The sequence below is a fragment of the Theropithecus gelada genome, chromosome 7a, assembly GCF_003255815.1.
Source record: "Theropithecus gelada isolate Dixy chromosome 7a, Tgel_1.0, whole genome shotgun sequence".
In the NCBI taxonomy this organism is placed as follows: domain Eukaryota; kingdom Metazoa; phylum Chordata; class Mammalia; order Primates; family Cercopithecidae; genus Theropithecus; species Theropithecus gelada.
This window is the reverse complement of record NC_037674.1, coordinates 18,689,084-18,759,678: the sequence shown is the minus strand read 5'-3', so window position 1 is coordinate 18,759,678 and position 70,595 is coordinate 18,689,084. Positions and strand designations below refer to the sequence as shown.

At 42.7% G+C, this 70,595-nt stretch overlaps 4 protein-coding genes across 6 annotated transcripts in view; 3 read left to right on the top strand and 1 right to left on the bottom strand.

The window, feature by feature from the left end:
• Positions 1-8,097, top strand: part of ZSCAN29 (zinc finger and SCAN domain containing 29) — a 13,333-nt gene extending 5,236 nt beyond the window's left edge. For both annotated transcript variants that reach the window (XM_025390762.1, XM_025390761.1), the window contains 2 exons: positions 1,853-2,317; positions 4,298-8,097. In XM_025390762.1, the coding sequence (XP_025246547.1) occupies positions 1,853-2,317; positions 4,298-5,166 (1,334 nt within the window). In that variant the 3' untranslated portion in view covers positions 5,167-8,097. The remainder of the gene's footprint in view (positions 1-1,852; positions 2,318-4,297) is intronic.
• A 4,305-nt stretch (positions 8,098-12,402) lies between these two features.
• ADAL (adenosine deaminase like) lies at positions 12,403-31,925 on the bottom strand. 2 transcript variants are annotated; one of them, XM_025390767.1, is made up of 10 exons: positions 31,742-31,925; positions 31,083-31,213; positions 30,214-30,274; positions 26,579-26,666; positions 23,561-23,642; positions 20,622-20,748; positions 19,493-19,573; positions 17,559-17,697; positions 15,232-15,332; positions 12,403-14,524 (listed from the first exon to the last, which is right to left on the bottom strand). In XM_025390767.1, exons 1-10 carry the CDS (start codon positions 31,802-31,804, stop codon positions 14,330-14,332), a joined length of 1,068 nt encoding a protein of 355 aa, XP_025246552.1. In that variant the 5' UTR covers positions 31,805-31,925; the 3' UTR covers positions 12,403-14,329. The 2 variants fall into 2 exon arrangements, with proteins under 2 accessions (XP_025246552.1, XP_025246553.1); XM_025390768.1 differs by lacking the exon at positions 19,493-19,573.
• Positions 31,926-36,175: 4,250 nt separating this feature from the next.
• Positions 36,176-39,048, top strand: LCMT2 (leucine carboxyl methyltransferase 2). Its single transcript, XM_025390763.1, has one exon. It carries the CDS (start codon positions 36,376-36,378, stop codon positions 38,491-38,493), a length of 2,118 nt encoding a protein of 705 aa, XP_025246548.1. The 5' UTR covers positions 36,176-36,375; the 3' UTR covers positions 38,494-39,048.
• Positions 39,049-59,246: 20,198 nt separating this feature from the next.
• TGM7 (transglutaminase 7) overlaps positions 59,247-70,595 on the top strand; it is a 23,493-nt gene continuing 12,144 nt past the window's right edge. Inside the window, exons 1-4 of the mRNA XM_025390604.1 lie at positions 59,247-59,261; positions 67,305-67,487; positions 68,284-68,529; positions 69,214-69,332. Coding sequence (XP_025246389.1) covers positions 59,252-59,261; positions 67,305-67,487; positions 68,284-68,529; positions 69,214-69,332 — 558 coding nt within the window. The 5' untranslated portion in view covers positions 59,247-59,251. The remainder of the gene's footprint in view (positions 59,262-67,304; positions 67,488-68,283; positions 68,530-69,213; positions 69,333-70,595) is intronic.

Genomic DNA, 70,595 nt, shown 5'->3' with positions numbered 1-70,595 from the left:
CAAAAAAAAAAAAAAAAAAAAAAGAAAAAAAAAAAAAGAAATACACTCAGAAAATTCACAGTCCTGAGAAGGAGTATCATTCCTTCCATTTCTTTACTAAACTATTTTTTCCCTGATTTTAAAATCATTGCAGGCTCACTGAGAAAAATGTGGCACGATACTATCTTTAAGTAGAACCAGTATTATTGAGTACGTCATATGAACTGGATAGTTTACATATTTTATCTTCCCCAGATCTCAAAGTCAGTTTATTATATTCATTTTTACTTAGAATAGCACAGTGAAGAATTGTCCAAAGTTGGGGAAACATTTTTTTATTTAAAAATTTTAAAATATATTTAAAACAGAGACAGGGTCTTGCTGTGTTGCTCAGGCTGGTCTCACTGGATTCAAGCAGTCGTCCCACCTCAGCCTTCTGAGTAGTTAGGACTACAGGTGTGAGCCACCACACTCAGCTGGGAACATCTAAGTTTCCTCTGAGATTCATAGTATACATTGGCATTTTAACAGGATTGAGAAGTCCTACAGTGAGAAAGCTTGTTTAACACTCTATTTAAATATTCTTGCCTATGGAATCCTTTTAAAAGTGTCACTTACTACCATTAATGTAATTGGTACAACTATGCTGTTATGGAAAGAGCACCAAAGTATGACTCAGGAGGCTTAGATTCTAATCCTGATGACCACTAATCAACTGGGTGACCTTGAACAGTTATCTAACCATTCTAAGCTTCCATTTCCTCAACCATAAAATGGGACAAAGCAGGAGGACTACATCGCTAAAGTTGCAGTTCCTTTGTAAGCAGTGGTCTTTTCCTTCTGTTTTTTATGACATGCATGATCTTACTTTAGTTCTGTTCTAGCTTTCTGATCTTTGTGTCTTTTGCTTTTTCATTTCTATTTTTCTTCTTGTTTTCTTCATTTTCTTTTTCCTTTTTTGTTGTGGACACAAATATATGTAGGTTAATTAAACGTGGCACATGTGCTAAATGTTATTTTCATTATCTTTGTTCTCTCACTTCTTTTTTTGAGACAGAGTTGCTCTGTTGTCCAGGCTGGAGTGCAGTGGTGTGATCTCATCTCACTGCAACCTCCGCCTCCCCAGTTCAAGTGATTCTCGATTCTCATGCCTCAGCCTCCCAAGTAGGTGGGACTATAGGTGCACACCACCATGCCTGGCTAATTTTTATGTGTTTTTAGTAGAGACGGGCTTTCACCATGTTGTCCAGGCTGGTCTCAAACTCCTGGCCCCAAGCGATCCACAGGGATTACAGACATGAGCCACTGTGCCTGGCCAGCTTCTTTTTTATATGGCTAAACAGAATTTGTAAATAAAGGTCTCTGTGAAATTGCTAAAGGAGATAAAGAAGCAAAACATTTTATACTGAGTTTGTGGGTTTTGGCAACACGAAGTATTTTTACTTTTTCATCTAGGAGCCTGAGCTTAGGTGAATTCTTTTTTTTTTTTTTTTTGAGATGGAGTCTCGCTCTGTCGCCCAGGCTGGAGTGCAGTGGCGCGATCTCGGCTCACTGCAACCTCCGCCTCCTGGGTTCACGCCATTCTCCTGCCTCAGCCTCCCGAGTAGCTGGGACTACAGGCGCCCACCACCATGCCTGGCTAGTTTTTTTGTATTTTTAGTAGAGATGGGGTTTCACCGTGTTAGCCAAGATGGTCTCGATCTCCTGACCTCATGATCCGCCCATCTCGGCCTCCCAAAGTGCTGGGATTACAGGCGTGAGCCATCGCGCCCGGCCGCTTAGGTGAATTCTCTTGATGCAGATGATAGGACTGAGGAATTCGGGCTGTAAACCTCTGGATTAAGTGGTGCTGAAATTTCTCTTCTGGTGGCAGGTGTACACTGGGGCTATGAAGAGACCAAGACTTACCTTGCAATTCTTAGTGAGACCCAGTTTTATGAAACCCTCCGGAACTGTCACCGCAACAGCCAGCTGTATGGAGCAGTGGCTAAGAGGTTACGGGAATATGGCTTTCTTAGGACCCCGGAGCAGTGTCGGACCAAGTTTAAAAGCCTGCAAACCAGCTATCGGAAAGTTAAGAATGGCCAGGCACCAGAGACCTGTCCCTTCTTTGAAGAGATGGATGCTTTGGTGAGTGTCCAGGTTGCTGTCCCATCCAATGATGGCCAGGAAGAAACAGCTTCTTGCCCCATCCAGGGGACCAGTGAGGCCAAAGCTCAGACGCAAGCCGAGGCGGCAGACGAGACCACAGAGGAAGATTCTGATGATGAAGAAGATACCGCGATACTCCCAGGGGCTGTCATAACCCGTGCTCCAGTGTTATTCCAGAGCCCCCGTGGTAAGATTCTTTCACAGTTATGGTACAAATAACAAAGGGAAGACAATGGGACTTAGGAAGAATATCAGATTGAGGAGAACTGGTCTCTACACCCAGCTTTCAGGATTCTTCTTGTGATCACCCATATTTCTTGTCTATTAAAGCAGCTCACTGTGGGGATATAAATTATTTATGTGACTTGCCTCCTCTCACTAGAGCATCAATCTGAGATAGCTGCACATTGTAAATCTGCTGTGATTTATTCATGAACTGCTAGGTTTCCAGCCAGTTTACCAAGCAGGGATTCTGAAAGCTCACATTTCTCAAGTAGCATGTCATGTACCCCATAGTAGGATGAAGTTGATTTTAAAAGTTCATTCTCTTTTATGTAATGTTTTCTTCTAGTTCCAGCTCATATACCAGCTGTATGTCTGCTTTATTCACGTTTATGAAAACCTGGTAACTCTTCTTCACTTTTACGAATCTGAGGTTCCTGAGAGAACTGACCCTTTGAATCTTAGTTGCTAGATAAGAAAAAAATACTTCACAAGGGCTTCCCTCCTTGTGAGAAGAATTCTGATTTCAGAGTCATATATGTGTATGTATGTGAATCTGGGCTCTGTTGTTTATTAGCTAAGTGACTTAGAGAAAGTTACTTAAGTCTGGGCACAGTGGCTCACGCCTGTAATCCCAGCATTTTGGGAGGCCAAGGCTGGCGGATCACCTGTCAGGAGTTGGAGGCCAGCCTGGCCAACATGGCGAAACCCCATCTCTACTAAAAATACAAAAAATTAGGTGTGGTAGTGTGTGCCTGTAATCCCAGCTACTCGGGAGGCTGAGGCAGGAGAATTGCTTGAACCTGGGAGGCAGAGGTTGCAGTGAGCTGAGATTGCACCACTGCACTCCAGCCTGGGCAATAACAGTGAAAAAAAAGATGTTACTTAACCCCCAAGTTTGCTTATATATGAAGACGTACCTCACAAGGTTGATGTAAATGAGGTACTATGCACAGTGCCTGGCACATAGTAGCCATTTAATAAATAATAGTTTTCATTTTCATAAGCCTTTAAGATCAACATTCTTTAATGCTGTTCCCTGGAATATCAATTCCATGGGGTATTAATATATTCTACTAAAAAATAACTTCTAGGTTTGGGAAGATGGTAAATACCCCTCTTGGAGGCTCACAATACATATTCACATATTTAAGCATCTTAAGATTTATTTAATCTAGTTAATATTTCATGAAATATCTCATAAGACTAGGCTTCTGGGTGGAAATACTGTCTCAGGAGGTACACACATGGGTTGATACTCAACATGCTTTTACTCCTAGATTTAGAATAGGGAATATGGGATTCAGAGTTTACCTGAAATATCTGAGTAAATGCAAGTTTGCATAGCCTAGGCCCAAATAAGCCAGGCATTTGGTTCTTAAGACCTTTTAGTTCTTTGAAAGACACTACATATTTTTATATCCTGTTTTTACTTCCAATGTATATTGGAATGTGAGGGGAAGGGGACTCATGAAGCTCCTCTGGATATAAAAGTTTCCAAAAATGTTTTCCTGAGCATGTCCTTCTAAACCTTTTAGTTACTGGTGAAGAATATGAATAAGAATACTATGACAGACCCGAGATGTGGCAAAAATACGTATTAGAAAGTGTCTTTCCTGTAGAAACATGGAAATTATTTTATGTAAAACCTGGTGAATTTTCTGTGCTGTACTGAGAGGATTTTCCAGAGATCCTAGGTGATCAAGAGGAATTAAGAGTACATATTAATCAGACCCTATGTAGATGAGAAGCACATGATAGGTTAACAAGTAGAGAAGTAAAACATTGGGATTTTAATAAGATAATGGTAGTTATTTGGGATCTAGGGCTCCCTAAATTTTATCTTTAATCATCTGGTGTAATGCTTGTTTTTCCCAAGTTTTACATTCCTGTGGCACATATGATTAAGAAAATAGATGACTTCTAAAATTCTATTTTACATCAGGTTTTGAAGCTGGATTTGAGAATGAAGATAATTCAAAACGGGATATTTCTGAGGAAGTGCAATTGCATAGGACATTACTTGCAAGGTCTGAAAGGAAAATTCCCCGGTATCTTAATCAAGGTAAAGGCAATGAGAGTGACTATAGATCAGGAAGACAGTGGGCAAAGACCTCAGGGGAGAAAAGAGGAAAACTGACACTCCCAGAGAAGAGCTTAAGTGACGTCTTAAGTCAACAGAGACCTTGCTTGGGAGAGAGACCATATAAACATCTCAAATACAGCAAAGGCTTTGGTCCGAATTCCCTTCTCATGCATCAGGAATCCCACCAGGTGGAAAATCCATATAAATGCGCTGATTGTGGGAAAAGCTTCAGTCGGAGTGCACGACTCATTAGACACCGGAGAATCCACACTGGAGAGAAACCTTATAAATGTCTTGACTGTGGAAAAAGTTTCCGTGACAGTTCAAATTTCATCACCCATAGGAGAATCCACACAGGAGAGAAACCTTATCAATGTGGTGAGTGTGGGAAACGCTTCAATCAGAGCTCAAGCCTTATCATTCACCAGAGAACCCACACAGGAGAAAAGCCCTATCAATGTGAAGAGTGTGGAAAAAGCTTCAATAACAGTTCTCATTTTAGTGCACATCGGAGGATACACACAGGAGAGAGACCCCATGTGTGCACTGACTGTGGAAAGAGTTTCAGTAAGAGTTCTGACTTACGTGCACATCATAGAACCCATACAGGAGAGAAACCCTATGGGTGTCATGACTGTGGCAAGTGCTTCAGTAAAAGCTCTGCCCTTAATAAACACCGAGAAATCCATGCACGGGAAAAGCTTCTGTCACAGTCAGCACCTAAGTAAGCCCCTGAGGATATATAAAGGAAAGAGGCTCAATAAATGTATTGTTTAGAAAGTCTTCCAGTAGTGAGATCCATCTCCTATTCTGTGTCCAGCTAGCTTAGGAAATTCTCTAGGATTTATGCCACTGTTCCTTGTTTTTCCTGATCTAGAGTCAAATCCCCAAGGCAGTCCAAAGAATGAAAGGAAGATTTTAGTCCCTCTCCTTGCCTGCATCTGAACTGATGGATAACATCTTTTCCCTCTCAGTGCCTATGGTGTTCCCTTAATATAAGCAGAGAGGACATGGTAGCAGATCCTATGAATTTGATAAGCATCCTTCTTTACTCATTCTGTCATGCAGCTGCATTTTGACAGGAAAAACCCATTACATTTCAAGAAGAAGTTGTGAGACTTTGCTCATTAGGTGGGTCTAGCTCTTTTTTTTTTTTTTTTTTTTTTTTTGAGACGGAGTTTTGCTCGTTGCCCAGGCTGGATTGCAATGGCACAATCTCAGCTCACTGCAACCTCCGCCTCCCAGGTTCAAGTGATTCGCCCGCCTCAGCCTCCCAAGTGGCTGGAATTACAAGCATGCGCCACCATGCCCAGCTCATTTTGTATTTTTAGTAGAGACGGGGTTTCTCCATGTTGGTAAGGCTGGTCTCAAACTCCCGACCTCAGGTGATCCGCCTGCCTCTGCCTCCCAAAGTACTGGGATTACAGGCATGAGCCACCGCACAGGGCTTTTTTTTTTCGAGATAGAGTCCTGCTCTGTCACCCAGGCTGGAGTGCAGTGGCGTGATCTCGGCTCACTGCAACCTCTACCTTCTGGGTTCAAACAATTCTTCTCCCTCAGCCTCCCGAGTAGCTGGGATTACAGCCGCCTGCCACCACACCTGGCTAATGTTTGTATTTTCAGTAGAGATGGGGTTTCACCATGTTGGCCAGGCTGGTTTTGAACTGACCTTGTGATCTGCCTGCCTAGGCCTCCCAAAGTGCTGGGATTACAGGCGTGAGCCACTGCGCCCGGCCCAGCTCTTCTTTATACAATAATTGAAATGCTAACATGAATGACTCTTCCTGCTCACTTAAACCTGTGCTCAAAATGACATATTTGTCAGGCACCCTCTTCATTTACCTTAAAGAAGGAGAGTTTAATGTCCATCTTTGATTCTGCCCTATGAATCGTCTTGTCAAGAACAGGTGTTCTTATGCAGAAACAATGAAAACCTTATACTGAAGTGTGAACCCTGGATTTCTTAGTTTCTTCCGAGTCCTAGAAGAAGGGTTGGAACAGAACAATACATTTACAGGATTTAGTTTGGTTTTCTTTCTGTCCAGTCTCATCTGAATTTCATCTGTCCCTTGTGGTCCAGAAGTTCCACAGAGCAAGGCAGCTGGAAGTGGTGACAGGTAAAGCAGTTAAAGCTGCCAACAGGAACTCATCCATATTCCACACACCTAGTATAGTGTTATGCCCTCCACAGGCACTTCCCTGCAATAAGTAGAAGCCACTGCCACATTCCCACGTATTGGGAAAATGGACTACTGTGTGCGAACAGGCCCTTCACCCTAATAGCAGGGAAGATGGATTATCTTTGGCCAGTGGAGCTGCCAATCTAGACATACACATTCAGCTGAATACAATTAAAAGCAGTTCTTTAAATGCAAATGTAATTACTCATCTTTATGATACAATAGTATTGAATTAACTGCCCATATATTCAAAGTATGATGAGCCCTGTATAGCATAAGGTCAGCAGGTCCTCTCCTTGTCCTTACAGTCTAAAGCAGATGACACTGACATGGACAAACAAGTGCACATGCATAGTTGCAGCAGTTTTAGAGAAATCTAGAAAGCTAGGTAGCAACACTATGCATAAATGTTGTGGTCCAATGCATTAGTTTGCTTTAACAAAAATCCAGGAGGTATTTTCTTCTCTTTATTCAGGAAGGCTTCATGAAGCAGGAAGTGTTTAAAGGAGGGAAGGTTACTGGTTAAATTAGGATAGGAAGAACCTTCCGTAACTAGTTGCAAAAGTGAGTGCTGGGTGGGTTGAGGAATGGGAAAATGGGGGAGCAAGGTGTTTTGTGTAGATGGAACAAAAGGCAAAGGATATACTGTAAGGAAGGCCAGATAAAGCTTGGAGTAGCATGAGAACTTGAGGAATAGTATGATATGGGCTGTGCAGCAGGCAGAGAGAATCACCTTAGCTGAAACATGGGTGTTAGGAGCAGACCATGAGGTGGCAGTCCCATCATCTATAGTAAATCAGGTACTATGCTATAACTATTGATAAGGAAACGGCTGACTGACACTGGAAGAATAAGCAGTTTAAGGGGACTAGCTCCAATGGGAGACAAAGGTCAGAAATCGTAGTAACTGATGAAGATATTTTGATGAGCAGGTGAGAAGAAAGATAAACATGGCCAGATGGCCAAGGCCTGGGATAAATAGCTGTTTCACATTCAATTAGAATTCTGTGGCTGGAATAAGATCGGGGAGAGCAGCAGGAAGATACAGTATTCTGTAATTCATAGCTTGTTGTATTAGAGATTAATTAGGATTCTAGTGTTGAATCTTAGTACAAAAAAATCTAATATTTATTAGGAATTAAGGGAAGATGGTATTTCTGTTATGTTGCCTAAGCAGACAGGAAGCTATAAGAAACCAGTCTGAAGCAGTGCCTCAGGATCTGAGATGATTTAGGAAGTGTGCTGTAATGTCAAAAAAAAAATATATATATATATATACACATATATATAGTCTTTAGTGTATCTATGTATAGTCTTGTGGGAAAAGCATTGGTTGGGGTGTCAACAGATATTCTGGTTCCAGATGTCTTGTGTGTAAGTTAACCTGCCTCCATTTCCCTTTCTGTAAAGCAAAATAATGTTTACACCTAATCTGTCTCTCAGGGATACCATATTAATAAAAATTATGTCTATAAAGTGCCTGGTGTTTCTTCAAGTGAAACACATATATATACACACACACACAAATTACAATCAAGTTATGGATGTTAGGAAAAGATCAGTCTTTCTTTTTTTTAGCTCCCTGTGTGGGTTTACTAGAAGTATGCTTATCTGAATCTTTACATTCTAGAAAGAGGAGTAAGTCAGATTGTGGTAAAAGGGGAATTAGAATGCAAATCCTTCCTTTGTATCTCTAGCCATATCCACAATAAATTAGGACCCAAGATAACTGGGCATGCAGAGACTTATTTTTTAAATTTTTATTTATTTTATTTTTTAGAGACAGGATCTCACTCTTGCCCAGGCTGGAGTCAGTGGTACCATCATAGGTCACTGCAGCTTCAAATTCCTGGGCTCAAGCGAGCCCCAGCCTCCCCAATAGATGGGACTACTGGCATGAGCCACCACACTCAGCTCATTTTTTAAAGTTTTGTATTGATGAGGGGTCTCTCTATGTTGTCCAGGCTGGTCTTGAACTCCTGGCTTCAAGTGATCCTCCTGCCTCAGCCCCCCAAAGTGCTGGGATTACAGGCACGAGCCACAGTAACCAACTCAGCTGAGTCTTACTTTAAAAGACCCAGAACCAGCTGGGTGCGGTGGCTTATGCCTGTAATCCCAGCACTTTGGGAGGCTGAGGCAGGTGGATCATGAGGTCAGGAGTTTGAGACCAGCCTGGCCAAAATGGTGAAACCCCATCTCTACTAAAAAATACAAAAATTAGCTGGGTGCGGTGGCGGGCACATGTAATCCCTGCTACTCAGAAGGCTGAGGCAGGAGAATCACTTGAACCCGGGAGACAGAGTCTGCAGTGAGCCAAGATCATGCCACAGCACTCTAGCCTGGGTGACAGAGCAAGACTCCGTCTCAAAAAAAAAAAAAAGACCCAGAACCAACACTCCAAACTCCAGATGAAAACAATGTGCAGAAGGAATAGGGCAAGGGCCAACTTGCTTACCAGGTGAAAACCCAGTTCATCTCAAACTACCTCACAAACCATTACATGCTGCCCAACCTGCCATTCCTCAGGATGGAAGCAGCAAAACATATCTTCAAACTTTCTGAGAAAGAAACCAAGCTCACTGTTGGGCATCTCTGCACCTCTAACTTTTTAACATCAGTAAAGCCTTTGTGGGAGAGATGGGGTGGCATGTGCAGCAAAGGACGCAAAAAATGTGTATTAGCAGAAGCTGGACAATCCTGTTCACATCAGTTGTTTCCTTAGCGCCATTACTTTTCTTTTCCCCCATACTATCATTTTTCCTTTTATTGTTTGTTCTCTATGGCCAATGCCATAGAATGTAACATGTTTTTGCCATTCTCATTTATCGTAATCTGAATGTAGACTCTTGAGTCTTGTCAACGTAGTATAGCACTATTTTTATGGTGACCAGGTAAGAACAGGATGATGAGGTAAGATTGTAAAGATACATCAGTTCTTTCCCCATTATTCAATTCAAAATCCAAAACGAAGACTTTACTCCTATACACTCAAATAGCTATGTAATGACATGCATGTCTCAAAAGTTTTGACATATAAAATGTTATGTAGAATTCTTTGAAACCAGGTGCTTAAACTACCAGGTGTGTGTGTGTGTATTTTTTAAGAGCTTAAATTCTTCCTTTCCTACCACACCCAACATGGTGCTCTTTTAGAACAAAACTTTGGAACAACTAGAAGTCAGGTTCAACACTAGAAACAGAAGTCCAATGTACCTCAGAGCTCAGAAAGGCTCTGGAGAGCAGAACTTCACTGTGGTCAAAGAGTAAAGTAAAAATATTAAAAAGAAAATACATTGATTCCCAGTTGACTCAGTTCAACCTGTATAACCCAATAGATAAATCAGGGAAGTAATTTTAAAGTCCTCCATAATTAATGAGTTCCTCAAATTATTTAAGTAGAATTTAATTTACAAATATTTTATTGACATCTTTCTTAAATATAGTACAGAAACCAAAGATACATCATTGTACACAGTGAGGTCTATATTCCAATAACTTATGCTGTGAGTCACCAAGCACCTGAATATTTCTTAGGCCTCACATATTTCTGGTTGCCCAAAGTTGGCATTTAAGAGTTTTTAACAGATAAATGCAGGAGCAACATTTACAGAGACTAGGCCAAATTCTAATGAACTTAGTGCTCTTGATGTGGAACTAGTGTAGGCAAAATGAAGCTGCATTCCAGGTCAGTCCCATAATACTTCACCTCTGGGTTCATTTATGTACAGATAAGACACAAGCTATATATGGTCTTAACAACAGAGAGAGTGAAAATAGCAGCTATGGTGGTGACCAGGTAAGTCTGGGATGGGGCTTTGAAGATGCAAATGGTATGCATGTACAGGGTTACCTGGTATTAACAGTAGGGGGCAGGCGTACTTTCCAAAATGCTAGATCACTGAAGGAATCCAGGAAATAAGGTTTCAGAGAGTCTATTCCAATCTACATACACTGTATACAGTTTTTGTAACTTTTAATCTTTTTTTTTTTTTTTTTTTGAGACAGAGTCTCGCGCTGTGTCACCCAGGCTGGAGTGCAGTGGCGCGATCTCGGCTCACTGCAAGCTCCGCCTCTCAGGTTCACGCCATTCTCCTGCCTCAGCCTCCGAGTAGCTGGGACTACAGGCGCCCGCCACCACGCCCGGCTAGTTTTTTGTATTTTTAGTAGAGATGGGGTTTCACCATGTTAGCCAGGATGGTCTCGATCTCCTGACCTCGTGATCCACCCGCCTCGGCCTCCCAAAGTGCTGGGATTACAGGCTTGAGCCACCGCGCCCGGCCAACTTTTAATCTTGATATAATTTCAAACTTACAGAAAAAGTTCCAAGAGTACAAGAAACTCCTGTATACCTGGATTCACCAACTATTTATATTTTGCCTATTTGCTTTTCATTCTCTATGTTTGTGAATGTGTGTGTATATACACTTTTTTTTTTGTTTTTTGAAACAGGGTCTCACTCTGTCACCCAGACTGGAATGCAGTGATCTGATCATGGCTCACTACAGCCTTGACTTCCTGGGCCCAAGCCATCCTCCTACCTCAGCTTGTTGAGTAGCTAGGAATACCAACATGTGCCACCATGCCTGGCTAAGATTTTTTATTTTATTTTATTTTATTTTATTTGTAGCGATGGGGTCTCCCTATGTTCTCCAGTCTGTTTTGTTGTTTTTTTGAGATAGTCTCACTCTGTTGCTCAGACTGGAATACAGTGGTGTGATCTCAGCTCACTGCAGCCTCGAACTCCCAGGCTCAAGTGATCCTTCCACTTCAGTCTCCTGAATAGCTGGGACTACAGGCATGGGCCACCATGCCTAATTTTTTTTAAAAATGTTTTTTTGCAGACGGGGTTTCCCTATGTTGCCCAGACTGGTCTCGAACTCCAGGATCCTCTTGCCTCAGCCTCCCAAAGTGCTAGGATTACAAGTGTGAGCCATGGTGCCTGGCCCACATGTTTTTTTTAAAAAAACATTCAATATTTCACCGTTAAATTTGATGTTGGCTGTAGTTTTTCATAAATGCTCTTTATCAGCCAATCCACATAAATTCTAGAACCTCAAACAAAAAAACTTATGCCATCCCTTCCCTCCGTTAAGAGTAGCATGACTTTTATAGTGTGAAAAGAATTTCATAAGGCTAATAAATTAAAATCATACACTTCAATAGCTTTTGTATACATACTAAACAAAAAAAGGACTATAAAACTTTATAACCATATTTTCATTGAATATATTATCATGAACACTTTCAGTCATTAAAATCTATTCTACATCATTTTTAGTGACTGCAATAGATCCACATTTTATGAATAAACTTTGATGTTTTTACTATACAATTTCTCTATGAGTAGATTGAGGGTAGAAAATAATATAATGCTATATATAATGCCACACAAAGTTACAAACACATATCTAAGAACTTCAAAAACCACAGAACTTCCCTCTACCCTGTTCCTTAAAACAAAGTGTGAGTGGAAAAAACAAACTTTTTTCCTCTGCTCTCACACCACAATAAAGACAGAAAACTTCTCTGACCAAATGTGTGTTTTTTTCCCCATCACCAAGCAAGCAATCAATTTTGCAGCAGATCCCATCTAGGTGTCCTCCAATTTCCCATGCTATCCCCTAGAGATGGCATTTGATCCCACAGACTGAGGGCCTAGCCCCACAAGACTGCTGCCCACTTCCAATGCCAAGTTCAAACCCCAGGTGGTTTTCAAATCAGGGTTCCCATGACCCCTCCTTGAGTTTAATTTGCTAGTAAAGCTCACAGAACTCAGGGAAACACTTAGGTTCACTGGTTTATTCTAAAGGACAGTACAAAGGATAGAGATGAAGAAATGGATAGAGCAAGGCATGTGGGAAGGGACAGGAGCTTCTATACCCTCTTCAGGTACAGCACCCTCTAGGGACCGCCACATGCTCAGTTACCTGGAAGTGCTCCAAAATCTGTTCTTTTGGAGTTTTATGGAGGTTTCATTATGAAGGTATGATTACCACTGGTCACTGGTGATCAACTAAACCTTCAGCCCTTCTCCCAAGAGTTTGGGGGAGGACTGAAAGTCCCAACTCTAATCATGCCTTGGTCTTTCCAGTAGGGGCTGCCAGCCAGCAGTCAACTCATCAGATACAAAAAGGCATCATTCTGGAGACATTAAGGATTTTAGGAGCAGTATGCCAGGAAACAGGGTCAAAGACCAAATAAATACTTTACGATATCACAGAAAACCTATCAGAAACCCTTAGTAATTTAAATTAGGGTTGTCATCAGCCTTAACTTCTTCTGATACCAGGGAAAAAACACACATTCTAAAGAGCAAAGCAATTCAAGCATAACTTGGTATCTAATACCCTCGTTTTTTGTTTGCTTTTTTTTTTTTTTTACCTTTCAGAACTGTCTTAGTTTGTCCCTTGTCTTCAGCTGAAATGGTCACAGTATGTGTGTTTATGTAAGCCTGCACCAGTGGTCCATCCTGTAGTGGTAGGGTTACAAGAGGCCCAATGAACTCTACTTAACACAATGTTGCCACTACTAGAGGTATCTTTTAGACCCACCAGAAAGTGAGTACCAAGGTGGAAATACAGCTTCCACAAAGAAAATGTAATAGAAGCTGTTTTAAAACTGAAAGCTGCAGTGATCTGTGATCAAGTCACTGCACTCCAGCCTGGGCAACAGAGTGAGAGCCTTTGCTGAAAAAGGAAAAAAAAAAAAAAAAAGAAAGCTGCAGCTATTTCTGTCTTTCTCACCCCTCAGCCAGTTATTCTCTCCTCTTCCAAAATTGGAGCAATGACTTCAATCTCTTTCTAGTACTGATGGGACAATCGTAAAGAGGGCAAAACCAGACCTCAGCAACTAGCTTTGTCTGTCACTAGGGTCATCCCCAGGCATTCACACAATCCCTGGTATACAATGTGACCTGGTGTCAATGGTCTTGGGATCTTGGAGAATACTTTTTTTTTTTTTGAGACAGGGTCTTACTCTGTCACCCAGGCTGGAGTGCTGTGGCATCACAGCTCATTGCAACCTCGAACATCCCTGGGCTCAGGTCTCCTCCCACCTCAGCCTCCCTGGTGGCTAGGACTACAGGCGTGTACCACCGTGCCTGGCTAATTTCTGTTTGTTTGTTTTTGTAGAGACAGGGTTTCTCCATGTTGCCTAGGCTGGTACTGAACTCCCGGGGTCAAGCAATCTGCCCACTTTGGCCTCCCAAAGTGCTGGGATTATAGGCATAAGCCACCACATCTGGCTGGGGAACACTTTTAAAAACTTAAAGCAAGTGAAGGGAGTCTGATGAAGGTAAACATAATAAAATATAAAGCTGTTTAGAAGGCTTAAAGGTCTTGGCAGTAACCTAATTTCCCCACTTTCCTAACTTTATACTAGGAATTCCAAAACATTTCCTGATGAGAAACTTTGATTTCCCTGAAGTTTTATGATCACTAATGGGGAAGGACTACTGAGTCACAATAATCACTGATGGAATGGGGATTTAATTAGCAACAACAGTCAAATCCCACCCAGTAAGCACCTGAGAGCTTGTGAGTCAGTTGAAGACACATATTTACTGAGCACCTGCCACATGTAAGGTGCTGGTGATAGAGCACAAGGAACTTGGCTGCTATGCTTCCAAGGAGTGGTGGACTGTTTCACTAAGTGGGATATGGCAGGACCTTGATTGCAACACATACTCAGAAGTAGTTCACCTCATTACAGCTTAAAAATGGAACACTCTGGGCTTCAGGTGATTCCATTTCTTCCTCAGTTCAGATCTGGTGCTGTCAGAAGCAAAGATGTAGTTGATGGATTCATAAGACAGATCCCACACCTGAGACTGGGTCAAATTAAATGTTTCAGCTGCCAGCTGGTACTCTTGAGACAGGTGTGTTGCAAAAACACCCTTATCATCAGTCTGCCAATGTAAACAAGAATGTTTCAAAATGAAAAAGGAAGGATTTTTCAAAAACGACCATCTTTTTGTTTAGAGTCTATTTTCCTATTTACTGTACTTCTTTCAAGAGTCTAAACAAGGGCCTACAAATTTATCTGTACATAGCTGTAACTAAACAGACTTATTTATACCTTAAGATACCTGAGCAGTGTTTCAACTCTGGCTGTATACTAAAATTATCTAAGGAGTTTTTAAAGCCTATCTATGCCCAGGACTCACCCCAGATCAAATAAAACAGAATCTCATGGGATGGGTGTGGAGCATCAATTTGTTTGTTTTTGTTTTTAAGTCCTCTCAAGTACCTTTTGCTATAGAGCCAAACCAGAGTCACCCTGGCCCTCTGCAGTCTCTCATGTCCCAGTCCCTTTTCTTTTTTTTCTTTTGAGATGGAGTTTCACTCTTGTTGCCCAAGATGGAGCGCAATGACATGATCTCCACTCACTGCAACCTCCTCCTCCCGGGTTCAGGTGATTCTCCTGCCTTAGTCTCCCAAGTAGCTGGGATTACAGGTGTGCACCACTATACCCAGCCATACCCCAGTGCCTTCTAACTCCTCTACTTGGGCATTATCCTCAGACATGCAAGGCAGTCAGCTAGGTAGTGAACATCTGACTTAATGCAACTCAGGGAGCAAAAAGGAGCAAAATACTTCACACGGAACACCTTACGCAGATCACAGAAGGATGGGCAATGCTGTACCAGAATCCGAAATGGTGCTGGTCATAAGATGGAACTGTCTGACTTTTGACGTTTGAGGTCAAACAGAGTTCTAGATGAAGAGGGGAAAAAAATCTCTTATTAAAAGCAAATAAGTGAACTCATTGTGTTCACCAAGTAGATACATAAGAAATCTTTCCAAAATTTGCTAATTTAGTTTATTAGGTTACAAAGCTGACCTTTCCTTATGTGTGAAAATTTGTAGTTCAATTTAGTGTAGTTGTATAGGAAATATGTGCTGCAACTTATGGCAACAGCGGTACCAGGCAAAGAATTAATATCCCTTTCACAGCCACGCACTTCTCTTTCTTTGACCAAAATAGAGAGGAAAGAGGAATGTCATGATGAAAAAAGCAGAGAATTATCAATGATAGGAGCGGAAGGGTTTTTTGAAAAGCTACTGCAATCCCTCCTGGTCTAACAGTAGAAGCCAAAACACAGGTAAGAAAACTGTAGTACTGCATGTGAGAGCATTATGAAGAGCTAAGAATGAGCAGGGACTTTGCCATGGCTTCTAAGAACCCCTAAACACTTTCACCCAGACAATCATTCATTCACCTCCTTCTGCTTCTAGGTAAGTTAAGTCCATCTTAAGAATGACTCCTACTATTGACTGGGTGCGGTGGCTCACGCCTGTAATCCCAGCAATATGGGAGGCCAAGGTGGGTGGATTATAAGGTCAGGGGATCAAGACCATCCTGGCTAACACAGTGAAACCCCATCTCTACTAAAAAAAACCACAAAAAACAAAATGAGCCAGGTGTGGTGGCGGGTGCCTGTAAGTCCCAGCTACCAGGGAGGCCGAGGCAGGAGAATGGCGTCAACCCAGGAGGCAGAGCTTGCAGTGAGCCAAGATCGCGCCACTGCACTCCAGCCTGGGCAACAGAGTGAGACTCCATCTCCAAAAAAAAAAAAAAAGAGAGAGAATGACTCCTACAACTAACAAATTCCTTCCTGGAAATACTACCAGTATCCCCAGCCAGAGTAAATACCTGACTGACCTGATTGATGGCATCTGCTCACTTGAGTAAGGCAGCCTCAACACAGGCTCCCTCAGTTTAAGGGATGACAAACCCAAACTGCCCCCTCACTCTGTTGGGAGCAGAGCCGGGCCACCACACCAAGTAAGATCACTATGCCAGTGGTTCCTATTCTCTCCACTTTGGTGGATATTTAAAATTTTCCTTAGCTTAAAAAAAAAAAAAAAAGGCCGGGCGCGGTGGCTCAAGCCTGTAATCCCAGCACTTTGGGAGGCTGAGACAGGCGGATCACGAGGTCAGGAGATCAAGACCATCCTGGCTAACACGGTGAAACCCTGTCTCTACTTAAAATACAAAAAAATTAGCCGGGAGAGGTGGCGGCGCCTGTAGTCCCAGCTACTCGGGAGGCTGAGGCAGGAGAATGGCGCGAACCCGGGAGGCGGAGCTTGCAGTAAGCGGAGATCGCGCCACTGTACTCCAGCCTGGGTGACAGAGCGAGACTCCGTCTCAAAAAAAAAAAAAAAAAAAGCAAATCTCACCCATTATGAATTGCTGAAAACTCTATAGTTAAAACATACTCACACAAGCATTTTTATAAATTGGTAAATTTAGCAAATTGATCATTCTGTAAAATGGTTTGCAGCCAACCACTTCTTCCTTCTTTAGAAAGGCCTTTCCCAACCATCCAATCGAAAGTGGTTATACAATCACTACTATATCAGCCTGTTTTAATTTTCTTCATAGAACACTGATACTTTCTTGTGTATTTGTTTACCGTCTTCCCTCTGCTAGAATATGAGTTTCTTGGGAAAGAAAGCTTGCCTGTTTTGTGTACTGCTCCATTGACAGCAATGACAACAAAGTAGGCACTTCATAAACACAGACAATCAAGTGTGTAATGATCAACAGACATGTGAAAATATACTTGGGATTTTCCATGTTTAAGTTTTAAATAATGTTACATATTTTCATAACACATGTCAATTTTATTAAAGTCATTTCAAAATTCTAGATGACCCTTTATTCCTTTAAAAAATTCTTATTGAGTTCCAAGCATTGGAGAATGTAGCAATGAATAAGACAAGCAGGGGCCCTGCTCTCATAGAGCTTATATTCTAATGGAAGCTAAAGCTTTCTGTTACTTAAATAAGGCTCAGAAAGCACACACTCCATGCATCTTTTAATAGCGAGATGACATTCGTACTTTTAGAACAGTACTTCTCTACAATCCCCAGAAAACCTGGGGATTGGGGGAGGGACAGAGAGTCATCTGGAAGACCTGAAACTCCAAGCCTTACCCAGTGGTATCCGATGTTGCCTCACAAAGTGCACCAGATCCAGGGATCCTCTCTCACCGGAGTTGAGAAATGTTCCATGCCCGATTCTGTCAGGAAGCAGATCCAGGAGTATTTGTGTTTCTTTTTTTTGGTTTGGAATCTAAAGAAAGGGGAGGAAAAGGGATCAATGGCCTCTTTCAGTGGTTCTTAAAGAGAATTTTTTTTCTATAGCTAGGTGCTCTGCCCCTCTGTGTAGTACTTAATACAGACCTTTTGGAAAACTGAACTACTACTGCCTTCCTAGCTCTCTTTGACTTTTATCTTCTCATTCTTTCCTCAATATTCTTCTAGATTCATTTCAATGATAATAATAAACACTTATTAAGAACCTACTTTGTGCTTTTTCACAGAAATTATTTAAGGCTTCACAAGAATCTTAAAAAGTATTAAGATGAAGAAATTAAAGCTGAGAAAAATTAAGTAATTTTCAAAAAATAAAACTTCATAACTCTATATGTATATGTGTGTTCTGTAATATACATGTGTTCATATATATTATAAAAAGTTCTCAAAAAATATAAACACAAAACTGTTAACAGTATTAACTCTAGGGAGCAAAACAAATAGAAATTGGGCTTTTAATTTTTAATACTTTCCTACTTGACACTTGGATTTTTTTCAGGTACACATAACTCTTACAGTTAAAAATGTAAAGCATTTTTTTAAAAAAGTTGTCCAAGGTCATAGAGCTAGTGAACGGCAGAGATAAGGGTGAAACCTAACTCAGTCTGACTCCAGGGCCCAGTTACTTCCCTCACATAGTGTGCTCATCATGTTTGATTCTGGCAAGGCTGGCTATGTACATACCACAATCACCATGAAAATGTCTGGCTGTGCTCTTTATCTCCTGGATTGCCCAAAACACAAATTCTTAGAACATTTTTAATGAAAGGTTTTATATCCAATGGACTGGATGATAAAAGCAACAGAAACGAAGGTAAAGAACAAGTTCTGATGTTGCACACAAGGCCAGAGATAACTGGTCACTGTCACACGTGCTATTCCCTTACAATGACCAATGGTTTCTATCACGCATCAGGTAGGTCAGCCATAGGATGTCCTGTGGATGAAAGGTCTTTCGAATTAGAGTATGGAAACATGGATTCTAGATTTTAAGTCCTGCCACTAGATTACTGATGTTCTACTTATAGACATGAAAGATACAAGTACTGGCAAGGGGTTCTGATTTTTTTCCTTAATCTTTAAATCATGATGCTACTTAAACTTTATACATTACCCCTTTAATACAATAACTCTGTGAGGTAAGTAGACTAACTATTATTTTCTGCATTTAAGAAATAAATAGATAGAAGTATTGAGGTAAAAAGTAAATCCATCTATAAAATGGGGAAAATTGCAGCAGAGTCCCTCACAAGGGGTTTGCCTCACAAGGATGTGCTTACGAAAGTGACTACTTCCCAGCAATTATCTGTCACTACGTTCATGCTACCAGTGAGCTTGGGGCTGATGAGGGAACTGGACCTCTTTGCTGGGCTTTGTAAAATGACGAGCTGCTTCCTTTATTGCCATTGGATGTGATAAAAATCAGGTCCCTTCTACTATGAGGACAGGTGAGATAAATTGGTGCTTTTCTTAGAGTCAGCTTGCCAATGACAAGACAGATGTTGGAAATGCATGCACTTTCTCTAGCAAGATGTCATTAAGCTGCTTTTAATGACACAGCTGGCATTTGAGTCAACAGCCACTCCCAGGAACCACAAAAGGATAAAAACAGTAACACTAGAGACTAAAGCAAGTCATGTATTTAAAAATATTTCTACTTTCCCTTTTTTAAAAATGTTTTCCCAATCTAGGTTTATTCCTAGTCACTTACAAATGACCCTATTATTTTCTATTACAATCTGTCCCTTTTAGCCTAAGACAATATTATTTACCTCTGAAAGATGCAATGCCAACTTCAGACCTGCTTTCTTAGCTTCTAAAAGAGGTTCCATGAAGTCTTTTGCTTGTCCTACCTTAAAGATAAAAGTTAAAATGAGGATGCGTGAGAATTCTGGGAAAACCGAGGAACTGAGTACTCCATTCCAATAAACAACATAATGGCAGAAAAAATTATGGTAGAATAATTCATTTGCACATGTTGTTTATAAAGCACCTACAGTGTGCTAGCCACTTTGCTGAACACAAAGCTGGCAAAGGCACAGTCCCTGACCTCGAGAATCTTGTCTAGTAACAGTAAACTGAGGTCAGTCAGCTAAGCTGGATATAGTAGTCACCAAATTTTATGCCTGGAAGGACACCTAGATATCCAGAGCTAAGGGGAACTCACTCACTTGACTCAGGAACTCTCATGATTACTCAAAACACTTCTGTTAAACAGGTGGATAAAAAGAAGGGCAGAATATTCTAGGTTTGGACAAAGCCATAAGAATCAGTTTCATGGGACTCTCTTATTCAGTTGTTTTCAACCAGGAGCAATTCTGCCCCCCCAGGGGCTATTTGGCAATGTCTGGAGACATTTTTGGTTGTCACATCTGGGAGAGTGCTACTGGCATCTAGTGGGTAGAGGCCAAGGATGCTGCTAAACATCCTACAATGCATGGGGCAGCCCCACAACAAATTATCCAGCCCCAAATATCAAGATTTCTGCTTGAATCTGACATTCAAGAAGCTCAGGTCAACATTTCTCAACTATCCATGAAATAGTTAAGCCCCAACACCCTAAGACATCCATCCACTGTATGTAATGAATTACATTATAGTGCAGATAGTCTGGTACTAGCTGTGCACCATCTTTAGAAGAATGGAGAAAACAGTCATATAGTCAGGCAACTGTTTTTTGTTTTTTTTTTTTTTTTAGTGTACTTAATTGTTTCACAGAACCTGGGATGAGAGCTGCTCTAGGCATTCTGGTCATCCAGGGCAGAACAGGCCTTCATCCACACAATGGAGTGTCTGCTGGACACTCTGCAGAATGCAACACAAGATGCCCGAAGCTAGTCCTTATCCCACTAACTGATTCTACCTTTTAGAATTAAAATATATGTAGGAAAAATAACTTACAGTCGGGTCTCCACTGAGGTCAAGGCCAAGAACTATACCCTCAGTAGAAAGGAAGAACTCCTCGGCAAGTTTTACAGTCTCCTTGGCTACTAAAGGGCCACCTCTTCTGTCAACTGCTATCAAATACCTTTAACATAAGAAAGACAGAGTTGAAAACTAATATGACACAGATGAAAAAGACAATTCTGAGTACAGCCAGACAGAGATGGCAGTCTCTGTAATACATCTCACTAGGAAAAGTATAGCCTGACTGAATGTAGACAACCTGACATTTTACTTTGCCATATGGACTGAGACATGAATTCCTAAATAGCATCAAGCATCTAGTCAGTGTTCAGATCTACAGTTGTCTTTTGAGGTTTTTTTGTTCCTGTATTTGTTTCTTCAGTTTGTTTGATTCAGGATCCAAACAAGGTCCATACTTTGTGTAAGTCAATGTGTCTTCTAAGGCTGTCTTAATCTACAACCATTCCTTCCTCTCCTCCCACCTCCCACCCTGCTTTTCTTGTACCTTCTTTGTTGAAGAAACCAAGTTGTTTGTCCTACAAAGTTTTCCATGGTCTGGATTTTGTTGATTGTATCCCTGTGTTGTTAACATGTTGTCCTATTTCTTATATTTCCTATCTAGTCTAGAGGCAGATCAGGTTCCATTTTTTGGTAAGAGTAAACTGGTGATGGTGTGCTCTTATGAGGCTGAGATCCATTATTTCATTAGGGGTTACAAAATTAGAAATATTCTCATTCGAAAATGTATCAAATATCTGATAAAAGTTCATTCTTCAAATATTAGCTGGAATTCTATAGGACTTGAATACCCAGAGAATCTCTGTTAATCTTTTTTTTTTTTTTTTTTGAGACGGAGTCTTGCTCTGTGCCCAGGCTGGAGTGCAGTGGCTTGATACTGGCTCACTGCAACCTCTGCCTCAGCCTTCTAAGTAGCTGGGACTACAGGCGTCTGCCACCACGCCTGGCTTTTTTGTATTTTTAGTAGAGATGGGGTTTCACCATGTTGGCCAGGATGGTCTTGATCTCTTTGATCTCATGATCTACCACCTCGGCCTCCCAAAGTGCTGGGATTATAGGCGTGACCCACCGCACCCAGCCAATATTTCTTTTTTTCTTTTTTTTTGAGACAGAGTTTCATTCTTCTCACCCAGGCTGGAATGAAATGGCACGATCTTAGCTCACTGCAACCTCCACCTCCCGGGTTCAAGCGATTCTGCCTCAGCCTCCCGAGTAGCTGGGATTACAGGTGCCTGCCACCACACCTGGCTAATTTTTGTATTTTTAGTAGAGATAGGGTTTCACCATGTTGCCCAGGCTGGTCTTGAACTCCTGGCCTCAGGTGATCTGCCCGCGCTGGCTTCCCAAAGTTCTGGGATTACAGGCATGAGTCACCGTGCTTGGCCTGTTAATATTTCTTGAATACCCAGAGAACCCCTATAATTTTTCTAAAGCAGTTATTAGCTTACTATTTATTCACAAATTCCTTCAGCATTTGTTCATTTATTCATTTACAAAATTTAGATCAACAATATATAAAATGCTGTATCTTTTTTTTCACTTAGCAACTTCCCATGCCATTAAAATAATGTTAGAAAATAGTATGAATCATGTGAACATACCATAATGTAATTATCCTCTGAATGCTGGACATTCTAGGCTATTTTCTAATTTTTGTTATAACATTATAATAAGGAATCTTATGCATAAATCAATCTATTTCCTAGGATGCATTTCTGGCACAGAATTGCTGGGTCAGAGGGAAAAACTTTTTTATAAATTTTGACATACATTGCTCTTTAGAGAGGCTTTTTCCTCCCCTTACCTGTGTACCAGTGCAGGATTTAAAGAGGTTTTATTAATTACATATGCTTACCAGCAGTGTGTAACTTTACAAACACTTGCTATTACTTTTTTTTAGCCTACGGAAACAGCATTGTAATATATGATTAATGAGTTTAGTAGTTTTCTATGTATTTCTATACATTTACCAGCTCTTTGTATGTCTTCTTCTCTGCATTCTATTCTTCTGCTTGGTTTTTTATTGGGGTTATTAGTTTAGTTAAGCTTAATTTTTAGAGACTTATAACCTGAAACTATACAGCTAGCTTTTTTTCTTTCTTCATTTAGGGCTTTGTTGAGCCCATACTGTGTACCTACTTTATGGTAAGTACTAAAGATGTACTTGTGAATCTACATGTACATGATTCACAAGTACATCTTTAGTACTTACCATAAAGTAGGTACATAGTATGGGCTCAACAAAGTGGTGAATCATAAAACAAGGTCCTTGGCTTCACTACACTTACACTCTAGCGGGTGGGCATACATACAAACTAACACAAGATAATTCCTTATCTTGTTACAAATAATGCCATAAAGGAAATAGATGGGTGACTAGAGGATTAGTGGGGCACTTTAGACAGAGTCGTAAAGGAAGGCCCCTCTGAGGAAGTAACAGCCAAATTGAGATCTGAATAATGAGAAGAAGCCAGCCAGTTGGGCAGGAATCTCGTAGAAATGTGTTCTGGGGAATACCAAACAAAGGTGCTGAAGGGGGACAGTTTTCTTGTTTATTTTAGGAAGAGACAGCACGCCCACGGTAAGGGAAGAGGAGTGGTCTAGATGAGCTGCTGAATTAACAGAGGCAGCCAGACCATGTGGGACCTTGTAGGCCACAGTAAGAAGTTCATTTTAGCTTAACGGCAAAGGAACACCATACTTTACTCATGTAAAAATACTCAGAATTATATTGCCTTATGAATAAATTCAGAATTGTGTTCTCACTTTAAACAACAGGGTTCTTGATTTTATTTTTCTATTGTATAAATCAATGAATGATTAATTCTAAAAAATCCATTACACCCACGATCAAAACAGTAAAAATTAACATTCTGGTTTTGTAAATGTTAACTACTAAGGTACAATCTTCTTACCTAACATCAATGTCTAAGTTTTCTTGTTTGGATTGTTTTATACCTTCAAGTATAGATTCCACATAAGTCTTTTTAGTCATTCCTGGAAAGGACACATAGAAAATACATGTGAAGAGATCATCAACTATTTCATCCTTCACCTTCAGCAATCCTATATGAACAAGTACATTTTCACTTTATGCTATGACAAGGGCATGGTTAAAGATGAGTGAAAATATGGCCCTTATCGGTACATTTGAGTAAAAGTAAATTATACTTTAATAAAACTGGGGGAAAATGAAGTGTTACAGAAATGAAATGAAAAAAATAAAGACTTTTTTTTTTTTTTTTTTGAGACAGGGTCTGGCTGTCACCCAGGCTGGAGTGCAGTGGTACAGTCTTGGCTCACTGCAACCTTTGTCTCTCAAGCTCAAGCCATCCTGCGACCTCAGCCTCCTGAGTAGCTGAGACTACAGACGTGTACCACCACGTCCAGCTAGTTTTTGGGTTTTTAGTAAAGACGGGGTTTTGCCATGTTGCCCAAGCTGGTCTCAAACTCCTGGGCTGAAAGTGATACGCCCGCCTTGGCCTCCCAAAGTGCTGGGATTACAGGCATGAGCCACCACACCCGTCCTGCTTTTTTTTTTTTTTTAAAGGGACATTTTCTCTCCTGGTCCAGAAAAAAAGTCCTAACTTGGATTCCTTTCCCCTCAATCCTGCTCGGGCTTAGTGTTTCTCATCCAGGGAACCAGGATGTTCTTCCAAGTATGAGCGCTCTGCTCTCTGGGGCGATCTGCAAGGGCACTCTCCAGAGCAACCTCCTGTCAAATACCTTTTTTTCTTTTTCTTTAGGCTACATTGGGAAAAATAAAATACCCTTTTACCCAGATTATAAAATGCTTATGTTTGGTGGAAAGTCTCTGGTAAAATACATAAAGTTATAAATAAAAATAAAAATAAAAATAGGGTGTGGTGGCATGCCTGTAATCCCATCAACTTGGGAGGCCGATCACTTGAAGTCAGGAGTTCGAGACCACTCTGGTCAACATGGTGAAATCCTGTCTCTACTAAAAATATGAAAATGAGCCAGGTGTGGTGGCATGTGCCTATAATCCCAGCTACTCAGGAGGCTGATGCAGGAGAATCACTTGAACCTGGGAGGCGGAGGTTGCAGTGAGCCAAGATCCTACCACTGCACTCCAGTCTGGGTGACAGAGCAAGACTCTGTCTCAAAATAAATAAATAAATAAATAAAAATAACCCCACCACTGAGAGGTAACTACTGTTTGTTAAATACACATATACACATTTATTTCTATGTCTTATTTCAAGAGACCTTTTTTAAGGTCTCTCTGCTGCTCAGGCTGAAGGGCAGTGGCATGATCACGGTTCACTGCAGCCCTTGGAGCCCACAGAGGTAGGGTCTCACGATGTTGCCCAGGCTGGTCTTGAACTTCTGGCGTCAAGTGATCCTCCTGCCTCAGCCTCCCAAAGCGGTGGAATTACAGGCATAAGTCATTGCACTCTGCCCACATACACATCTGTAAATAGAGGAGATACTACTAGGTATATATGTACCCAGTTCAGTCATTTAACATGATTCTGAGTATTTCCCCATGTCATTAAAGTGTCTTCACCAGTATTTTTAATAGTTGTCTAATATTCCATTAGCCTTTATTTAACCATTCCTCTACTGTTGCATATTTAGGTTAATATCCTTCTTTTGGAACTCCATCGAAAGAGCCCTACGAGTTGGCTCTTCTCTCCTTCCCTTTCACTACTCTCACCAGTACAACGTGGAACCGATTCTACGGTTCAAAAATGCAAGAGAGCCTTCTCCTTATCTTACGTAAACACTTATACTTTACAATAATAGTTTCAAAAATTTTACCCCCAAATGATTACTAAGCTACACATATCAGGAAACAAGATGACCTACGTCTCTTTGGGTCATAAACAAGGTGCTAAGAGGGCCCCAATGTCTCCTGATGCTGATTATAGAAGGAGGATCTCAGGAAATTCCTCCAGACCATAGCCAGATCTCATCTCTATCCAAAGAGGTTTTACCACATCACAGCTTGCTCCTGGCCTAAGAAACTATTCCCTGAGGCCAGGTGCGGTGGCTCAAGCCTGTAATCCCAGCACTTTGGGAGGCCGAGACGGGCGGATCACGAGGTCAGGAGATCGAGACCATCCTGGCTAACACAGTGAAACCCCGTCTCTACTAAAAAAAATACAAAAAAATAGCCGGGCGAGGTGGCGGGCGCCTGTAGTCCCAGCTACTCGGGAGGCTGAGGCAGGAGAATGGCGCAAACCCGGGAGGCGGAGCTTGCAGTGAGCTGAGATCCGGCCACTGCACTCCAGCCTGGGCGACAGCACAAGACTCCGTCTCAAAAAAAAAAAAAAAAAGAAACCATTCCTTGAGAAGTGAATGAATAATTTTAGTAACTACCATAAAACACGATTCTGCATCCATTCAACGGCATTGTCTCACAAGTGCCTGTGATGCAGGGAGCAAGAATCAGCCTCTGCTTGTGCCAATGCAAACATACGGAGCAGGTATCCTTTTCTCAGAGTGAAAACAACTAAACAAAGAAGAACAAAAGAAACTTGCAGGCCTTTGTTTCCTTCCTTAAACAGATAATGCCTGACTGGAATTTTACTACTTTTTACTTAAGAACAACTCACTCATTAATAATGTACATCAGGATGGGTGCAGTGGCTCACACCTGCAATTCCAGCACTTATAGAGGCTGAGGTGATCGTTGGGCCCAGCAGTTTGTGGTTACAGTGAGCTATGTTTGCATCACTGCACTCCAGTCTGGGCAAGACAGCAAGACCCCGTCTCTAAAACAAACAAAATGAACATCATTAACGTACATCAGAGAGAGGACTTGGACTGTTGACTAAAGGTTCAATGAAATACAGAACAACACAATAGTGTAAAAGTTAGTGCTTCATATTCCCACTCACAAACGTGTGAGTGATCAAAGCACATAGGAAAAGGACAGTACATTTGCTGAGAAGTATAAATTCTACCGGTAGCATTTTCTCTTCTGGGTGTGCTCCTTAGTTCCAGGTACTTGACACCATCATCTGCAAATTCTTTTATGACATCTTTTGTGACCTGATAATAAAGATAACGTACACAATATTGATAATGTTTGTGTAAGGGTCCCAATGAATGTGCCAAGTGCTACAGCTTTATTTTATTCATTAAATTTGATTTGCAAGAAATGTTGGAAGTTTCTCACGTGGTAGAGATTATCCACTGTGTCACATCCCTGATGGAGACTATGCAGGGCTGCAATATTTACAATCACTCCCATCACCCCTCATTCCCACGTTCAATCCCAATCTGCACATCAGCTACACCTTTTGTTTCTTTCCCCCCTTTTAAACATTTATTTCCTAGTATTTACAATAGCAGAATGATAAAATAGAGAAATGGTGCAAAACTAAAACCAGCTGGAACCATCTATATGTGTAGACTGCTAGGAAATGCACATACGGAAATAAACAGCTAAAATGATTAGGTATTACTGATGTGCTATTTGAAGTCATGGCTTAAGGTTTTTATTCAAGTTATTTAGGAATAAGTTATATTTTTCAATAAATCCTGGAAGTGTTAAATTTTCTCAAGAATTACTTAGGGCAAAGAAAGTAGGTGATAAATATGAGTAAAACTGTATCCAATTTAGTGCAAATCTCAATAATCCAAAAGTTCCTGAAGTCATGTTTTTCCTTTCCGCCTTCAATCCTAAAAATTCTACAAGAAAAAAAGGCTAGGTTGGCGAAGTTGTGACAAACTGCCCTAATTAGTCCTCACAGTTGGTATCCTAATCTTAATCTGCTTTGACTACATGCACACAGGCATGTGAGTGCAGCATCCTGGCAAAGCAAGAGGGGCTGGCTGTTTGTACAGACAGTGCCTAACAGTATGGCACTACTCTGGTGAATTGATAGCAATCCAAGTTGTAGACCTCTTCTTTTTTCTTTTTCCACTAAAGACAAAAACGAACTTATTATAATGTAAGCGGAATGGGTATCTCAGTTTCATCAAGAGGTCTAAAGACCCAGATTCTGAGAATACAGCCAAAGATAATACATCAGCATTCTAAATCCATGGAACTCCTGGACCAAGCAAGACACTACTGCTATTCCACCAAAGAGCATGATACTGCAACCTCCATGCCATCATTCATGGCATTGGCCCCATGGCACTGCTACTCCAGGAACTCCCTCTTGCTGTCACTGACACTATGAAATTGTGGCCTCACCTTTGTATTATAGGTTGAGGAACCTGGATCTTGTCATTGCCCCAGAATAGAACAGACCCACACTCACCTACCCCGGCTCACATGAGACTAATGCAGAAACCTGTTTGACAATGAGGAATAAGGTAGAAGCGAGGGTTTGAAATAGTAGTCCTTTAAAGTGACTACTATCCAAGGCTCCCTCTTTCTGAGTGGCTAGGTACCTGTAAAACCAAATGAACAATGAAAAACTAACAAGTATGGAGCAAGAGCAAAGGGAGGAAGATTTATCTAGGCCACAGTGAAGCCTACAGAACCATCCCTAACCCACATCCAAGAACATTTCCCTGGGGTCCATATCTGCGTTTGCCAGATTTAGCCCTTTCTGTGATGTGTGGCAGGTAATGCAGTAGGTACTGAGGACACCCCTTTGGGCTTTCCTCTCCTATGCGCTGGACTGACAGTATCTATTCAAATTCTTTTTCCGGGCAAAGTACATCACAATTAGTTAAGTTCCTACTTACTCAAACCTCTCTAAGACTGTATAAGCTTAAATGGGAAAGAGCACGAGCTCTGCGACCAGATAGTGCGCCACTTACTCTGTGTGTGTGATCTTAAGCAAGTTACACTTAACCTCTTTAAGCCTATTTTTTCATCTACAAAAAGGGAACAATAAAAATACCTACTTCTGAAAGTAGTGCTAAGAATAATGTCTGGTACATGTAATAACGAGTATCATTTTTTCAGCCATATTCCAATCCTCTCTTTGAGATTATACCCAGGTCACCTTGACTGGAGTTTTCAGTGATCTCCCTCACACTCAGTTCTACATTTACAATCAATCTCTTAGTTTACTCTCATTGACGTTTCATTTATCATATAGGGCACCCCACTGTCACCCTCTGAACCACCTAATAGCACTAGGTCAAACGCACAGAATCTTATTTCTCACCTAATTTAATAAAGATTTTCAACTTTCATTGTGAAATGAATGTAGCAACGAGCATGCCATTATTATACCCATAGAGTATTAAACTGTCAAAATTTAAATTTCATCATTTTGCTCTACAACACTCATCAACAAAGTGAGATCAGAGCCCCTGTGGTGGACGTTCTTAGCAATGTTCAATGGTATCTTTTGAGACGCTGCTTAGAGAATGCCCTTTTGGTTCCCTATAAATCCTTACGTGTGTCTCTAACACAGAGCTTACTACACTATGTTGCAATATCTGCTTATTTGTCTGTTTCTCCAACATAATTATAAATTCCTCGGGGCAGAAACTGTGTCAATCTCTCTAAGACTTTACCACAGTGCCTGGAACACTGTGGACACTCAGTCAACTTTTGTTGAATGAAACTAAAAGGTGATTAATTTACTTACCACTTATCATGAAGATCAGTCTTTACCAATGAGGAAAATTTTTGCTTGATCAATCAAAAGTTACCAGTCCAGAAACACAGGTTATACTTTCTTTGCATTTTTTTTCTACTGGTTAGGATCACTGACACAATTTTGCTTCTCTTCATTTAGAAAGAGAACATTTTAAAATGCCATCCTAATCAGATCAACGATACAGAAGACAATCTTTCATGTCAGACTCTAGTATAATGGAGCTTCAGATAAGAGAACACAGTGGGCCGGGCGCGGAGGCTCAAGCCTGTAATCCCAGCACTTTGGGAGGCCGAGGCGGGTGGATCACGAGGTCAGGAGATCGAGACTATCCTGGCTAACATGGTGAAACCCCGTCTCTACTAAAAATACAAAAAAACTAGCCGGGCGTGGTGGCGGGCGCCTGTAGTCTCAGCTACTTGGGAGGCTGAGGCGGGAGAATGGCATGAACCCGGGAGGCGGAGCTTGCAGTGAGCCGAGATCACGCCACTGCACTCCAGCCTGGGAGACACAGCGAGACTCCGTCTCAAAAAAAAAAAAAAAAAAAAAAAGAGAACACAGTGGTATCCTTTGTGCCCTCAGAGGGAAGGCACAATTTCCCTAGGGATTAATCACTTAATCTCTAAGCTCTTCATGAACTTCTTCCTTCTCTGTAATGTCCACCCATGAAGTAAGTCTCCTATGTAACACAGACAATGCTTTATTAAGGATATCTCCACCTGTGGTCTAGTATTTCATATATGTATGTTATATATGAAAAACAGGACCAAATTTTCTCTTCCACATTGTCCTCTATCCTATAGAAGATGCTCTTCCTGGTTCTTTCCTCATATCTTTTACAAGAAACACAGTCTTTCTGTGCTAGCTCTTAGGCAAATGTCTTACATCGGTTTTGAAAAGAGTTGCCTTAATAGAGAAGACATTTTTCATCACTCTTAATGAGAGCACAAATGAAAGGTCATGTGCAGTCATGGAAGGAAATTACTTCATAATTTTTAAACCATTCTAAAAATTCGTTCATGTCTTACCATTAGAATATCTTCAGGGCTACTAGTAAGTTGATGAATAGTTTGAAACATCTGGAAACATCTGCAACGTGAATGAAAAGTTTTAACATATTCTAATCATCAAAGAAACTCACTAACTGAATGAATTAAATTTTAGGCTAATAGTAAATATATATTTATATTTACAAACAACAGAATAGATTTTTCAAAAATTACATTGATCTGGAAAGATATCAAATGACTGAAAATAAAACATTACTGATATTTTTAAGTGGGAAATAATAGTACCCCTTCTCCAACCCACCCCTGACACGGGGAAATTCAATATGCCTATATTTTCAAATCTAAAGACTACCCCAGGCTGGGTATGATGGCTCATGCCTGTAATCCCAGAACTTTAGGAGGCCAAGGCAAGTGGACAGCTTGAGCCCAGGAATCTGAGACCAGCCTGGGCAACATAGGGAGACCCCCATCTCTAAAAAAATTCAAAAAACATTAGCCAGTCATGGTGGCGTGCACCTGTGGTCCCAGTTACTTGGGACGCCAAGGTGGGAGGACTGCTTGAGCCCCAGAGGTCGAGGCTACAGTGATCTGCAGTTACGCCACTGCACTCCAGTCTAGGCAACAAAGTGAGATCCTGTCTCCAAAAAAAAAAAAAAAGGCAAGCATATCCCAATACATTATAACTTCACAAACAACAGAAATCACTAGAAATACTGTCAACAGTCTAATAGCTGGAAAAAAATGTTGTATGTTAAGATATTTGCTCCATGCCAGATGCCAACCCCATTTCTGTTAACTACTAAAATCTGAATTCTTACATACTACTTACAATCTCAAAATACTGATAGAGAAAAAAAGGAGTATGTCCACAACCTCCCCACACTTACTCTTCTAAAGTTCTTTTCTTTCCTTTGTCAATCACAGTCATCTGATCGTGGATTTTAAGATCTGGCTTCTGGGCTATTAATTTCTTCATGGTATGAGAACTAATGGATCCATTCAAGTGGGCATGAAGTTCCTAAGACAAGAGATACAACCAGTAAAACTTACCAAATATCCAATAGATTCATAGCATCATACCAGATACTTGATGTTTGTAGTTTGCACTAGGCAAATTGCTTACCAGATTTAGCTACATAACAAAGTTTACAAATTTTGCTACAAAATTTACTTTTTCTATTTTTGAGATGGAGTCTCACTCTGTCACCCAGGCTGGAGTACATTGGTGTGATCTCAGCTCACTGCAACCTCCGCCTCTCAGGTTCAAGCGATTCTCCTGCCTCAGCCTCCTGAGTAGCTGGGACTTCAGGCATGCCACCAAGCCCAGCGAATTTCTGTATTTTTAGTAGAGATGGGGTTTTGCCACGTTGGCCAGGCTGGTCTCAAACTCCTGACCTCGGGTGATCCACCCGCCTTGGCCTCCCAAAGTGCTGGAATTTCAGGCATGAGCCACTGTACCCAGCCAAAATTTACTTTGATGAAAAGAAGCAACATAAAAGTCATTACAATTAGCAACCACTCAAGATTTCTGTAGTTGAATTCTCACCACTTTTGGCAATTCAGAATAGAAGTCCGTCTTCCATGGCTGTTGCTCTTCCGCCTCCACCATTTTAGCAGGAAAAAAATGGTCGTTCTCCACTCTTATTCTTGGTATGAGCAATGTGATGTATTTCAGTCAGTACACTGCATGGTACTGAATTTCCTTCAGATTGCTTTACTTTCACACATTTTGATAAGATTAGCTGTATGTGTAGATCTGGGTTCAGCTTCACCTATTTTAACAAATGTTAATATTTTCAGATGTTAACATAAAAGGAAAGGAACAGGATTTTGCTAATTTTCTCTTTAAAAGGCAAAAGCCCCTCTAAAACTAACTTAAGTGTGTCTAAGGTGGGAAAAAAATTAGTAAACAACATAAACTAGAAACAGGAAAAGACCTCAAGCCTGTAAGAGGTGTACTAAAACCTGACATTTAGTAGAGTGTATTCCTTAACTATTGGCACCTTCTACACAATGACTTCAAAATTCGAAATTTTATAAGGCCTACTTTGGAGAGAGAGAGAGAGAGAGAGAGAGAGAGAGAGAGAGAGTTTTTTTTTTTTTTTTTTGACAGAGTCTCCCTCTGTTACCCAGGCTGGAGTACACTGGTATGGTCTCAGCTCACTGCAGCCTGTGCCTCCCGGGTTCAAGCGATTCTCCTGCCTCAGCCTCCCAAGTAGCTGGGATTACAGGTGCACACCACCACACCTAACTAATTTTTGTATTTTTAGTAGAGACAGGCTGGTCTCGAACTCCTGACCTCAAGTGAATCCCCCGCCTCGGCCTCCCAAAGTGCTAGGATTACCTGCATGAGCCAACATGCCCGGCCAAAAATAAAATTTTAAATTTTGAATTGTTCGAAATACATAAAGGAAGAACAGAGGTGCTGGCATCAGATGGACCTAGGTTTGTCCTTTTGCCAGCTCTATAGGTCAGAAGCTATGTGGCCTTACTCACTTACCTTCATGGCTTCAGTTTCTTTATTTACAACAATGGGATTAAAAATGCAAAGTGGCAGTGATGATTAATAAAGTAATTTAAATTCCCCTCATCTATGCTCCCATATGAGCCAGTCACTGCCTTTAACTCAGCTTTTAATCACACTGATCTCTCAATCACTGATATACTTTCTCTCTCTCTAGACTGTAAGTTCTTTGAGGACAGGTCCTATGAATTATTCTACCACTCTAGCACCTAGCACAGTGCCTAGCACACTGTAGGTGATAAATCAATCATAATTTCCCTTCACCCCCAAAAGTGGTTTAGAAGTGAAGATAAAATTCCAAACGAAATTCAGTGATTTTCAAAGTAGCCACCTTGACTCTCTGAGTTGTCGCATACTAATGATGATGACATTTAAGAATAACAGTTTCCATGTATTCAGAACCTACCAGGTATGTGACAAGCACTTTTAATAATATTATCTTAATCCTTGAAACAACTTTGCAAAATATTACTGTATTGAAAATCAATAAATTGATACTGAGTGGGGTTAAATAAGTTACCAATATATTAAAATGTACAATAAAGAAAGTAATCCGTACAGGACTAAACATAGCCATAGAAATCCACAGAAAGGCCTACTTAGTATGAGATAAACATGGCATTTCAAAGTAATGCCATAGAAAGTATTTAATAAATAGTAAAAAATGAAAAAGATGGACTATTTAATCAATGGCACTTAATATCTCCACTGAAAAATATAAATGACCTAATTAAAATAGAAAAATATACTTTTTTTTTTTGAGACAGGATCTTACTTTGTTGCCCAGGCTGCAGTGCAATGTCATGATCACAGCTTGCTGCAGTCTCAAGCTTCCAGACTCATGCGATCCTCCCACTTCCGCCTCCTCTGTAGCAGGGACCACAGGCAGGTACACAATGCCCGGCTAATTTTATATAAAAAATTTTTTGTAGAGATGAGGTCTCACCATGTTGCCCAGGCTGGTCTCAAACTCCTGGGCTCAAATGATCCACCAGCCTGAGCTGGGATTACAGGAGTGAGCCACTCTGCCGGGCCAGATTTTCAGTTTTACTCCAGGATCCTGACCTTAATTTGGGCCCCATTCAAACCATCCTCCAGACTGACCTTTAACTAGCTGTGAGTAAAATTACTGACCCACTGGCTACAAAGTTAACCGATGGAAATTAAAAAGCAACTAAGCAATCATAATCTTCACACATTTAAAAAATTTTTTGTTCCTTGCCTAAAACACTGCTACCAACAATAGCATGCCATGTCAAATCCAACCTTTCTGGACTGGTTTTGGTCTGGGACAGAAGGCAACAAACACTGGGATAAGATCCACATTAGTAATGCTTCATCAATATTAGAGCAGGGCCAGAAGCAAGTATCCTGTCTCCCAGGGAACTTTTTTCACGCTCCCACCTACTCCCCCAAAAGGGAACTCAGAATAATAAAAATATTTGTTACTGTTTATTATGCACTTACCATGAGCCAGGCACTGTGGTATCTTAGTTATTTTGTTTAAATCCTCACAACAACCCATGAGGTATTATTATCCCCATTTTATATAAGAATAAATTGAGATTTAAACGCTCCCCCACCAGCCGTAAATCATAAGGCATCCAAATCACAAATTTTGCTCCATTCTGTTTCTTCTTGAATTACTTTTTTGATGTGGTCTTTGCAAAACAAGCAGTATTTTTGACATAACATCTAAATTTTAGGAACTTGTCATTAAATAAATTTGTTTCTATAGTGCTATGTATTTTTCAAAGTCCTTCAACTTTTTTTTTTTCTATTTGCCCCTCAATCAACCCTGAGATACCTCACAAAGCAGTACTTAATCTCATTTTAGGGGTGAGGATCCAATGATCCAGCAGGCATAGGTGAGCCCTTCTTCTAATCCCTGCAGAAGCAATTCTCAAACTCCTCAAATGTTTCATCCGATCTAACCACCTTACACTAAACTGACAACTCTGCCACCAACTTTACAGAGAAAACAGAAGGCATCAGGTGTAAATTCCTTCTTTTTCTCTCTGCCCTACCTCACACCTGAGCTTATGATTATCCATAATCTTTTTTTTTTTTTTTTTTTTTACCTCGTCAGGAGTCACAGACAAAGGATTCATTCTTCTATCCCCACAACTAATACATGCCCAGGATCCCATTTCTATCTATTCGAAGTTACTCTACCAGTGAGTTATCTTCTCCTTTTTCTGTTCCTTCAACCTCTCCCTCTCCACTGGCTGATGTCCCTCACAGGACCAACATGCATGTGCAGTACTTGCTTCCACCTGAAAACAGAACAAAAGACTCTCTTATCCCACATTCTTCTGTAGCCACTGCCCTGACCCTTTCTTCCTTCTGAGTTAAGGTCCTCGAAAGTATAATAATTTAGACTGGATACCTCCTTTAACTTAACTCCTAGTCACTGAAACATGGATTCTGCCCTCATTGCCTCACAGAAACTGCTCTCCCTAAGGTCATTAATGAGTCTTTCAACACCAAATCTACATGCCACTTTTCAATTACCAAATCTTTATCCTGATCCAAACCTTTTCTTTCTTACTTCATTTTATTCCACAAGAAAACATTGGAAAATATGAAACTTTTTCTTGACTCCAGTATCCAAATCTGCTGGACTCCAAAACTCATGCTCTTAACCATTATGCAGTACCATCTGTAGTTAACCATAAAGTTATCTGATCTCCTTTTCTATTTCAGCCAGTCAGTCACCAAATCCCAGTGAACAAATGATAAATTTCCTAAATGTCTCTGGAAGTGGTTTCCTATGGATGACTCCCAGACACCCAATTTAGAAACTTTATGATTATTTTGAAGTCCAATCTGGATTTACTCCTTAAAAACAAAGCTCAGAACATATCACAGGGAACAATTACCCCTCTCTTCAGTGACTCCCCTTTCTGGGGACATATTCAACACTACTTTAAAATCCACAGAATTCTTCAAGTGGAAGGGGGTGTGATGAGAAAGAGAGGCTGAGTGGCTTATTCACTGTCAGTCTAACACAGGACGGGGAATCAACAGTCTAATATCTGTGGGGAGACGTTTTCTTTTTAAGTGTCTATAGATTATTTGTAAAGGTCGGTTTCTTCAGTTTGCACCCTGGCCTTAGTGACTTCAGATTTAAATGGGTTCTCTTTTGCAACTGTGAGAGCATTAAATAAATCAGCAACTATTAGCACCCAAGGAAGCTAACTAATCCTCGCCCACAGAAGGTCCGTGGTGCCGACCCTTCTTAGCTCCTACCAGATCCTTCCTTAGCGGTCCAAGGAAGCCAGGTCGTCAGTCCCCACAGACTCACCTCTTAGAGATTTCTCAACTACGAGGACTTAGGCAAGGTTTCCCTTCTGACTGAAAGGCTTGTAGAAACGTGACAACCCGCCTTCTCTAACACACATTTCTGAGGCAAACGGAACGCAGGACAATCAAAGAAAGGTCAGCCGCAAGCGAACTTAGCACTGGCTACACCCTCCTCAATTCTGGTTGGCGAGATGCGCTCTTCCCGGAAGTGACGCACAAGCGCCGGCGGAAGGGGAAGTCCAGGAGCATGGGTGATTTTTCTCCCTACTGAGGTGCATGAGGGGTGTACTATGCTAACCAAGGGGAGGCTCACAACCGTGACAGACTGCCATTCCTGATCTTTTCTGGCTATGGGCCCCCGGAACCGCGGACGTCGGGCAGGCGCGGTACAGAGCACCAACGACAGCAGCGCCCTCAGCAAGCGTTCCCTGGCCGCGCGCGGGTACGTGCAGGACCCCTTTGCCGCGTTGCTGGTTCCGGGCGCGGCGCGCCGCGCACCGCTCATTCACCGAGGCTACTACATCCGCGCACGCGCCGTGAGGCACTGCGTGCGCGCCTTCTTGGAGCAGACTGGCGCGCTCCACGCCGCGCGTCGCGCGCAGATCTTGTCTCTAGGCGCCGGCTTCGACTCGCTCTATTTTCGCTTGAAAACTGCGGGCCGCCTGGCCCGGGCTGCAGTCTGGGAGGTGGATTTTCCGAACGTGGCGCGGCGCAAAGCAGAGAAGATTGGAGAGACGCCAGAGCTGTGCGCGTTAACCGGGCCTTTCCAGCGTGGGGAGCCAGCGTCAGCGCTGTGCTTTGAAAGCGCAGACTATTGCATCCTGGGCCTGGACCTGCGGCAGCTCCAGCGAGTGGACGAGGCCCTGGGCGCCGCGGGGCTCGACGCAGCCTCACCCACTCTGCTCCTGGCCGAGGCGGTGCTGACCTACCTCGAGACGGAGAGTGCCGCAGCCCTCATCGCCTGGGCAGCGCAGCGTTTTCCTAATGCCCTTTTCGTGGTCTATGAGCAGATGAGGCCTCAAGACGCCTTTGGCCAGTTCATGCTGCAACATTTTCGGCAGCTAAACTCCCCTCTGCATGGCCTGGAGCGCTTTCCTGACGTGGAGGCGCAGCGGCGCCGCTTCCTTCAAGCTGGCTGGACTGCCTGTGGTGCCGTGGACATGAATGAATTCTATCGCTGCTTTCTCCCCGCAGAAGAGCGCCGGCGGGTGGAAAATATTGAACCCTTTGACGAATTTGAGGAGTGGCATCTGAAGTGCGCCCATTATTTCATTCTGGCAGCTTCTAGGGGAGACATCCTCTCCCACACCCTAGTGTTTCCATCTTCAGAGGCATTTCCTCGCCTAAATCCTGCTTCGCCTTCGGGGGTATTCCCTGCCAGTGTAGTCAGTAGCGAGGGCCAGGTCCCAAATCTGAAGAGATACGGCCACGCCTCTGTCCTCTTGAGCCCGGACGTAATTCTCAGTGCAGGAGGATTTGGAGAGCAGGAGGGGCGGCACTGCCGAGTGAGCCAGTTTCACTTGCTCTCAAGAGATGGTGACTCGGAATGGAAAGGCAGCCAAATAGGCGATTGTGGGACTGGAGTTCAGTGGGATGGACGCCTTTATCACACCATGACAAGACTCTCAGAGAGTCGGGTTCTGGTTCTGGGAGGGAGACTGTCCCCAGTAAGTCCAGCCTTAGGGGTTCTCCAGCTTCATTTTTGTAATAGTGAGGATAATAACACTCAGGACCTGAAAGTGACAATAACAAAGGCCGGCCCAAGGAACGATTCCACTTTGTCTTGTTGGCGGCATTCAACAACAGAAGTGTCCTATCAGAATCAGGAATATTTGTTTGTGTATGGGGGTCGAAGTGTGGTGGAACCTGTACTAAGTGACTGGCATTTCCTACATGTAGAGACAATGGCTTGGGTCAGGATCCCAGTGGAGGGAGAAGTGCCTGAAGCCCGGCATTCTCACAGTGCCTGCACTTGGCAAGGGGGAGCCCTTATTGCTGGAGGTCTCGGGGCTTCTGAGGAGCCATTGAACTCTGTGCTCTTTCTGAGACCAACCTCTTGTGGATTCCTCTGGGAGTCAATAGATATCCAGCCTCCCATTACCCCAAGGTACTCCCACACAGCTCATGTGCTCAATGGAAAGCTGTTACTGGTTGGAGGAGTCTGGATTCATTCCTCCTCATTTCCTGGAGTGACTGTTATCAATTTGACTACAGGATTGAGCTCTGAGTATGCGATTGACACAACCTATGTGCCATGGCCATTAATGTTACACAACCATACGAGTATCCTCCTTCCTGAAGAGCAACAGCTTCTGCTCCTTGGAGGTGGTGGGAACTGCTTTTCCTTTGGTACCTACTTCAACCCCCATGCAGTCACATTAGACCTTTCTTCCTTAAGTGCTGGGCAGGAAGGACTGGACTCATATTCAGGACCCACGAAAGTAGACAATAAAGTTTTCCACAAATAGGACAACCCTGTAGCTATAGGACCCTGTAGCTATAGATATTGCCACTCCTCCCTTCCCCATCCTTTTTTCCCCTTAGCACTATTCAGTGCTAAAAGTGAAAAAGGTTGGTAAAATACCTACAAACAATCATTACAGAAAACAGCTGAAGACAGTGACCATGCAGTCCGAGAGTAGTATTGGTCTTCCTCTAATTTTCTAATATAAGTTTATTTATTGAGTTACAGTGGTCTTTAGTAAAATAAAAAAAATGTCCCAATCCCAGGCCTTGTGATTTGAGATGGTACCTTAGGAAAAGTTTCATTCAGATCCTTGGTTGAATATAGTTGAAGGAGCATAGTATTGACCTAATTCTTCATGTAGGAAACCTGAAATGAACACAGTCACAGTTTGATTAAAACATTGTCCTGTTTATTGCAACAGAAAACTTGAATAGTTTTAACAACAGGAAACACTTGTAGGACTTTCTTTAACAACATACTTTTTAAATGTTTTGCTATTGGTTCCATATTTATTTAGATTTATAAGTGCCAATAAAGCAAATGTTTGATGCCTCAATTCATTTTGCACGGGCCATAATGTTTTGTTCCAGGTATACTCTCCACCTTTCACTGTTCTGTGCTCCAAGAGGCTGACCTTTATGGACTATATCAAGGAGCTCTCTTTACTTTTTGATTGAATTCCACCAGTCAGAGGCACCAGAGGGGAACAGGGGCAAGAAGAAGAGTGAGTTGGTATTTATTCACAATTCCTCCCCTGCTGGTTTGCAAGTTGGCAGTGGCAGCATTCTTCTGTCAAAGGCTACGGCTTCTGTCATGTAATCCTTTCCTGTAAGATAGAGTTCTAATTCTGCATCACCCCAGGTTTCAGTAAATGTTCGTTTACTTCACCTCTTCAGGCCTAGGAGTTGTGATGGCTCTTTGCTAGACCTGAACTGTACTGTCCAATGTAGCTATTAGCAACATGTGACTATTTAAACAAATTAATAAATTCAGTGGCCTAGTCACATTAGCCACATTTTAAGTGCTTAATAACTACGTGTGGCTTTGGCTACTGTATTAGACAATGTAGATGTAGAACATTTCATCGTTACAGAAATTTCTGCTGGACACTGCTGACTGGATATCTTGACTTGGTTTCCCTTAATCCTACTCAGCCCCTTATAGTTAGCATCCCATTAAACTCAATTACCCCTTTTAAATGGGAATCTGTTGCCTAGTGAGCCATGTGAGATCAATGAAATAGCTATTCGTCCTTAAAATTTGAGCCTTAATTTGTCATCTAAATTATGCAGACCTTGTGAAATTTACACCTCAAAAAATGTAGTGGCTTTGGTGGTACTAAGTGTATCACTTTAGTATTTCTTCTCTTAGTCCTAGAAACCTTAGTAGTTTTCATTCTACAAGTGCCTAAATGATTATTATGAACCATCATTGATAACAAATTGCATCCTTTATTTCTATTAGCTTTGCATGTAAATGGATGTGAAAGGTGATTAATATAAAAACCAAGGAGCAAACACAAACCCAAGTGTATGGAGAGGACAATGTTGGCTCTGTTAGATGAAGGCTCCCCGGGGCAGACCAGCTGAATAAGGGTTGTGGTCTAGGCTGGGCATGGTGGCTCACGCCTGTAATTCCAGCACTTTGGGAGGCCAAGGCAGAAGGATCACTTGAAGCCAGGAGTTTAAGACCAGTCTGGGGCCGGGCGCGGTGGCTCAAGCCTGTAATCCCAGCACTTTAGGAGGCCGAGACGGGCGGATCACAAGGTCAGGAGATCGAGACCATCCTGGCTAACATGGTGAAACCCCGTCTCTACTAAAAAGTACAAAAAACTAGCCGGGTGAGGTGGCGGGCGCCTGTAGTCCCAGCTACTTGGGAGGCTGAGGCAGGAGAATGGCATGAACCCGGGAGGCGGAGCTTGCAGTGAGCTGAGATCGCGCCACTGCACTGTAGCCTGGGCGACAGAGCGAGACTCTGTCTCAAAAAAAAAAAAAAAAAGACCAGTCTGGGCAACAAAGTCAGATCCCCATCTCTACAAAAAAAAATAAGTGGGCACGGTGGTGTGTGCTTGTAGTCTCGGGTACTCTGGAGGCTGAGGCGGTAATGAGCTGTGATTGTGCCACTGCACTCCCGCCTGGATGACAAGAGTGAGACCCTGTCTCTTGAAAAAAAAAGTTGTTGTCTAACTTGAGCTTTTCTGAGACTTTGTAAGAGCCATTTCTAGGGAAAACATTGGTTATAGCTATGACTGAGTCCTGGGAAACAGAGCTTATTACAGCTGGGAAGGCATCTGGCCAGGCGATCAGTGGGCCAGGTAGTAGAAAACTGGCAGGGAATATGATCAGCAGGAGAAAATGGCTGTTCTGTATTTCCTGTTTCTAAGTTTACTACAGCACACCCCAGCTTTGAGGAGCAGATAAAAGCAGAACACTGTGATGAGGCCAGGTGCAGTGGCACACACCTTAATCCCAGCACTTTGAGAGGCCAAGGCTGGCAAACCGCTTGAGCTCAGGAGTTGGCGACCAGCCTGGCCAATATGGCGAAACTGTCTCTACCAAAAAAAAAAAAAAATATATATATATATGTGTGTATGTGTGTGTGTGTATACACGCACATATATACATATATATGTGTGTATATACATGCACATATATACATATACACAAAGATTAGCCAGGGATGGTGGCGCATGCCTGTAGTCCCAGCTACTCAGGGGTGCTGAGGGGGAAGGATTACTTGAGCCTGGGAGGTTGAGCCGAGATCATGGCACTGCACTCCAGCTTGGGTGGCAGAGTGAGACCCTGTCTCTGATAATAACAACACTGTAATGAAAGGAGTGTTCTCAGCTATGTAGTAGAGTATACCAGAATTCAAACCTAGATCTAACTCCAAAGCCCAGGTTACACCTTCCACTATGATGCTGCTTACATCATGCCATCAGCCATTATTTCATTGCTTTTGTGGGGAAAAGAGGGGAGGAGGGAGGTCATCTAGAGAATGTGGACGTGTGCCAGACCTAAATGAGGAGTTCTGTAGTGCCTGTTCTCTTGAGCACTGCCCAGTAGGGCGCCTTATGAGTAACAGGGCTTATTCTCCCGAGAGAAATTACCCATATTTCCTACAAGTGATTACCAGATTAAGCATGCCCTCCACCTCTAACTGAGCATCATGCTCAGTTAAGGAATTATTCATCTCTTGACCTCTACTCATTAGAGCACTTAGAAGTATTGTCAGCAATATTTACCCTGTGCCTTTGGAGCAGCACTCAGTATAAACTAGTGCTGAATCACAGTTTCATTAACAGTAATCTGCACAGTTGGAGATGTGAGCCAGATTGAGAACTAAAGCTGGGTAATAATTTTTGCTTCTCCATTTCACTTTTGAAGTTTTTGTTCTAAAATTCTGATATGGAGCTCTGGAGTAGTTATGAGAGTTAATAAACAGGTCTCTTCCTCTTTTAGGGGTTACTTCTAGACCAGATAAACTACTTAAGGAAGGAAAATAATTTCTTATTTTGAATCTCCACTCTGGGTCAGGGTTTCAAAAATAGTTTATCATAATAGTGAACATGAAAACAGGTTAAGAACAACTGTTGGAGGATATGTTCTTCAAAGGCCAGTGCTGTTGCTTCTTTTTGTACTTTCTGAGTTTTAAAACTGAATACCCATTTTTTGTCTTTCTAGAGCTTTAAGTCTTCTTAATGATCTTTGGGAGATGGTATGTATCCAGCATGTTCCAGGACCCAGGTATTTTCTTGGTCTTTTTCAGTGATCTCAGACCTTGAAGTCCTAGCTTATTCCATATGTATTTTGTGATCCCAAATCCCAAGCAGCCCATGCTTACCCTGGGACTTGTCCCACATGACATCTCCTGGAAAACAGCCTTGTATGACAGCCCCAAATGGAACCAACCGCTTTCTTCCTGTGCAAAAGAAGCCTGTGCTCTTTGAAGAGTTTTGGTGAATTAAAGAACTAGTTAATAAGGTGGGGTATTTTTTTGTTTGTTTTGGTTTGGTTTGGTTTTTTTTGAGACAGAGTCTTGCTCTGTCACCCAGTCTGGAGTGCAGTGGCTCAATCTTGGCTCACTGCAACCTCCACCTCCTGGGTTCAAGTGATTCTCCTGCCTCAGCTTCCGGAGTAGCTGGAATTACAGGTGCGCAGTACCACACCCGGCTAATTTTTTTGTATTTGTAGTAGAGATGGGGTTTCACCATGTTGGTCGGGCTGGTATCCAACTCCTGACCTCAAGTGATCCGCCCACCTCGGCCTCCCATAGTGCTGAGATTATAGGCATGAGCCACCATGCCCGGCCTAGGTGGGTTTTTAATCGTAAGGACCATCCAGTAATGTCTAGTTTGACTTTAAGACTAAGCCTTTTAACTTCAGTAATGAATAAGGGGGTGTAAAATAGCATTAAACCGGCGAGTTAGGTCGTGTAACTTGGCTAATCACATTAGACTTGATGTTTAAAGAGAGAAGGAGACTGTGTAGAGCAGGAATTATGAAATTTATAATCAGCTTTAGAGTAGGCTGAGAGTTCCTTGGATGTCAATAATTACAAGTAAACAAGAGTTCTGTCATCCCACAGTTTAGTTACAAGACTGCTTACTTACCTGTCTTGGACATTGATAGAAGGCACTTGATTGGGAAGGGGCAGTTCCTTGACTGAGGGAAGGAATTGTGTCTGGTTCACTGTTCTATCCCCAATATAGTAGATGCTTAACAAATACTTGTTGGATAGAGGTCCACTCATGTACTCAAATAAATTATATTTGAATATTACTATAGTTCTTATCATGCACAAACAGATGTCAATAACTCCTGTAATTATTGTATATGTGTGTGGGGTGGGGGTGGTAAGCATTAAAATTTTAAAGAACCCACAGTTTAAGAGTCTTTGGAAATAAATTAAACTTTTCTGACCCGGGCAAAGGTGGTAGAGTTTCTGGTGTCATTTCTATCTTTATGGAATAAACCTGAAGCTTCTCCCTGATTGCAATTTTCAGCTGATCCTCATCCTCTTTTGCTCAATAATGACCGTATTCTTTGGAGATTAAATGAGTTAACTTTGCAGAAGGCTAATCTGAAGGAGTAGGAACATGCAATTAAATGTACTTGTGAGCACATATACACAGGATCTTCCTAGGATGTTGTGATGGTTCACTGGGCATGACTTTGTGTGTAACTCTCAAAGGAAGTTTAATAGAGGAAGAGGAAAGACCTTGCCCTAATTTTTATGTGAAAAGTCATTTGCCACCTAATTGTCAGACTAAGATAGGAAATAAATTGAAATAATAATGGCTTTTAGGATATTATATAGCATTCTGCTTTTCTCATTCCCCAGCCCTTGTCCACATTTTTAGGCTTTCCATTAGAGCCCCAGCCTCTGATTCATATTTAGATGTATTGCTTCAGAAAAAGTTAGCAAGGCTGATCTTTCTTGTTTATCGATTCATCAGCAATATTTAAGGAAAATAAATGTTGCCATTCCCTTTCCTCCCTCCAAAAAGACCTTAGTTTAAAAAGTAGAGTCTAGGCTCCAATTCACTGAATTTACATTTGGACAGTTGAGTCCAGTCAGCAAGAATTTTTTTTTTTTTTTTGAGATGGAGTCTCACTTTGTCACCAGGCTGGAGTGTAGTGGTGCAATCTCAGCTTACTGCAGTCTCAGCCTCCTGGGTTCAAGCGATTCTCCTGCCTCAGCCTCCTGAGTAGCTGGGATTACAGGCACGTGCCACCACGCCCAGCTAATTTTTGTATTTTTAGTAAAGACGGGGTTTCACCATGTTGGCCAGGATGGTCTCGATCTCTTGACCTCGTGATCTGCCTGCCTCAGCGTCCCAAAGTGCTGGGATTACAGGCGTGAGCCACCGCGCCTGGCCTAGTCAACAATAGTTTTATGTTCAGTGCATAACATATAAATACTCAAAAATATTTATCACATGAATGTATGGATGACTGATTTAAGCTAAAATCAGTAATAAATGAGTAGTAAATTGTAATGCTGAAATCAGAGATTACCACCAGAAAATCAAAATATAGCTTAATGTCATAATTAAAAATAGTTTGATATTGATGTCACAATAAATAAATGAATCAAAGGAATAAAGAATTAAAAACAGGCCGGGCGCGGTGGCTCAAGCCTGTAATCCCAGCACTTTGGGAGGCCGAGACGGGCGGATCACGAGGTCAGGAGATCGAGACCATACTGGCTAACACGGTGAAACCCCGTCTCTACTAAAAAATACAAAAAAAAAAACTAGCCGGGCGAGGTGGCGGGCGCCTGTAGTCCCAGCTACTCGGGAGGCTGAGGCAGGAGAATGGCATAAACCCGGGAGGCGGAGCTTGCAGTGAGCTGAGATCCAGCCACTGTACTCCAGCCTGGGCGACAGAGTGAGACTCCGTCTCAAAAAAAAAAAAAAAAAAAAAAAAGAATTAAAAACAGACTGTATGATAAGGTGACATTTCAAATCAATGAGGAAAGGTGGACTATTTAGTATATGGTCTGGGGTGACCTGTATTTGTGAAAATGATGTTAGCACCCTAGTTCTCACAAATCACAAGCTTAAATTCCAAAGGGATTAAAGACGAGACACAAATTTTTAAATAGCACACACACAACCTAAATTGGATGAGCATTAGAACAAGTATAAAAGAATATGATTACAACCTTGGTAGGAAAGTGTCCTTAAAGAACGCAGAAACACAAAATGAATAGAGGGAAAAAGCCAATAAATTTAACTACGTAGGCATTTAAAACTTCTGGACAGCAAGAAAATGCATTAAAATGTTAAAATATTAGTGGTCAACTAATATTTTAGTTTGTAATTCATCTCTTCCTTAGACAAATAGCTCACAAGGTGTCCCTCCCTTCTCCAGAGTCATCATGCCCTAGAGAGATTTTGGTTTTTCTTTTTCAATCAGTACCTGAATTAAGATGCACGGAACTCATCCCTCAATTTCTCAATATTAGCTTCTGAGATACATTAAGAATGGGAAATCTGAGTAATGGAAGATGGAGCTTTCAATCAGATACTCATTCCTTCATCCATTCAGCATTTAATGGTTCTAAGCAGATACATCAGCAAACCAAATAATCCATTGTGGAATTTACAACCTAGCAGAAGGAGACAAGAGATTAAACTATCAGGATAATAAATACAGTACATAATAAATACACTATGTAAGTAAGAAGGACTTGGAAAAAAGTTAAGTAGGATCAGGAGGATCAGGAGTGCATGGGGGTGCAGGTAGTGGTTTACAGTACTAACTAGGGCAGATAGGGTCTCTCTCACCAAGAGGTGAAACTTTAGCAAAGACTTGAGGATGCAAAAGAATTAGCTAAGTAGATTACTGGGGAAAAAATGTTTCAGACAGAGGAAATAGCCAGAGCAAAGCTCCTAATGCTACTCATTAAGAACTTTGGCTTTTCATCTAGTGAAAAAGGGAGTTGTACAGGGCTCTGGATTATATCGTTTGGCTTACTTTTTTTTTTTTTTAATAGACCTTATCTTTTAAAGCAGTTTAAGGTTCACAGCAAAACTGAGAGAAAGGCACAGAGATCTCCCATATAAAGCCTGCCCCCACCTATGGATAGCTTCCCCTATATCAACACCCCTATCTACCTGATGAACTTACGCCAACACATCATTACCACCACAGTTTACATTAGGGTTTGCTCTTGGAGTGGTACGTTCAATGGGTTTGGACAAGTGTATAATGGTATGCATCCGCATGTATTATAGTATCACACAGAATAATTTTGCTGTCCTAAAAATCCTCTGTGCTCCGCTTATTCATCTCCCCCCACCAGATGCCCGGCATTCACTACGATTTTTTTTATTTTATTTTTTTTTTTTTGAGACAGAGTCTCGCTCTGTCGCCTGGGCTGGAGTGCAGTGGCCCCATCTCAGCTCACTGCAAGCTCCGCCTCCCGGGTTTATGCCATTCTCCTGCCTCAGCCTCCTGAGTAGCTGGGACTACAGGCGCCCACCACCTCGCCCAGCTAGTTTTTTGTATTTTTTTTTTTTTTAGTAGAGACGGGGTTTCACTGTGTTAGCCAGGATGGTCTCGATCTCCTGACCTCGTGATCCGCCCGTCTCGGCCTCCCAAAGTGCTGGGATTACAGGTTTGAGCCACCGCGCCCGGCCTTTTTTTTTTTTTTTTTTACTGTCTTCATAATTTTGACTTTTCCAGAATGTGATATGGTTGAAATCATACAGCCTTTTCAGATTGGCTTCTTTCACTTTGACTTACTTTTTTTTTTTTTTTTTTTTTTTGAGATGGAGTTTTCCTCTTGTTGCCCAGGCCAGAGTGCAATGGCACAATCTCGGCTCACTGTATCCTCCGCCTCTGGGGTTCAAGCGATTCTCCTGCCTCAGCCTCCCTAGTAGCCGGGATTACAGGCGCCCACCACCACACCCAGCTAATTTTTTTGTATTTTTTAGTAGAGACGGGGTTTCTCCATATTGGCCAGGATGGTCTTGATCTCCTGATCTCATGATCCACCCACCTTGGCCTCCTAAAGTTCTGGGATTACAGGCGTGAGCCACTGCACCTGGCCTGTATTTTTAGTAGAGATGGGATTTCACCATATTGGCCAGGCTGATCTTGAACTCCTGACCTTGTGATCTGCCCACCTCGGCCTCCTAAAGTGCCGGGATTACAGGCGTGAGCCACTGTGCCTGGACCACACTTTGACTTACATTTCTAAAGGGTCCCTCTAGTGAGGAGATTTGGTTGTAGGAGTTCAAGAGTCAAAGCAGGGAGACTTGCTGGAAGGTTTGCAGTAATCAAAATGAGAGATGATGTGAATTCAGCTGGAGATTGTGAGAAATGATAAGATTTGGAGGCTCTTCTGAAGGTAGATCCAACAGAATATCCTAATGGACTGGATATGGAGTGTGATAGAGATGAGAGAAGGATGGGATCCAAGACCTGAGACCTCGGTAACTGGAAGGTTGGAGTTGCCATCACCTGAGATGGGAGAGGCTCCCTGTGGCACAGAGTTTTAGGGGGAGTTTAGGAGTTCAGGTTGGATGAGTTGACGTTGGGATGTCGGTTAGATAGCGAAATGAAGATCTACTGACTCAAATATTTATTTTATAACCTTCTTCCTCATCCTCTACATTCACCCACTTTTTTCTTTTTCTTCTTCTGTGAATATCCAGACCCAACACAGGAATGGGACTAGCAAATAAAAATGGTTAAATTGGAAACACAAATTGTAGCTGAGGAATAGGAGCAAATCCCCCGTGAGATGGCCCAAGCCTGGCTGGTCCTGGCTTCCAAAGCTGCTTTCATTCAGACCCATTGTCCCTTTTCTCTTTTTCATGACTTTTCTTTCTTTCTATGTTAATATTTATTACACTGTGTAATTCTTTATTAGCAGTGTTTTCAGAAAGCTAGAATCGGATAATCCTCATCTCATAAGCCTATCCCCTGAAACGCCTCCTCATGCCACCTCCCCTTACTTGGCATCCTAGTTGCTGGTACTATACCCAGTTCCCAAAGTACGTGATGCTGTTTCATCCATTCTTTTACTCACAGTGTTCTTCCTGTCTGGACTGTCTGGATTCTTAATATTGCTTCTCCTATCCCACTTCCAAGCCATCCCAACCTTGTTCATGCAATTCTTATTTGATTTTCAAAGCTTATTTTTGGGGCCTGGAAACAGTGGCTTGTGCTTATAATTCTAGCACTTTGGGAGCACGACGAGGTAGGTTCCCTTGAGCTCAGAAGTTTGAGACCAGCCTGGGCAACATAGGGAGACCCCCGTCTCTACAAAGAATAAAAAAATTAGCCAAGAGCTGTGGTGCCTGCCTGTAGTCCCAGCTACTTGGGAGGATCCCTTGAGCCCTGGAGGTCAAGGCTACAGTGAGCTGTGATGGCACCACTGCACTCCAGCCTGGGCAACAGAGCGAGCCCCTGTCTCAAAAATAAAAATAAAAAGCAAAGTTTCCCTTTGGAAAGGATTTCCTGATTCGAACCCTCCCCACTTTCAGGCTGGGATAGGTTGCCCTTCTTTTGTATTGCCATAACACCTTATAAATATCATCCAGACTGCGTTTGTCATATTTTTGTTTCGTCTGTGTTTTAATCTGTCTTCTCACTTCAGACCAAAGTTCCTTCGTAGCAGGAATAGTATCTTTGGAATTCATCTTTGTATTCCTAGTACCCAGCACTCTATAAACACTTTAACTGAACAAGAGTCTCTCCTTATGGGTGTTTAACTTCTTAAAGCCAGGCCTTTCTCATGCCCTTTCACTGTAACAAATCCTGTACCACTGGCTTCCTGGGGAAGGATAGGGAAAGATAAGGTAGCACCAGAGAGCAATAATACAGTGACAACCAAAAAACTCACAAGCTTTTGTCATGCAAACCTGTGCCCTTGGTCATAAACTCAGAGAATCAGCCAGCACCTTTAGAACAGAGCTGTGATTGTACACAACTGCTTTCTGGAACCCCATTCTCAGCCCTGCTGCTTCCTTCATCTCCCACTGAGACATCTGGGTGGTGGGGGCAAGTAACCACATAGACAGCAAGTTTTTATCATTTTAGTAGAAGACTGGTATAGAAATTGCATTTTAACTACTAAGATCCACTCCATTATGACTTCAACCAGCATCCTACTTTCTAGCCTAGACTTTTTCAGTTTTGGTAAGACATGCATGTGGCCATTTTGGTTTCAGCTGACCACCTAGACTCACACCAGTGTTAATTTAACTCTACGGATTCAGCTAGAACACATAGCAGCTCAGGGTTTCTGCATCCTGCTATGTATTAGCCTACAGTTCAGTTAAAAACACTTGTTGCTATTTATTGTGTAAGTCCTATGATCATGTCCTCTTTGAAGATGAGGAAACCGAGGCTTAGAGGAGGGATATAACTTGTTCCTGGACACAGACAAAGCAAGACAGGATTCAAACTCGGGATTGAGAATTCTGTAGTAATTCAAGTGTGAAGACAGCTTGGAGGCTTGGACCAAATCCAGAGGACACACTAAACTAATCTTCCTGGTAAGAAACACCACCACATCTTTTTTTTTTTTTTTCCACTGGAGTCTCACTCTTGTCGCCCAGGCTGGAGTGCAGTGGCGCCATCTCAGCACACTACAACCTCTGCCTCCCGGGTTCAAGTGATTCTCCTGCCTCGGCCTCCTGAGTAGCTGGGATTATAGGCACCCGACACCATGCCTGGCTAATTTTTGTATTTTTAGTAGAGACAGGGTTTCATCATGTTGGCCAGGCTGGTCTCAAACTCCTGACCGCAGGTGATCCACCCGCCTCGGCCTCCCAAAGTGCTGGGATTACAGGGGTGAGCCACCGCGCCCGGCCACCATCACATCTTATAGACCTAACTGGAAGAGTCAAGATGGCACTTGAAGGAAGTACCTCTGAGAATGTGCTGCTGGTCAGACTGGCCATACCGGCAGCATTGACTCTGCCCCTGAAATGGCAAAACTCCTTTCTCCACATCGCCAACCCTGCAACCTGAGACCGATTTCTGTTGACTTTGAGAACGAAGCCTTACATAACCCTTTGCTGCCTCTACTTCTTTTACAGGCCCATGATTTCATGCCACACTGAAATCAAATAATCAAGGCATTGGTTTCTGTCACAGCAGTTAAACACAAATCATTAAGGGGAACCATTGTCCTTTTGTCCAGAACAACCAGCCAAGCATGAGACTATGAAAGAAATGTGTGCTCTTTCCTGGGACTGGTGTAGTACAGGCAGCCGCCCCAGGTGCCCAGTCCACAGCTCAACTGGAAAACTAACTGGGATGATTTTCTGTAGAGATGGGATCTCATTTTGTTGCCCAGGCTGGTCTTGAACTCCTGGGGTCAAGTGGTCCTCCTGCCTCTGCCTCCCAAAGTGCTGGGATTATAGATGTGAACCACCATGCCTAGCTAGAGAACACATTTTAGAGCCTGGATGCACCATGGGGTGACTTAAGAGAAGTCTGGGGACAAACTGCTAGAGATTAAATTAATCTGGAAGTCATTCTGTCACCTAGAAACTTTGCTACTGTTCTGCCAACTGACTTACAAACCAGACTCCCTTTTGCATTTCATTTCATATTTATAATCTCTTTTGCTGTAGGTCAAAAGTTAAGAGTGAGCACTAACTTTTAGATCCTGGGATAACCACCCCCATGGAAGAAGTGACATCTGTCCTGATATCAGACTCTGCTGGGAGGCATTTTTTTTTTTTTTTAGACAGGGTTTCACCGTGTTGCCCAGGCTGGAGTGCAGTGATGCAGTCATTGCTCACTGCAGCCTCCAACTCCTGGCCTCAAGGGATCCTCCCACCCAGCCTCCGAAGTAGCTGGAACTACAGGCACATGCCACCATGCCTGGCATGGGAGGCATCTTCTTTACCCCTTCTCGAGACCACAGGAACATGTCATTTTCAGGGGGACTGAATGAATCTCTGGCTTACAGCTGAGTGGAAATAGCTGCTGTTTTGAACCTTGGAAACTTGCTTAATGGTTACACTCAGCACCTCACCTACCTCAGCCTTGAAATGTTGCTGAAACCACAGAATACTCTGGGACCCCTCGTCTCATTCGTAAACACTGTCCAGATGTTTTCTCTCAGGATATTGTGTTTGCAAGGAAATGGGGCTTCCCATTCCCCTCCCTCCGATGAACATCCCGACTTTCTGCCTTCACAGGAACTTTATTTTACTGATTCGTTTGTAGTTATTTATGGGGTCATAAATGGTGGGTCAGGGGAAAAGATGGAGGCTCAAGAGAAGGAGACCAAGATGTAAAAGTAGTGAAGGTCTTCCCTGACCCCAGGCCAACACCCATCAGGAGCTGAAACCACCTCTCATTCAGGACTTCTGGTGAAAGTGTTGAAACAATGGCTTAGCCATGTAGCCATCCTTAAATCCCAGTCTGGCCCCTTGCCTAGGTGCAGGGTTTCATCAACCACACCCCGCTTTAATGATTTTTCCCCAAAGTGTATTCCAACCAATGAGAGTGCACGCCGGAATAATCATTAACAATACCACAGTCTGACGCAGAATGATCTCAACCTGGTGTCCTGTCAGATTCTGAATAAACTTTCCATCACCCATCCTGATTAGTCTTCCTTTGGTTTAAAACTTGTTCAGGGAGTTGCTCGGGCTCATTCCATATGTGAGCTGAACCTTCCCGAAACAACAGGCACAGGTGGAGTCCTAGGGCCTGTGTTAGGAATTTGGAAGCCACGGAACCATGGGATGTGCACCAGGGAAGGACACTTCCTAGCTTTCTGTCTTGTAAGAGATCAGAGAGGGTACTTCCCTGGGGCTGTTAAGGGAACTCACTTCTGTCACTAAATAAACTTTAGAATGCACAGTGCTGACCATGTGATAAGCAGCAAGGTCCCGCATCAGCCCTGTCATTAGCATGAGGACCAATTTGAAGTTGCTGCTTTCTAGGCCCACTGCATCTCACAAGATGCATCTCTTTTAGCTCGAAGCCCCACAGCTGCTCATTGTACCTGTGCCTCTGCTGCTCCAGAGGATAGCTATGTCTTTGAGATATTCTCCAAAGGAATTCTCCAAGAAAGTATTCCACAGGCTAGGATAGGGTATCCCACAAAAACCACATTTCTTATACTATCATACTATCATCCTAAACATACCTTTCTAATTTGATAAAAATCTGTTTAATTCTATCTGCAGAGCCTGGAACAATGCCTGACACGTGACAGGTACTCTTTAAATCTTGGTGCAATGAATAAATGAAATGTATGCAGACTATGGGAGTATTTATCAAGGACATCTTCCAGGAGAGAGGGACGTGTCAGCCAGAGCCCTGAAGAAAGAGGAGTAGTTAGCTAGGAGAACAAAGCAGGGGAGAACATCTTAAGGAGAGGCACATGAGAAGGATTTAGACCGGGAGAAAACAGGGGTGCCCAGGGAACCAGAAGAACTCAGAGGAAACCCCACAAAGCTGGTGGCATCTGGTCCTTTCCTTCTCCTCTGCTTCTCTCTCCTCTCTCCTCCCACAACAACCTCATTCCACTCACACTGCTGCCCTTTTCCTCCTTCAGATCAACCCCCACTTCCTGCCTCAGGGCCTTTGAACTTACTCTTTCCTTTCCCCCATTTTCAAAAGACTATTTTTTCTTGTCACTTAGCCTCAGATCAATATCACCACCCTAGGGAGACCTTTCTCGACCACCCAATCTAAAGTAGCATCTTGCCACCCCAAGTATTCTCTCTTTCATGCCCTTGCTGGCTTCTTTCTTTTTTAGAGCAGTTACCTCCATCTGAGCATATCTTGTCTATTTATCCATTTTCTTGTCCATTGATTATCTCCCATGACTAAAATGTGAGTTCCACGAGGGCAGAGACCCCACTAGTTTTGTTTACCACTGTTTCCTCAGCACCTGGCACAGAGGCTTAGCAGATAAACATTGAATGAATGAATGGCTGTGGCAGGGAGAGAATAAGGAAAAGGAAAGCAGAGGCCAGATCATGCAGAGCTTTGGGGGTCACACTGTACCTTTTGGATCTTATTTTAAGGAGAATAAGAAGACATGGAAGAGTTTAAGCAGATGACTTATCTGACAATCTTTGCTTTTTTAAAAGGTCATTCTGGCTGTTATGTGGTATATGAATCATATAGGACCAAAATGCAGCACTGTGAGGCATAGACCAGGTGAGGCGATGGCGGCCTGGCCAGCTGGAGGGTGGGAAGGAGATGGAAAAAAGGAGAGGGAATCAGATTATGTGCAGCCTGAAGAACGAACAGAGTTTGATTATAGCATAATTGGTAGGTTTAACACATCTAAAGAAAGAAGGAAATCATGTTTGGCCAGACAAAATTCATGGTAGCAGAATTAGGCATTAACCTCTACCCCAGGTTTTGGGTATAGAAGCTGGGCAGAACTCTTCCATTACTCTTCCTCCATCATATTCAAGGGGCAGAAGTGTCCTAGAAAAAAAGGGATTGGGGGATCAATCATGACTACTCTTCTTTGATATACTTTGATATTTAGTTATTAAAAGAAGTTTGATGACCTGGGATGGTCCAGACTGAGGTCAGACAGGCAGGTGAGGGCAAGATGGGCATGGCTCACCACGAGGAAGGGGTCTTCTGAATGGGAACCTAAGGCTCAGCAGCAGGGGCTCAGGAGCTGATCCTAGGTGGAGGGTGTGGCTGATCTCATTATCCCCTCCTGCAACACCCTTCTGGCTATATAGCTGAAGGCCTTTGTAATCCTCCCAGGATTGTAGTCAAGGACATCTAGCCTGGTAGAGCCAGTCAACCTATCCTTGAAGAGTGCTCCTGAGTTTTCATTCTCCAAGCAGGCACCAGCTGGTGTGAAAGCAGAACTGATTTGTGGAGGAAAATAAGCTACCATGGGGATTCTTTAGGACTTCTGGGGAGGGGACCCTGGGAAATACTCAACTTCCAGCTAATTTCATAGGGGAAGAATTGGTGGTGGTGTAATTCAGGTAGCCTAGAAAGTCAGCTTTATTTTGTAGATGGCCCCGCCTGTTCAGGTGGGATCATCTGAGTGACAGACGGAAGACAGGGAATCTAGTGGGGAAGAAAAATAATACAAATGACTATTTAGAGTCTGATGAGTTTTGTGAAGGAGAATTGCAGTGCTCCAAGAGAGGAAATATGGGGACTTTGGCTAGCTAGGGAAAGTGTCTGTGAGGAAGTGGCATTTCAGTTGAGTTTGAAGAGAGGGCAGAAAGAATGACCAGGAAGGGGGATGGCGTGGGGAAAGATGTTAATTTGGGAATTTGGTAACTGGGAAAACAAAAGATCAGCAAGCTAACGAGAGGGAGAGTTTTAGGCGATGTGGCTGGGGAAAATGGTTAGGGTAAAATAAGGTGGCACAACCTGTGGACTCTGCTAACATTTTGGACTCTGGAGCAATGCAAGCTATTGGTAAGTTTTAGGCAGGGGTGTGACCCAATCAGTTTAGGTCAAATATGTTTTCACTGCCTTAACAATAATCAAGCCAAGAGCACTGAAAAGAATGAATGAGAATGAGGCTGGACTCTGGACTATGACAAATTCTCCCTGGCTATGAATGCCTCTTTGGGTAGCTTAGCAGCAAGTCTTGACATAAGTTCTTTTTGAGATGGAGTCTCGCTCTGTCGCTCAAGCTGGAGTGCAGTGGTGCGATCTCAGCTCACTGCAAGCTCCGCCTCCTGGGTTCATGCCATTCTCTTGCCTCAGCCTCCCGAGTAGCTGGGACTACAGGCGCCCACCACCATGCCCGGCTAATTTTTGTATTTTCAATAGAGACGGGGTTTCACCATGTTAGCCAGGATGGTCTCGATCTCCTGACCTCGTGATCTGCCTACCTCGGCCTCCCAAAGTGCTGGGATTACAGGCGTGAGCTACTGCACCCAGCCGCAAGTGGCTTTTTTACCACTTTCAGGCTTCTACATGCTCTCACAAACATCTATTTGATTCTCAAAAGCAAGCCTGTGAAGTAAGCTTTGCTATTAGCCCCATTTTACATGAGAGGAAATTGAGACTCAGTGAGAATAACTTGCTTAAGGTCAAATCAAAGTACTAAAACTCAGAGAGTCAGAGAAATCTTCAACCAGGCTCTCTAACTCAGAAACCTGTGCTCTGTCCATTTGGCCACACAACCTTCAAATAGAGGTTCTAAACAACTAAGGCAGTTTTGTAATATTTACAAGGATGAGTAAAACATAAAATCAACTGGGAATGGAAGGGTGGAGTGAATGTATTGAATTTAAAGTGACTGCTGGATCTTCAAGTGGAGAAGCCAGTAGACACACACGAGGGCGTGGAACCAGGAAAGGATTATAGTATGTCTATATTTACTTTGGAGTTAAAGGTCCTCAGAGCACAGTGTCCTGTTGCTGAACAAATCTGGGGGATTCATGAACCCAGCAGAGCTTGGTCTGTTATCAACACAGAGATGATTCTCTAGTACAAGACCCTTTTTGTTCTGGAAACTAAATTTAAAACTTGTCTATATCAGGCATTTTTCTTATAGGGAAAATTTAGAGCAAATGGCATATATGTGATCAACTAAAAATGTGATTTATAATGTCATGAGGGGTACTGATTAAAAATTAATCAATTGATCATTACTTAATTTAAAAATTAGTGGCCCAACAGAGCTGATTACTAGAATACCACATAGGAATGACAGTAATGTATAAGACGCCAAAGGAGGGTGGTGGTATGAAAATGCTAGGGGTAATAAAAATCAATTTGATCAGCGATGTTTAGGTTTTCAAGCAAATTACCCATAGCGATAAAACTCTAATACCTGAAAGCAGTGTAGGAAAAACAGCATTGATATTGCATGTCTGAATCTCTCAAGACTCTGATGCTTTTTCTCCCTATTGAAAACAATTGCTTTATAAAGTGAGTTTTTGCTTTATAAAGTGAGTTGCTGCAGGCAGTCCTGTTCCAATTTCAGATGAAGTCCTAGCCGTCTCCGTTTTCCCCACTTTGCTCCTGTGTGCCTTTGACCTGGCAGTGAGAATGCCTTTCTCACTCCATCTCTCTTCTCTAAAATCCTCTTCCTCCTCCAGTGGAACGTCACAGATCACAATGCCTTTCTGGAGCTCCTCCCTAGAACTCCTCTGTCATTTTGAGCAAGCCACTCAGGGCAGTTTCCTTTGTAGAGTGTGTGTGTACGTGTGTGTGTGAGAGAGAGAGAGAGTGTGTGTGTGTGAGTGTGTGTATGTGTGAGAGTGTGTGTGTGAGAGACAGCAAGAGAGAGAGAGAGAGTGTGTGTGTGTGTGAGAGAGAGAGAGTGTGTGTGTGTGTGTATGTGTGTGTGTCATGAGATGGAATCTCGCTCTGTCACCCAGGCTGGAGTACACTGGCACAATCTCCGCTCACAGCAACCTACAGTTCCCGGGTTTAAGTGATTCTCGTGCCTCAGTCTCCCAAGTAGCTGGGACTACAAGCGTCCACCATCACACCTGGCTAATTTTTGTATTTTTATTAGAGATGGAGTTTCGCCAGGTTGACCAGGCTGGTCTCAAACTCCTGGCCTCAAGTGATGTGCCCGCCTCAGCCTCCCAAAGTGCTGGGATTGCAGGCATGAGCCACCACACCTGGCTGTCTCTGTGTGTTTCTTATCTCCACCAATAGAGTCTAAGCTCCTTGGGGTTAAAGATCAGCTCATACTTTGTGTGCCTTAAAACTTCTAATATGGTGCCTCCAACATTACAGTCACTCAAGTCTTGTAAACTGAATGAAGAAAGGAAGGAATGAAAGTAGAAGTGGAAATTCAGATACTCAGTCCCATGGTGAGGCCCTTAGGATTGACCAAATGGAATTTCTCCAGTTAACCTGGATAATAATATTGTGGTTACTTTTATTTTTGACATAGAGAAATATCTTCCCATCTAAGCCCTCAAATAAAAACTGAAGGGTTGAAATAAATAAATAATACATGAGATGTGAAAGCTTATTTTCATAAGGCAAAATTCATTACATCAATAAAGCTCTATTTTTAAGTAGAATGGCAAATTGTTTTATATGGAAATTCTCACTTAAAAAAAATCCTCTCTTTGAGTTATAGTATGACCGTAGCTAGGGAAAAAACCCACCTGTGCACAGACAGAAAACAGGAATGAAATGTATCAAAATGTATACCCTTCTCTATCATTAAAAAAAATTCTGTGTTCAGGGGCCAGGTGTGGTGGCTCACGCCTGTAACCCCAGCACTTTGGGAGGCTGAGGTGGACGGATCACTTGAGGTCAGGAGTTCAAAACCAGCCTGGTCAACATGGTGAAACCCTGTCTCTACTAAAAATACAAAAATTAGCTGGGTGTGGTGGTGCAGGCCTATGGTCCCAGCTACTCGAGAGGCTGAGGCAGGAGAATCAGTTGAACCTGGGAGGCAGAGGTACAGTGAGCAGAGATTGCACCACTACACTCCAGCCTGGGTGACAGAGCAAGACTCTGTCTCAAAAACAAAAACAAAACCAATTCTATGTTCAAAATATCTTTAATTTATGAATTAGAACTCTTACTATGAAAAAAAGTTGTTTTAAAAACATCTGCCTTCCTCAAAAGAGCATATATTTCTACTATAAAAGCTTCTTGGCACCAGTAATCAGGTATTTTTCTGAGCCAAGGCACAGCAATTTTAACAAAATAAAGTCCACAGGGTGCCCAGTGAACACCAGGTAATTAGTGAGTTTAATGTGTTCACCTGACCATCATTTCGTGAAAACACTTGATGTATTAAAAGAGGCAGAGGATGTGACCGAAAGCTTTGGTTACAATAGATGTAGGAATTTGTGATGAATGAATCACACAGATTAACTCAGGGAATTAGGAAGCTCTTACATACGTTTGAAAATAATTAGTAAATGTGTAAGTAGCTTTAATTTTTTTCTGTCTGCAGCACTTTTTCTTTGATCAAACTAAGTTCCTCCTCCAGGAGTGCTGAATGGGCACTTCTCTCTTTAAACTTTGAATCTGGGAAACACATAGACACATGTCTAGATATCCTGCCATGATCTTCCTATTCCTTTTCTTTCTCTTTAAAAAAAATGTTTTTTTTTCTCCCTAATTAAAAACATCTTACACTCCCACTGTGGAATTTTTTAAAAATTCAGTAAAATATATTTTAAAAAACCACACATTTACAATCTCACTGCTCTTAGCCAGTTTGTTACATTTTCTTCCATCTTTTAAAAATGGATCTATCTGCATAAATAACATTTTTTACACTGTTAAAACTACACTGTTTTTTAAGAAATTATTTTATTTTTAATTGACATGTAATATTGTACATATTTATGAGGTACAGAGTGACATTCTGATGTATATTGATACATGTATACAATGTATAATGATCAAATCAGGGTAATCAGCATATCTATCATCTCAAATATTGATCATTTCTTTGTGTTGGGAATACTCAAAAACCTCTCTTCTAGCTATTTGAAAATATGCAATAAGTTCTTATTAAATATAGTCACCCTGCAGTGTTAAAGAGCACTAGAACCTAGTTTTCCTATCTAGCTGTAATTTTGTATCCCTTAACCAACCTCTCTTTATCCTCGCTCCCACCCACACTTCCCAGCCTCTAAGCACAATTCTGCTCTCTGCTTTTCTGATCTCAACTTCTTCAGGTCCCACATATGAGTGAGAACAACTGCACTGTTTTCCTATCCTACTTTTTCCCTCCAGTTAATATCACATTATGGGCGTTTTTCTTGTCACTGGAAACTTTGTCAACTTCATTTTTAATCAGCAGCATTAATAAGTCACCATTTCAGTGTGCTTTGTTTTTCTTCAAGATGCAAAGCTCTCTGGGTCCTGATGGGCTGTGCAAACCTTTCTTCATGACTCTTTTTCTATGACCTTCCTCATAGCTCTTTCTTACCCAACACCCATATGGTCAGGGGAAGCCAGACCGAGCTGGCTTAGATCGAACTGGATCCCAGGACTTCAGGTGACAGAAGCACAAGGGAACAGCTTCAAGCCAAGCTTTGCCATCCACATCACCTGGGAGTCTTCTCAGCTCAAAAAGGAGGCCACAGAAACAAATCCCTCAGCACATTTTTACAAGGCTTAAGTCAGAAGCTCCTTTCCTTATACCAAGATGCACCTGGAACAACGGGAAATTTAAGAGGAGTGGGAGGAGGAGGAAGTGGCAGCCCCACCTGACTCAGGGATGGAAGGGAAGGTTCTAGTAGGGTGACTGTAAATGCTCAAGAGGCAATTAGATCTCGAATCGTACTGGTGACTAGTTGAAGGGCTTTGACCGACAGGAGAAGGAGGGAGATGGATCAGGGTGAGTACTGGGAATCGACTTACCTTTTTGGAGGCACTAAGCCAAGAGAGGGGAAAAGTTTGGAGAGGGTAGAGGATGTAGGGAAGCAGCAGGAGAGCCTGAATTGATGGTTGGTGGCTCATTGTGCAGTCTGGCTCCTTCTCACTTCTCCATCTGCATTTGGACCTTGGGGCACAAATCCTACTGCCATTCATTTTCTTTTCTGAAGCTGTGAACAGCCTTTTATTTAAAACCTTAGGGGTTGAAACGGCCTTGGGAAGTCTGAGGAGCCTCAAAAAGAGCTTGGCCCCTGCCACCAGGTGTCCTTGGGTGCTTGTGAGGCTATTTCTATGGCCAACTCTGAAGGTGTGGGAGGACCCCTCTCAGACCCTAGACCTCTCCCTTGTCCAGCTTCTCCCTGACTCTCAGGGCCTCACTAAGAGCTGCTGCCGCCACCCTTGAGCTCAGGCCCCTTTTTTGATCCCTTCAGAATCCTGCCCACTCCTCTGCTGGGAGTGAGAAGAACAGGCCCCCGCAGGCTGGGCCAGCCTGCCCGACACACGGGGCCTGCCAGGGAGGGCACTAAATATGGGTCATGTGTTTCTTTTCTTTTTTTTTTTTTTGAGATGAAGTCTCCCTTTGTTGCCCAGGCTGGTGTGCAATGGCGTGATCTCGGTTCACTGCATCCTCCGCCTCCTGGGTTCAAGGGATTCTCCTGCCTCAGCCTCCCGAGTAGCTGGGATTATAGGTGCCCGCCACCACACATAGCTAATTTTTGTATTTTTAGTAGAGACAGGGTTTCGCCATGTTGGTCAGGCTGGTCTTGAACTCTTGACCTCAGGTGACCCACCCACCTCGGCATCCCAAAGTGCTGGGATTACAGGCGTGAGCCACCGCACCCGGCCATGTATGTCTTAAAATAATGTTCTAAAGCATGTATCATGTTCTAATGGCCAGGCACTGTGTCTCACACTGGGCACGGTGGCTTACCCAGCACTTTGGGAGGCCAAGGCAAGTGGATCTCTTGAGCTCAGGAGTTCTAGACCAGCCTGTCCAACATGGTGAGAACCTGTCTCTACTAAAAATGCAAAACTTAGCCGGGTGTGGTGGCACACATCTGTAGTTCCAGCTACTCGGAGGGCTGAGGCGGGAGGATTGCACGAGCCTGGGAGGTCAAAGCTACAGTGATCTGAGATCGCACCACTGCACTCCAGCCTGGGAGAAAAAGGTGAGATTCTGTCTCAAACAAACAAAAAATAAAAATAGAGAGATAAATGGTTTTTAAATGCAAGCCAGAGTTTGATAGAGAAGGCTCAAGAAGCTCGTCATGTGCTAGATTCCAGGGTACTTTAGTGCTAGAGTTTAGTATACCTTTTCTCCTTGGCTATCCTCAACTAGAATAAGTCTAAAACAGTTATATTATCTTTTAAAACTGCATACTTTAATTAAACAACGAATACACAAAATATATACTTATTATAAAAAGCTGAAAGTTCACACAGTATTTTAAAAAGCTCGAGTTTCCTTTTACATACCTATATACTTTCACTCCTGCTCCCTTCCCATAGGAAAGCCCCATTAGTAATTTGATCAGCTGCCTCCAAATAACACTAGATTACCTAAAATGGTTTGTTTTGCACAAACAGATTATATATATTATTTGATGACCTGCTTTTTAAAAACAATCACGTATCTTAAAAATCTTTCCATGTCAGTGCATATTGGTCTATCAAAAATTTGTAATTATAATTTTCCATTCCGGGCATATAAGCACAATTTCTTTAATGAATTTATTAATTTGCTTAGTTTGTTACTATCTCCTATTGGTGGTAATTTAGATTGTTTCTAATATTTTACTCTTATAAACAATGCTGCAATGATGTCCCTGTTGATATAAGTTTGTATGTGTGTGTAAATATTTTTTATACGTAAGATTTCTAAAAGAACAACTGTTGGAGCGAAGCAATATCCACCTGAAGTTTTGATGGATGTCAACTGATTGTCTCTAAAATGTCCATATGAATTTACACTCCCACCATCAGTATATGAGACAGTCCATTGCCATAGGCCCTCCGCAAAGTAGGTTATCGTTATTCGTTTAAATATTTTTGAATGGATCAAAGACCAATCTCATGATTGTTTTAGCTTGCATTTCTTGCTATTATTATAGCAAGACTGTCTTCTTAACATTTATAGCCATTTTTATATATTATGAGTAGCAATGCTTTGTTGCCTAAGAGGCAAAAGACCTAAGACTTTAACTTGTGCAGCCAGCTGGAGAACACTTTCTCCTGCCAGCAGCTATTTGAATTGCTGGGTACTGGGTGTAAATAATCGAACAATATAGTTAATCATGTAGACACCATTAAATGAAAATAATGTTTCAAGGAAATACCGTAGTAGTAAGTGATTAACTGAATAATAAGGGGTTCAGAGTCCGGGAAATTGCAGAACAGGGCGACAGATCGAGTGGGTCCTGGAGCTGGTTCTGTCCCGACCTGTTGAGCTGCCTGAGGGCTTGTGCCCTCCTTGACATCTTAGACTGAGGAGGCTGAGAGGGAGCTGTGCTTTTTGTTGTGTTCTTTGGATCCTTAGGGCTCTGCAGAGAAGCCTGGGGGTGGGCAGAACCCCTGCCCGGTTCTCCTACTAGAGAAGTTCCTCTTAAGTCTTTTATTATGTTTTCATTTGAAGAAAGCACAATATTCACTTACTTGGAAAAAAAAGAAAGTTTGAAAACCTTCAGACCAATACCACAAGCCAGAAGTTAAGAACTAGGTTCTGGAGTCAAACTATCTAGGTTTAAATGCCAATTTTGCCACTTAATTAAGTAGGTGACACTGGGCAAGTTAATTAACTTTGCCGATCATCTTCCTACTTACCTGTAACATGGGGCTGATAATATCAAATTGGGTAGTTACAGGGATAGCAGGAGATGATGCGTATAAAGACTGGAGTTCCATAACACTTAATATTAACTAGATATTCAACTGGTGTTGCAAGGGTAAACATCCCGTATGTTCTGAGATGCTTGGGAAGAATTTTGTGGAGGAGTGGCTGCTGGGTTTTGTTTGAAGAATGGGTACAATGGAGACACAAAGACATTAGGGAAGGGGCAGGGGCTGTCAGAGGTAGATGTGAGTATGGTCTATTTGGAGGCCATAGTACAAGTGAAGCAGTTTATTTATGGGCTAGTGGGACATAAGATTGGAGAGATATGTTGGGACCACATTTTGAAGGGCTTGGAATGCTTGGCTAAGGAGTTTGGACTGGAACTTTTAAGTAAGACATTTTTATTCTTGCACACTAAAAGAGGCACAGAACACGGCAGTGATCTCCTATAGGAATCTCTTCATATGCTCTCACACAGATTATACTCTTTCACATTTTGTAAGAAGGGAAGAAATAAAAAGAATAAAGTATATGTAAAAGTCCTAAAAATGGACAATAATAATGAGAAGTGGAAAGAGAAAAGAAGCTAGAATAAATGCAGAAACAAAGACAGAAGAACGGAAGGAGCTGAGTCCGCCAGGCGCTTGGTGGCAGGTGCCAACTCCGTGCCAGCTGCACAGGATAGAATTTGCCCTTTGTTGTCTCCACCTAGAGCGTTCCAGCCTCACCACTAACCTGACTACCTGGGACTTTGTTGGCAGTTGATTCCTTTAACTGACCCCATTCTTCATCCACCCTAGCTGGGGTCTTAGGAAGCCCTGCAATTCAAAATATTTCAATAAGTATTTATTAGCCTGCCATATGCCCAGGGATGCCAGCCCTTTGCACACATACGGTGGTCCTTCTTTTCCTCTTACCGACACCTGTGTTTAGGTCCTCATGAGCCTTTGGCTTAGATCGTTGTGACAGGGCTCTCGCTGCCCTTCCCACCCTTGTCTTCTTCCCCTCTGATCTGGGCTAAATGCCACAGTTGAATTAATCCTAAAGTACAGCTTTGATCCTGCCACTCCTGCTCGAAAGCCTGCCTTTAATCAAAGTAGCACTTTCCCCTCAACACAAAAGGAATACCTGTTCAAAGTAAAAGCTTGGGAAACGCCAAAAAACCTAAAGGAAAGAAAATTTCCATCATTTCACCACCTAAATATAATCTGTACATACTAATTTTTAGTCTTTTAAAGAAATCTTCCTTTCTAATGTCTTGTGAATTACCTCTCTCTAATCTTTGCTCCTTTTTTTGGCTGCTGTTGGTGCCCTCTTTGTTGGAATCCAGTTGGGATCATCAAATGAGAGGAATCAAGTGTATGTAGCCAACTCCTACTGTAAGATATGTGGGTTGCACTGAACATTTTTATGCTTAATTTTTCTACACAAATTATTTTTTAATTTAAAAAAATCCTAGACGAGAAGTTCATGGGTCAAAGGCATTTATGTTTTAAGGCTTTCTTTTATATTTATGTTTGTATTTATTTATTTATGATGGAATCTTGCTTTGTCATCAGGCTGGAGTGCAGTGGCCCCATCTTGGCTCACTGCAACCTCCGCCTCCCAGGTTCAAGCAATTTTTCTGCCTCAGCCTCCCAAGTAGCTGGGACTTCAGGCACCCACCACCATGCCCAGCTAATTTTTGTGTTTTTCAGTAGAGATGAGGTTTCACCATGTTGGCCAGGATGGTCTTGATCTCTTGACGTTGTGATCCACCCGCCTTGGCCTCCCAAAGTGCTGGGATTACAGCTGTGAGCCACTGCGCCCGGCCTGTCTCCTTTTTCTTAAAAGGCTGATAATACATTAGGATAAATTTTGATCCTTTTATACCCTTGTGTTTGTATTAGTCAAATAAGTACCAGGAGTCTTGTGGCTGGGGCTTAACTCTCCTCTTACTTCACATATCATTAACTCCAGTGGGATTGTGGCCAAGTCAAGAAGGCCTTGTGGGTGCTGACTAACTGATTCTGCTTGATTTCCTGCTTTGTTGAGACTCTTCCTGATCCTCTTGGCTTTCTTTTCCTGCTTTTGAAAGCCTTCCTTTTGTTTTCTTAAGTCATTGTCTCTTTGACATGAGAAGCACTTCAGTGGAGTGCAACAAAAAAGAAAACCTGAGTGTCCAATGGAGAATGAGTTTTCTCCATGCCACTGCAACCTTGGGCCTCTGGAGAAGAAGACATCTTCCTTCCTCCTCTTCTCCTTTCTTTCCCAAACTAAGATAAACCTGGCTCAGGGGAAAATTGAGTTGGCTGTCCCTAGGAACTATGCTTTGAGCTACAAACAGCAGCCAGGAAAAGGCTACCCTGAGTCCTGTTTCCTCCTGTGTGTTCCTGTCTCTTTTGGATCTATGATCATTCAGGGTGGGAGCTGTGTATGGGAAGGAGAGGCTTTCTGTGAAGGCTCAGTGGTCCTGCTATGAAAACTTTAGGCCCCTTAGGAGCAAATAAGAGGCAACCAGTTTCCAACCAGATTGAGGCCAGCTGCTTTCTGACTTTGTGTGTGTGTGTGTGTGTGTGTGTGTGTGTGAGACAGAGTCTCGCTCTGTCGCCCAGGCTGGGGTGCAGTGGCGCGATCTCGGCTCACTACAACCACTGCCTCCCGTGTTCACGCCATTCTCCTGACTCAGCTTCCCGAGTAGCTGGGGTTACAGGCGCCCGCCACCACGCCTGGCTAATTTTTTATATTTTTAGTAGAGACGGGGTTTCACCGTGTTAGCCAAGATGGTCTCGATCTCCTGACCTCGTGATCCGCCTGCCTCTGCCTCCCAAAGTGCTGGGATTACAGGCGTGAGCCACCGCGCCCGGCTGCTTTCTGACTTTTAACTATGATCCATGATTTATATCATGACCCAGCTACACATAAAATTGTCCTTGTTCTTCCTATGTGTGACGCATTGTATGTTTTCTATTCCATTCCATTTTTCTTATTACTGGCTCCTCTCTCTAAATTGATTTCACAAACTACTAAATGAGTTGGACCTGAAGTTTAAAAACTGCTGTTGAATGACCAAAAGGGATCTGTCTTAGATCTTTCTCTGAATGTTCTGGTTCCAATAACATATCTATTTAAGTGCCCCAAAACATCAAGAGGCTTAACAACTTTGTACCAATTCATCCAGTAATTCACCTTTGTTGAATCTACCTTACAAAGATTGTTGTTAAGAGACGGATCAAGGGATCATTGTGCATATTCTGTTTTTAGCCAGACATTTGGCACATTTATGGAAAAGATGAAAACTGGATTTGATTTTAGATTGTGAAGGAAATTTAAAAACATTGACTTCATCTTTATTCAAAGATTAGATTTGGTTAAAGCAGTTGAATAACTATGCCCAAAAATTATTATTATTATTTTTTTGAGACAGAGTCTCGCTCTGTCACCCAGGCTGGAGTGCAATGGCGCAATCTTGGCTCACTGCAACCTCTACCTCCTGGGCTCAAGCAATTCTCCCGTCTCAGCCTCCCAAGAAGCTGGGATTACAGGCGCTCACCACCAGGCCTGGCTAATTTTTGTATTTTAGTAGACGCGGGGTTTCACCATGTTGGCCAGGCTGGTCTCGAACTCCTGACCTCAAGTGATTCACCCACCTCGGCCTCCCAAAGTGCTGGGATTACAGTGAGCCACAGTGCCTGGCCCCAAAGAGTATTTCTTAATGGCTCAGTGTTAACATGGAGGAAAGAGCTGATGATACACCACTGGCCTTGAACTCAGGCTCTAATACTTAGAAACATCTTATTACTGATTACTTAGATGAAGACTGGAAGATAGTTTAGCCAGTCTAGAGATGAAAAAGTAAAATATTTGGGTCAAAAAATCAGAATCTATCCACCTGGGCAACATAGGGAGATGCCGTCTCTACAAAATATAAAAAATATATATTGTGACGCATGGTAGCGCACAAGTGTGGTCCAACCTACTTGGGAAGCTGAGATGGGAGGATCACTTGAGCCCAGAATGAAGGCTGAGGCTGCAGTGAGCCAGGAGCATGCCATTGCACTCCAGCCTGGGATGCAGAGTGAGACCCTGTCTCAAAAAAAAAAAAAAAAAAAAAAAAAAAAGGGATCCAGATGGGTAGGAAAGATGCAAAAACATTAAGAACCTCTGCGGAAGTTCAAAATGCATGAAAACTGGCTGGGAACAAACATGAGTTTTTCCTTTAGGATGCTGCTTAGCAGCCTCTTTTCCCAGTAAAAAATGTCTTCAGACATTGCCAAATGTCCTCCAGGGCACAGAATTTCCCCTGTTGAGAACCACTGAGGTAAACTGATGTACTACTAGAGGAAAGACCTAATGAACTTTTGTCGACAGTAAATGCAATCTAAACATTGCCAGCAAAGGTCGCAAAAGAAATGCAATCCAAGAACGCATGATTCCTACCAGTAAGAGTAACTAATAATGACTGCTCACGCTGTACCTGGCACAATGCCAAGGCCCTTCCATGGGCCTCCTCACTTGACGCCCACATGACCTATAAGGTAGGAATGTAATTGTCTCCATTTTTCAGATGAGGACACCGATGTCTAGGGACATTAAGTGACTTGCTTGAGGTCTCACAGCCCAGGTAATAGACCTGAAGCTGTGTCAGTCCAGAGCCTGCCCACTGCCCACTATGCAATGAGAGTTTCACAACCATATACCAGGTGTGCACACACAGGAAGCAGGCAGTGCCCTCCTCATAGACCTAAAAATGGCTGAGAAGTCAGACGTAAGTTACAAATGACCCAGAGAGTCTCCAGAATCCCAAAGCAGGGACTTGCCCTACAACTGAAGTCCCAGCCTCCAGTCAGCTCACTGACTTAGTTCATACAAAATCCTAGTATGTTTATTCTTGTATCAGTAGGATAATAGAAGGACTTTTAGAAAGATTGTCAACAAATAGTTAAGAGCATGCAGCAGCACTTCAGGGGTTAAGTTTCGGTTATCTGGAATGGTTTCCGTTTGGGGACCCCAATCCTTGATCATTGTGGCTCCAGGTCCAGATGTGGAACTCACCAGGATCAACACTTCCCCCCGCCCCACCCAACCCCCACCCCCGCACTCTCCGCACCTCCCAGAAATGACTGAGAAGCCACAAGGGACGCCTGAGCCCAGGGGGTTGCAAGTGGGCGTGACCTGTCCCCTCCTCTCCCCTAGTGGCAACCTTGCAGCTTGAGTCTGTCGACCTGCAGAGCTCCAGGAACAACCGGGAGCACCACACGCAGGAGATGGGCGTCAAGCGGCTCACTGTGCGCCGCGGCCAGCTCTTCTACCTCCGGCTGAGCTTCAGCCGACCCTTCCAGTCCCAGAGCGACCACATCACCTTTGTGGCTGAGACTGGTGAGTTTGCCCTGCCCCAGGGCCCCGCAGGTTCCCTCAAAATGAGGGCATTAACAGAGTCTGCCTGCAGGGCCCCTGCCTTTCCCACCTGAGCCGCCCGCCACTCTCTTGTCCTGGGAGCCCCAGGCCCCTCACGCTCAGGATCCTGTTAGTGCCGTTGAGAAGAGATTTAGTCAACTCCGCAAACTGAGGTTGTGGCAGTGCACAACCAACCTGTAGATACACAACAAGCATTGTGCTAAAACTTTACACACATCAGCTCATGTAATCTCCAGGACAAGACTTTCAGGTGGTACTATTATTTTTAAAACGGAGGCCTGGCCGGGCGCAGTGGCTCAAGCCTGTAATCCCAGCACTTTGGGAGGCCGAGACGGGCGGATCACGAGGTCAGGAGATCGAGACCATCCTGGCTAACACGGTGAAACCCCGTCTCTACTAAAAATACAAAAAACTAGCCGGGCGAGGTGGCGGGCGCCTGTAGTCCCAGCGACTCGGGAGGCTGAGGCAGGAGAATGGCGTGAACCCGGGAGGTGGAGCTTGCAGCGAGCTGAGATGGCGCCACTGCACTGCAGCGTGGGCGACAGAGCGAGACTCCGTCTCAAAAAACAAAACAAAACAAAACAAAAAACGGAGGCCTGGGGATCTTAAATGGTTTGCCTGAGGACACTCAGGGGCAGTAAAAGCCAAAAGCATTAGCAAGTGGTAGGAGAAGGTGAGGGTCCTTCCAACCCCCCCCGGAATCACATACCACACAGGTTTTTGGAGCCTCACTTTGGGGTCATTCTCTCCCACACAGGACCCAAGCCCTCAGAGCTGCTGGGGACCCGAGCCACATTCTTCCTCACCCGGGTCCGGCCCGGGAATGTCTGGAGCGCTTCCGATTTCACCATTGACTCCAACTCTCTCCACGTTTCCCTTTTCACACCAGCCAATGCAGTTATTGGCCATTACATTCTGAAGATAGAGATCTCTCAGGGCCAAGGTCACAGTGTGACTTACCCGCTGGGAACTTTCATCCTACTTTTTAACCCTTGGAGTCCAGGTAGGATGTGCTCACAGCTTGTAATGCTAACCTGATCCATTGGGAAGGCCCTGCGAGGTTCTTTGGAAAAAGCCCAGAAAATAAATCGCCACATAGCTATGCAATGTAGTACCATGTGCTCTCACAAAAATCATCCTTACAAAGAATTTCTAATGGCATGAGGAAAGTATTCATGGTGTGATGTTAAGTGAAAACACTGGAACATTTCCTAATACGGTCCTAATTGTATCAAGTATGCAGGCACAGAAAGAGAGAGTGGCTAGAGCACACCAAAACATAATGGCGGGTGTCTCTGAGTAGTGGGAACATAATGGCGGGTGTCTCTGAGTAGTGGGAACATAATGGCGGGTGTCTCTGAGTAGTGGGAATGAGCAGTTTCCGTTGTCTTCTTTCCATCCGTCTGGATTTTCTGAATCTCTACAAGAAACCAACCCTACAATCTGTCACTTTTACAATCAAGAAAAGATCGTTGTTTTTTAAAGTACACATTGTATTTCTGGCTTCTAGAAAAGCATATAGTAGACCTTTAAGGGGGTCCAGTCTTAATTTCTGTTGCTATCAACCCATCAACTGCTCCTCCTGTTTTCCAGAAACACATTGTCATTACTGTTTTTAAATTTTATTATTCTGTTTTTCGGTTTGGGGTTTGGGGTTTTGCCCCCTCCACTACTCTTAACTGCCCAGAGGACGATGTCTACCTGCCAAGTGAAATACTGCTGCAGGAGTATGTCATGCAAGATTATGGCTTTGTTTACAAGGGTCATGAAAGATTCATCACCTCCTGGCCCTGGAACTATGGGCAGGTAACACTGTCACCCAATGTGGGCCTGGGGTGGGCTCCTTAAGGCTGGTCCTTACACAGCCCTATTATGTAAGGCTGTTACATTACACCGCCCTCATGGAGGGCCACTAATACAGGTGAGGGTGTGAGGGGCTGGGCCAACTTCACATCCAGTGAGAGGGGCAAGGAAGGGGTAGATGTCTTTCCTTTTTAGCTTTTAACATTTTATTATGAAAACCTTGAAACATAATCAAAGTAGACAGGCTACTACAATGAATCTGCCTGCACCCACCTCTCGGCTTCAGTAGTGATCGATGTATCATGAGTCTGTTTGATCAACACTGGGGGTTTGTAAACTACAGCCCACAGACCAAATGTGGCCTACTGCCTGTTTAACCCACGAGCTGAGAATAGTTTTCATATTTTTTAATTGTTGAAAAGGAATTTTAAAAGAATAATCTTTTGTGATGTGAACATTATATGAAGTTCAAATTTCAGTGTTCACAAATATCATTTTATTGCAACATAGCCATGTTTATTCATTTAGATGTAGTCTGTGGCTGCTTGCATGCTGCATTGGCAGATCTGAGTTATTAAAACAGAGACCTTATGGCCTGCAAAGGCTAAAATATTTACTATTTGTTTTTTTTACAGAAAAAGCTTGTCCTTCTTTGGTCTGTACTCCTCTGCCTCCACCCTCCCTCCCCACTCTACCACTAGATTTTTTTTTTTTTTTTTTTGAGGTGGAGTCTCGCTCTGTTGCCCAGGCTGGAGTGCAGTGGCATGATCTTGGCTCACTACAACCTCCACTATCTGGGTTCAAGCGATTCTCCCGCCTCAGCCTCCTGAGTAGCTAGGACTACAGGTGCGAGCCATAATGCCCAGCTAATTTTTGCATTTTTAGTAGGGACGGGGTTCACCATGTTGGCCAGGCTGGTCTCAACCTTCTGACCTCAGGTGATCCACCCGCCTCAGCCTCCCGAAGTACTGGGATTACAGCCACAGCTCCCGGCCAATTTTTTCTTTTTTTTAAAGCAAATTACAGATACCATATCACTTAGTCCAGTAACACTTCAGCATATTTAATCCAATAATACTTCAGAATATAGTCGTGTAAAAGCTTTCTGCAAAACTTAATCAGAATACATGATTGTAACTGAAAAAAAAAAAAAAAAAAAAGAACAGTAATTCTTTAATAACATCCAATATCCAGTCGGTGTACAGAGGGGGACCTTGGCTCTGGGCAACGTCTCCACTCTCAAGCCCTGCAGGCGTGGTTTCTCTC

Coding starts and splice junctions, on each gene's coding strand:
- LCMT2 (XM_025390763.1), top strand. CDS start 36,376: ATGGGCCCCCGGAACCGCGGACGTCGGGCAGGCGCGGTACAGAGCACC.
- ADAL (XM_025390767.1), bottom strand. CDS start 31,804: ATGGTGGAGGCGGAAGAGCAACAGCCATGGAAGACGGACTTCTATTCT. Junction 20,749..23,560: donor AACTTAGACATTGATGTTAG/GTAAGAAGATTG, acceptor CTTATGTTAAAG/GTATTTGATAGCAGTTGACA. Junction 14,525..15,231: donor CCCATCCTTCTGTGATCTGC/GTAAGGTGTTCC, acceptor TTACATTGGCAG/ACTGATGATAAGGGTGTTTT.